Below are 72,089 nucleotides of genomic sequence, written 5' to 3'. Positions count from 1 at the left end.
TCCCTAACACATGAGAAACTGGATGATGATTTAAACAAGTGCTGTTTTGTTTTGTCATAGGGGAAATCAGTTGTGAGTGCTGAGTGTTTTCTAGGACTTTACGTTTGAATAAGTGCTCATTTGCTCATACGGATGAAATTAAGTGCCAGTGTTTATCTGTCTCCCAATAGATCCAAGTTATATTATGCCGCAGTCAAATGATATTATTGCATGCCAGGTTGGTATCAATGTTAGCTGCCAGGTAATCCACCCACAAGCCATCTGTGACTCACTGCTTGAGCCTACCCTCACCATGGAAATCCCTATCATATACTCACGTATCCTTAAAAAGAAGACTCAGGTTACCCTTTGGACACTATTGATTCTGCTAGTGTAGCTACACTGGCATCAAAGACATTGTGTGCGTGCTATGGATTTCTCCTTAATGTTAACCGGTTCTGTCCATTGTATATATGTATAAAGAGGGCTGAAAAACCAAGTTGTTTTCTGTATCGCTCACATTTTTCCAGGCTGTAAAGGCTCTGTTAAGACTCTGTTGAACTTCAAAGCACTTGTGTAACGGAGCGGTCACACATTCAAGGCTTCAAAGGAGGATCGGCTCGGATTTTATAATCAACACGCCACTGGCCATTGCCTTCAAAGCAAAGCTGAGTACCCTCCGAGAGGCTTTGCTTTTGATGGACAACTTTTCCTGTTAAGCATCTTTATCCCCTCTTTCCCCAAGGGCAGCGGGAGAGATACTTTGTCACGGCTTTTGAGAATCTTCTGTTCTGGCTCATTTCCACTGCAGGCTGCGGAGATCTTCATATTATTAAGGTTGCGGTGGGTTGCCTTTTTCTTCTTCATGTCCGTCCCAAAGTACACATAAGCTTTTTGGCGGTGTATCACCCATTTCCCTATTTATAGTTCACACTGGCATTCTTAGGGAAAGTGTTGCCTAATCCCATTGTTATCAAGCCAGTCCTTGGTGATAAATATTCGGGATACCATTATAATCCTATTCAATTTTCTGCACAATTGTACTCATACTTGTAGCATTGCCTTGCAATGCTTGAAAGCAAAGATGTTGACCTTTGTGTAGCCACTACTCTTAATGCAGGGGTGGGGAATGTCAGGCCCATGGGCCAAAATGGAGCCTGCTGGAGTCCCAATCTGGCCCTCAGGGTTTTCCTGGCGACACACCCTTTCACCTGCCCACTGATTGTTTAGTAGTTTTCCAATTTCCACACAGTTTTCCCCAATTCTAAAAGGTTGAAAAGGCTCTTCTAAGGCTTATTTACTGCCAGTAAGAGCTTTAAGTAAAATATGCTGGTATTTCTAGTGTATTTTTGCCTTACTACTTTTGCCTCATCCCATTTTGCCTTTGACCCCACCCACTGTTAGAACACGTCCCCTGAAATAGAATTTGGCCTTTGGGCTGAATTCATCTAGTCAGGGCCACAATCAGTACCTGACATCCTTGTGGAGCTGCCCAGGCTAGCCCAAAATATTTTGCTGCCTGAGGCAAAGGGCAAAATTCACCCCTCCCCATCCAAAAGGCTGATTGGACTGGTAATTGAATCTTTCTCCAACACTGGGAATGGGACAGTATCCTCCACTACACCTGAAGGTAGCAGGTTAGTGACTGACAGCTCTATCCTCCAGCACCTTGCTTCCACATCCCAGGATCTGCTGCCTGAAGTGACCACTTAATTTTGTCTAATGGCAGGGCCGGCCCTGACAGTTGCTGAGGCTCCAGTAGGGCCATTGACACTAAGGCTGTTGCTAGATGAGGCCTTAGCGTGGTGTGAGGCCCAGTCTCCCTCCTGTGCATCCAGATGACGCACAGGGGATTCTGGGGTCAGGCCGGGCTAACGCCTCCCTTAATCCGGGATAAGCGGATTCGCTTATGGCCCGGCTTTTTTGCAGCCCTGGCCTAGCAGGGTCCATGGCTTTTTCCGGCTGCTCGCTTACTCGCGAGTAGCCGGGAGAAGCCACAGACTGGGCACAGCGCTCATAGGAGCGCTGTGCCCATTGGGCCGGGGGGGAGGGGGGATAGGGGCCGGGGGAAAGGCCGGACCCAGCAGGAGAGGGAGGGAAGAAGGATGGGGGACAGGGCATGGACATGGCGGACGGAGGATGGGGGAAGAAGGATGGGGGACAGGGTATGGTCATGGCAGACGGGGGATGGGGGAAGAAGGACGGGGGACAGGGCACGGACATGGACGGAGGATGGGGGAAGAAGGATGGTGGACAGGGCACGGACATGGCGGATGGGGGATGGGGGAAGAAGGACAGGGGACAGGACACAGACATGGCGGACGGGGCATGGGGGAAGAAGGATGGGGGACAGGGCACGGACATGGCGGATGGGGGATGGGAGAAGAAGGATGGGGGACAGGGCACGGACATGGCGGACGGGGGAAGAAGGACAGGGGACAGGGCATCGGGGAGGGGGAGGACGGGCGAGCGAGCAGCCAGGGAGGCCATCAGGCATTGTGGTGGTGGGGAATCAGGGGCAGGGGGAGCGGGGACCCTATATTTATTTAAAAAAACACTTACCTTCTCCAGCGGTGCGCTCCTGCGCACATGGCCCTTTAACCCTAAACAAAAATGGCAGACATGACGGGGCTTCCCCTTGCCCCATCACATCTTACGTGTGCGAAAGGGCGATGGCGCACGCTAGCTGTAGTGTGCCGTCGCCCCGGCTCCCGGCCGGATTATCAGGTAGGTCTAGCAAGGCCCTAAGACTTCTGGGGAGAGGCACACACTGAGAGGTTTTTGAGCCACCATTTTAAATTTCTCAGAATGCCCTGAGTGCCCAATGTAATGTTGTTCCAGGGCATTGTGGGAAATGTTACATGGTGGCTGCTTGGTGCTGATTAGAGGACTGCTACTGCTGGTTAAGCCTGCCCAGGGGGTGCAGGAGGGACCACCAAAGGGCATTATGCTTTGGGCTCCCTCAAGCCTGGAACTGGCCCTGCAGCTAGTAATTTTTAAAACCTTGTAACAGAGAATGGCTATTGGATAATTACAAAGAGCAGAAAGATGAAATACTTTACACTTCTTGTTTCCTTGGTTACTCCAGGTGATATTTTTTTAAGGGGATAATTTGCTGTGCACAAAAACAAGACGCTTCCTCTCAGAAAAAAATGCAAGAACTGTGTGAATCCACCAAAGCCTTGTCAGAGTGCTTCAAGACATTGACGAGACCAGTAAGAAATTCAGGAATTTAAATATTTCCTTTGAATCCACTGGGAGGATTGTGGGTTTTTTGTTGTTGTTTTTTTAAAAAAATCTTAACATGTAACATTCTCATATTCACTCATCTGTAGTTATTATTCAGGTCAGTCCACAAATTAGTGAAACTCTCCATGAAATCCTGGAGGTGAGGTGAGAAATTTATTTATTTATTTATTTAAGGATTTTTATGCTGCCATTCAGCCAAAAAAGGCTCTCATGGCGGCTTACAAAAGTATTTCTTGACAGTCCCTGCCCATAGGCTTACAATCTAAAAGACATGACACAAAAGGAAAGGGGATTGGGAGGGAGCAGGAGGAGGGGGAAAAGGTAAAAGAGGAGGGTGGGGGAGGGAAAGGAAGCATATGGACATTGATAGATTGGCAGAAATCTAGACTGCAGAAATATCAATGGATGACTAAAAGTTATGGCTTGGGGGGAAAGCTGGGGTTTATTTGATTGATTGATTTCTCTGTACAATTCTAACATGTCTACTCAAAAATAAGTTCCATTGAGTTTAGGAAACTAGATATAAACTCCACTCTTCCTCTGAAGACTTCAGAGCAGCTTATGGCCTAGTTTGCACGTAATTGCCATGCATAAATGAGAGTGAGTGAGTGCATTGCCTTGCGCATGCTCCTCGCTTCTGCTTTTAATCCACAACCTACCTATGGTTTGTTTTTGGACTGACTACTGGGCTGTTTAGCTGCCATGGCTCTGTTGGAATCCAAATAGAGGATGATGCCCAGTTCCTGACAAGGCCTGCACCACAACAGAGGCCTGGGTCCATGAGGTCCCATCCACTCAGAAAAAGGTGATTGCGGGACAGACACAAGAATAAAGAGTCGACACACAGAACTTTAAACACATTTATTCGACCACATTTATTCAAGATCTGCAGAAGGGGGGTAATCCTATCGGGCATCCAGCCTGGCCTGTACCCAGGCCTTGCTACGTAAGGGCGAGCATTCTTGTCCAGGGGGTTGGCGCTGCATCTTTCGACCTCCCCCTGGCCATCCCCTTGCAAGGTAGGGAGACCTTCCCTCGTCACCCCCCAACCCAGGCCACTGGGCTCAAGGTGGGGTGAGAAAGGTCGGCCTCAGAGGTAATCCTTATCTCCCAGCCGGACCACAAGGCTCAACACTGGGAGCCCTTGGGAATTATCTCTCACCGCAACAGTGCCTCTGAATGCTCACCGTTCCTATCCCTCTGGATGCCTGAAATGTGACCAAATTAGCTATCCGCCAAATCAACCTATTTACTCTCCCCGGTTGTTTTACAGTGCGGAGTAGGCGAAAAAACTCATGGCCAATTCAGAACATGACTAAAAAATTCCTACTCGGTCCCCTAATGGCAACCAGCAAGCTCACACTGCCTACAGGGAGGGAGCCGCGCGAAGCAAAGAGGGCATGGGAGGGTGAGTGCCCAGTTTTTGTTCCTTGGGTCACCCCTCCCATCCCCGTGGCACCAAACCCAATGCCCAATCACCATTGGGCATGCCTCTTCTCTTGCCCTGCCCGCAATCCTCTCCCCATGCCCAGGCTGTGGCAGGCAGCGCAGAATGACCATTCTGCTTTAAAGGAGGCTGAGCATCCCCCAAGTCCCAGGAAGCAACTGCGCTAGAGGAAGAGGCCCAACTTAGGAAGCCTTGATGAAATGCCAGGCAGCAGCAGAGGTCTACCTGGGAGGAAAGGGGATCCTCATGAGTAAGACTGACCAGAGAACTCTAATATACTGCAGCTGAGCCCTGGGTGGGGCAGCAGGCTCTGTTGTTAAAAGCCTTCGTTGTATGCATAGCCAATGTTGGACAAAACACCATTTCAGCAACTCCAGTGCTGTGTACTGTGTTCCCAGGACCTCGCTCTGAGATACTGATCATTCTTGACTGTGGTTCTGGACTGCGTAATGTTTCTGACTGCCTTACTATGTTTTGACTTTTGCCTGCTCTTTTGATTTCTGCTTCTTTAGCCTGACCCTATGTATCTGACTGCTTGACCACTCCATTGTTTATGTCCCTGTATTGACTAGCAATGAGCTGGGACTCAGTTTAGAGCAGGACACTAGCCTCTAAACAACCCACTGCTCCTAGTTTGCATGTCATGCTTGACAGCCCATGAACTGGCCAATCATAGGTTGCTGATTAAAAGTGGAAGTGATGAGCATGCATGGCTGTTATGTGTGAACTGGGTTTGCATGCTAGTTCCCAGGTAGCCTTGCACACAGGCCATTAACAGGATATACATGAAGGACTGTCTTCTCCAGTATTGGCCACCCTGGGATTTAAGATTGGCCTGGAAGGCTTTGCTTATGGCGGCTTTCAAAAATGTGGCTATTGGGCTGCCACTTGTGGCAGAACCTTCTCAGTGGTGGTACTGAAACTATGGAACTCCCTTCCAGTAGAGATTTGGCTGTCCTCCATATCTATCTATCTATCTATCTATCTATCTATCTATCTATCTATCTATCTATTGCATTTCTATACCGCCCAATAGCCGAAGCTCTCTGGGCGGTTTACAAAATTGTTGTCATTCAGGCACAAGTTAAAGGTACATTTATTTCCACAAGCTTTGAGGCTAAAAGCAAATGTTTTATTTGTTTTCTGGTGTTGTAGTGATGGTTTTACATCATCATCATCATCATTATTATTATTATTATGGCCTAATCATAATTTTATTGTTTTAGATAGGTTGTTAGCTGTGCTCCTTGCAAGGAAGGGAGGGATATATATATCTGCTTAGCTTAAGTGGTAAAACTGTGACATGTGCTTTCAGAAAATTTTCTGAGCCAAAAAGACCAACTACATTGGCTTGAGAATGAAGGCTAAAAGAATAATGAGTCAGCAGAAAAACTTACGGAAGAAGGAAGATGACAGGAGTGGTACGAAACAGGCCAAATAGGTAGGGGGATGAACATTCACGCATAAGTTTGCTTTGAAGCAGGACATCAATGCATAAAAATGCTGCACTAATGTGCTAGGGATTCAGAGAAAGAGAAAAGTGTTTTATTTTCGGAGAGATTTCGTACATATTGTTTGGGTTGTAGAAAAAGGAATTTGCTGCAATGCTATTATCTAAAAGGAATTTTGCAGCAGAGGGAGCTATAAGACAAAACCAGTCTCTGTAGATAGCTCATTTATCTCTGTTAATTTCTACCTAAGCTACTGATCTTCCTAACTCAAAGTTATAGTCAATGTCAGAAATGTGGTGAATATTGACTCTTCCTGGTAATTCACACCATGCGCCTTTAGCTGATGACCACATTTTATCTTCATCCCCATCTTTTACTACTTGACCAAGGCCACCTGAGAAATATCTAGAATTGTGAAGAACTGTGTTCAGTTTTCTAATTTTGCACACCATTAAAACGTGGTTCTCTTTAAGGACCCTGCACTTCTGGGGGCTGATCAGTGATTCTTTACATGTACTCTTAGACATGCGAAACTGACCTGGGGGCGGACTTCAAGATGCGGTGTCGGCACTGCCTCCATTCAAGCCCTGTGCTTTCTCACTCACAGGGTGTCGTCGGGTAATCCCGATGCTGCAGAAGGAGGACGGGGTTTCTGGGCACCCAACCCTCTAGCCAAAGTTGTCAGTCAAATTAAAACACAGTTCCTCGAGCCACTGTGGGCAACCATTTCATGTGTTCAACCTTGGTATCAGCAATGATAGAAGAAGTTATTCCGGGGTAGGGTTAAAAGCTCAAAGCCAGAAGCAAGGTGGGAGGAGTTAAGCACATCTCTGCCTGTCCCTCTCTGGTGTTTGGGTTGCATGAAAGGGAAGGGACTGGTGCTCCTGCTTCCTTTTAGGGAGTGGAAAGACTCTGGAGGGAAGGGGGTTGAGAGCTGCCACAGAGTAGTGCCCCCACCCACTGTTACTCACTCGCCTGACCCCAGAGAGAGGAAGAAAGGGCAATTTATGAAAGTGCTGAGTGCCAGGATGCAAAAACTGCTGTCGTTGCCACCAGCTCCTCCATCCTCCTGGTACAGGGCAGAAAAGAGAAAGAAGGAGAGGGAGGCAGGCTGGCTCTTTACTCCACCACTGCCCATACAAGGGCTCTCATGGCAGCCTCTCTTTCTGCTGCGTTCTTCCTGGTGGAAGGCGAACCATCGCTGATCGCCTTCCACCTGGTACTGCCCACGACTTGACCCCGGAAGCACCATATTGATGTCACTGATTGGAAAAAGTCAGGGTAAATCTCTTTCAAACCACAGCATCACAGAGAAGCTCCACTGTGGCTGCAAAGCTGCCCCTGTGTTGTCTAAGTGATGCAGTGCAGATCCACAGCCAATGCAGGGCTTTCCCCATATATAGACGGCCCCCTGCAATCACAGCTCACTACTCCATGCTGAGAGGGTGTCTGATTGGCAATTGGGGGCAGGCAGCAGCAAGCAATTCCTGCATGGGGAGCATCACTTATGATAGGGCATGGGAAGGCTAGGCCAGCTCTTGGCATTTCCCACTTCCAATGGGCCTTGGTATCTATATGTGGTTCCCGTTAGCAGTACTTCCAGCAGAAGCACTAGTCATCTGGGTCTAGCTACCCTTCAGAATCCCCAAAGTGAGGCTAGGTCAGGGTCATTGTGAGAAAGTAAAAAGACTAGCTGTTTGGACTAACGGATCAGAAAAAAATGTTATGGGACTCCAGGGCAGCTGTATGTTTTGGGCCTCCCTGACAACTGATCAAGGGTGTATGGGTTTACAGTGGAGTAAATGTATGGAGGATAGGTCTAACAATGGTTATTAGCCATGATAACTCATGGACTCTTTAGATGCAGAGCAGTATGCCACAGAATATCAGCTGGTGAACAACAGCAAGGCAGGACTCCTTGCCACTTTTGTATTGGTGAAAACTGGAAACATATTCAAGAAAACACAGCACACATCCTAAATACCTTGGCTAGCTGGGTCCCACATGGGTTCCTGTGTGAGCATTGCACAGATATTTATTGTGTGTAGGGAACTGTATCAGTCCCTCCAGCCTTTTATTCAAACAGCTGTGCCAGGGGTTTGCACAGGTGAAGAGAGGGGCTTCATACCAGCCTCTTGCTGTAGACTTGATCTTTTGAAAAACAACATGATGGCAAATTAATAGGGCAGAGCATTGCATTTTCATCAGCCGTTCCTCTCCCTTCTGAGCTCTTTTGCTAGCGTTGTGCACCTATTGCTAGTCTAGCAATGGGGACCCTTGATCTCTTCGGATTTGCTTGTGCAGCATCTGGACACAGCTGTGGCTCCCTAAGGCTGCGGCTGCATCCGATGAAATTGGCTCTTCTCTACAAAAGCTACAACCTACAATAAATGTGTTTACCTCTAAGACACCATGGTCTTCTTTGTTGTTAAGGAAGAGCAAAATGGTGGTGGTAAAGGTGTGGAGAGAGACGGATCTTCTAGTTACAACTTTAAAGTAATTACTGTTTTGGCCCTGAGTCTGTTCTGTTACAGGATGAATCAGGTCATCCCTTTAAGTTGGAACAGTGAGATCTGGTGGCTAGTTTACATATTGAAACAGCCCTCACATGGTGACTGTTCTACATGTCAGCTACTATGAATATCATGGGAGAGCAGAATGTACATTGGGAACTACTGATAGATCTCTGGGATGATTTGCAGTAGATTGGCAAGGCTTTCTGAATCCCAATTGTTTAACAATGGCAACAAAATGATTCTCATTCTCCCTCCAAATTAGGATGCTACAATGCCTAGTACATCTGTAGTAACTCCTACACCTGTAGTAACTCAAGATGTAGATTTGTAGTTCTATATACAGGTTGTCCCGGTGTGTGGGTCTTTGGGTACACCAGGGGCTTATCTAGACAATGGGTTTGCCCCGGGGTGGATTCACAGTAGCGACAGGTCATCTACATGATGCAGCTGCCATTGCGAAGCCATCCAGGGGCAAACCCTGGAAACTCCACTGAAAAAAAGTTGGACACTTACCCCAACTTTTTGGTCTGCGGAGGTGTGTCACAGCCGATGGCACCCCATGATTGGTCACCATCAGCTGGACAGGGAAGGAGGCAGACCTCCAGGAGCTCAGGAGAGCCCTGTGGTAAATAAAAATAAAAATGGGGAAGGGGAGAGAGAGGAACGGGGCCCATTTCTCCCAATTTTTAAATTGATTTTAATTGTATCTGTGAAGCTGCGCAGATACAGATAATAATAATAAAAATGGGGGGGGGGAGGAATGGGCAGCCAGAGGGAGATCACAGGGAGATGTGGTTCGGTCACTCTGCGTCTCTCTCCTCATCCTCCTCTGGCTGCCTCATTCCTCCCCCATCACTCCCAGTGCTCAGCGCAGCAGCAACTGAGGCAGAAAGTCCACACTTGTGTTCCTTCCCATGCAGATGCTGGGTAGGAACGCAAGTGCAGGAGTTGGAGACCTTGCGGCACCAAAGAGCCACCATCCAGACAGCGGCCAGGTAATTGGTTCTGCCTCATGAGCCACCATTTTGCATCTTGCTCTGCTGCCCCCAAGTCACCCATAAAGTCAATCCCACAAGTATAAAGTTGATCCCATCATTGTGAAGTCTGGCCACTCCCCACATATAGTAGTATATGATCAATGAATTAATCCCTCCTGACCTGACCATAGTCTTCCTTGAATAGAAATGAGATTCAGCTTAATGCAATGTTTTAAAAGCTGGCAAGTAAAGCCTTTGCTTGCAAATAGTGTGATATCTTATATTAGCATAACTCTTGGAATTTCTTTACCTAAGCTCCAGGAAAAAAGTTACTAAGTCAATCCCCACCCAGTGTAAAATTGAAGATTTTTACCTATGTATTTTGACCATAGAAATTAAAACTTACTGCATCTGATCAGAAATGCTTTCAAGTAATCAAAACATATGCTCCTCTAAATGTTGGCTTGTTAGTGTAGGCTCTGTATTTCCTTTGGAAATTAGAGTTTACTTTGCTTGCTAAGGCTTTGAACATTGCCTTTAAATCATTCCACACTCCCAATTATGGATGTTTATCCATTCATTTTCCCTCTAATTTGAATCTTTTTGGTTACTAGGCATGCACAATACTTTACTGTAGTTACACATAGCAGACTAACAAACAGACTTCATCTTATATTTCAGGTGGCATTTGAATAAAGAAGCAAAAGCCCATGTAAAAGCAGTCTTGCGGATTGTCATACACTTTGAGTAAGGGGCCACTCTGAGTAAGGGGCCATTTGTTGCTTCCCTCTGACTGAATTCCAAACTGCTCGATTCCTTCGGCAAAGAGGAGCCATATGCTATATGCCAGATGTAACCTCTACAAGATATATGTCCAAAACAGGAGAGCATATAACACAGTGCATCACTACAGGACTGCAACTCAGTGGGGCTTACTCCTGAGTAGACATGTATAGGAATGCACTGCAAATGTCCACAAGGCTTGGTTCACATAGCACAACAAGCCAGAGTGTGGGTTGTCATTGAATCATGGGGTGTTGTGTTTGTTAGTCATGCTAACAAACCATGGTTTGTTAACCACAAACAACCCACAAAGAAAACCCATGGTTGTTGAGTTGTGAACTGTGGGTTGTTTGTGGTTAACAAACCATGGTTTGTTAGCATAGCTAGGTTCACACAACACAACAACCTATGATTCAACAACAACCCATGATTCAACAAGTCATACATACTCAACCCATACTCTGGCTTGTCATGTTGTGTAAACCAGATCAATGTTTATTATTATATTATTATTTATTAAAGTTTTATACTGGTCCATAGCCGAAGCTCTCTGGGTGGTTTACAAAGATTAAAATATCGAACATTAACAATCGCTATACAAAATTTAAACCTTAAAAGGATAAAAACAGACAAATTTGCTTTCTAGAGAGAACTGAACAAGATTTTCTTTTTGAAGAAATCCTTATACTCGACGCTTTGTTGCACTGTGTCAAGTGACAGAGCATGATTATATGGTCACTCTTGTTTTTGGCGCTGGCATTTCCAGATGGAAGCTTATTAATTCTGGCTGCTTGGCTAAACTGGAGTTAGTTGGTGCCAGATGCAGCTCTTGCCATCAGAAACACTGAGGGCCAAGAAACAAGGAATTGAGAAAAGAATAGAAGTGGGTTGATGTCTATTTTAGAATTTCAAAAACTTCACTGTGCAAACTGGGACCTCTTAAAAGAGCGATGGGATTACTATAATTGCTCAGCTAGGTTTTAAACTCCTCAAGACAAGGAACTATCTTTTTGCTTGCACTGTCAAGTGTGATGTGCACTGTTGCTATATAGATTACAATAGAGAATAATACAATAAGAGTACAATATTAGGCTCACATTTGTGTGGGGGTCATTTTCCATCAAGACTCACCAGAGCTAAATCCCAGAAACTATGTTCAATGTCAGGCTTGTTCTAGAATTTGTGTGTGTTTTAGTTTATAGGTTATCTTCATCAATTCTCCATTCTTTTCTGTGTCTTGTCCTCCTCTTTGTTTTTCAGTAGCAATGCGCATAAGAAAAATCCAAAACTGCAAAAGCCAGTGCATAATTAAGTTCTGATCTCCAGGAGGTGCAAATTAGGTCAGTCCATCTTGGAATTTGTGAAGATCGAATTTCTCATGCATTTCTCTAATGTAGCTGCCTGGATACATTAGGGATGAAGGAGAATTTCGTTCCTGTTTGCAAATTATGCAAACATGTCCTATTTGTAACCCTGAGCATGAGCAAGAACTCAATTCTCAGAAAATGTTCATGAAATGTTTTGAAAATTTGCACTTGCATAAATAGGTATTTGTGCAAAACCCCCCCCCCCAAAAACCTCTGGGATCTTCAAGTCTGAGGGGACATTATGACAGGGCTGATGAGTGCAACACTACCAGGGCACAAAGTTCAACATTCCAAACTCAGAGGGAATTATGGGAAAACTTCAACCATCACTATCATTCAGAAACGTAGAGACAGAGAGAAGTGTGCACAATGCGTGTAACATAACTTTATTTTCAGAAGAATTCTTTTCAGCACAGAAGAACAAAATGTTGCTTTTCAATCTCGTAGCCAGCAAGATTGATAAAGACACTCCCCCCTCCCCACCGCCACACAAGCGAGCATGGAGTCTCTCACCAACAATTTCCATGGTGAGAATGATCATTCTAGTTTTAACGAAGCTTTAAGCACTCAAATGTATCCCATTCTTTGCACGTTTATCAGGCAGCAAGCCCCATGGAGTTCAATTTGGGTCTGACTCCCAAATAAAGCATGAACAGGATAACAGCCTATAAGTACAGAGCTCTCTTTTTAATAAGGATTGTGGAATGCACCACATTAAACATGGATTGGGCTTTTTAAAACACAAAGCCACTTAGATAAATATCAGTCTGAGGATAAACCACTCAAATAAATATCACTTTGAGGAAATAGCATCCTTTCTCAGATGTCAGCTTTTAAACCCATTCATTTCCTGATTCCCAACATTCACTTTTACAACTATCTATTTATTCTACACTGCCTGTTCTTCATAACAGTAATGATTCCATACAGTGGTGGGCCACCCTGAAAGGCTGGTAGGCAAAATTCAGCTGTCAAAATAGCCCCACGGGACAGTGAATGCTATTTAAAACTTACTTCGCTAACCTTTATAAAATCAGAGTTTCCTCTGGTCAGTATTCAACCGGTCAGTTGTTTTTTCAAGCTGCTTTTTAATTTTCTTTTATTGGCATTCAGCTTCACTATTCCTGGTGCAGTTCAGACTTCTAAACAAGTATTAATTCTTTAGCAAATCATCTTTTGATTGAAAGAGAATTCTGTAATCTTCAGACTTTTTTAAAAGTTGCTATACCAACTGATATTAAGTGTAGCCTAAAATATTTTAAGAAAAGATAGCATTCACCGTCACCCCCGGAGTTGAGACAGCATTCATTTTGCAATAGTAGAACTGTACCGCTAAAGAATATAAACTAGTATTACACAGGAAAATTTATTCAAGGAACTCAAAGAAACAACATAAAATAAAATAACAGAATTTAAACTTCCTTTTTATGGATTGCAAATTTAAAATCCTTTCAAAGGCTGCAATCTAGTGTGCCGTGTACACTATCTCCATAAAAACACACACGTAACTGTGGATTCTCATTCACTGTAATGAGAATGAATGAGGCAGCTATGTACATGTGAAAGTCCTATGAAACTGCTCTTTCCACTAAAGTCTTATGGAAAGCCAATTAGATTGGAGCCAATTAGATCAAGGGTAAACTAATTGGAGTCCTCCACATCTACATATTTCCCACCCCTGAATTAGATGCTAGCAACACAAATAATACTTTAGAAATGAAAGTTGTAGTTGTTACATTAACTCTTTGAGTTAATCTAATTCTCCAGTTACTTGCTCAGGAGTCAAATAGGAACTATTTCCAAGCAATCATTTATAAGGAGAGAAGCCAATGGCTGGAGTCCATTACTAACAGCTCAGTGAAATGAGTAGGAGCTGAGCCCATTGGTTGCTCTACCCCCACAACTGAAACAACCTACAGAGGATTGAGGAAACATCTTCAATGAAAACTAGTTGATCATCACTGATGTTCTCTGGTAGGGGAACAATGAATTGTTACCAAGTTTTGGATGCAAAATAACTGGATGTAATTGAAATGTAAGGAAATACAAGCAAACCTAGGACTCTTGCAGTGTGTCATATGCATTTATTTGGAAGGCAAGTCCCATGGAGTTCAATAGTACTTGCTTCCTAGTAAGTGCGCTTAGGGTCACAGCCTTAGCTGTTTGGAAAGAAGGAAATTCTGAAGAAAAGTTTACGCTTGAAAGAAAAAAGAAAGGAAGAAAAAATTATACTAAATTAAGTTCTCAATTATATAAGTTAAAAGCCAAAACAACAAAACAAGAGTTTGGTCCAACCTGTATACAAAACCTCCACAAAAGGTACAAATATATTTCCATTATCTTTGCAAATCTTTACAATGGAATCCTTCCCCCCCCCTTTTTCTTTTGCTGTAACAGAAAATCACATGCAAAGAGAACTATTTATCCATTGACAGTTTCATCCCACAATGTCACATATTAAAATAAATATCCTCTTGTTAATTTATGCATGATTTCAGTAGTTACCAATGAAGAGATACTAGAAGCCACAGCCTCTGGGCCCATTTACCTAATGAACAGAATTGAGCGGGAATAGAATGTCTGTATATTTGCCCCAGAAACAAGTTCTTCAATACAGAAGCTTAGCTTAACCTCCTCTCTGATGTGTTAGAGATGTAGGAAGCTGTTTTTATGGGGCAGCATTCACATATACAGTCACCCACCCACCTGCACCCTAAAGTGGTACCATCCAGAAAAAAATGGTTAGATATTTAATCTCTTTATATCCCGCCTCTCATTCACAAAGTATTCTAAAGGGGGCAAACAATAATAAAAAAAGTAAAAACCAACCCAAAATCAAACAGATAAACATAATCATACTGGGGTTTGGTAGCAGCAGTATGCATCAAACCAGATTTTAAAAACTTAGGCAACGAGTAGTGTTTTCAGTTACCTTCCCCAAAAACTAAATACATAATGATTTTTGCCGCTTAATACTGCTGATTGTTACCTTTGATTGAAAAAGAAACATTACCTTAGATCCAAAGTTGTTCCTCTGTTCAGAGAAACATAGGAAGCTGCATTATACTGAGTTAGACCACTGGTCCATCTAGTCCAGTATTTTCAACACTGACTGGTAGTGGCTCTCCAGGATTTCAGACAGGAGTTTTTCCATCCCTACCTGGAAATACCGGGGAGTGAATCTGAGACCCTCTGCATGTAAAGCATCACTGAGCTATGGCCTCTCGGAGAAGGGGGGAATTGCCACCAACTCTGACTTCCATTTGTATACTCCCTCCACTCCATTTAACAGTATTGGATATCTCACATCATTCCCTAGGCTCAATCAGGCTCCAGAGCAGATTTTTGGGATGATGATGTGGGAAACTGCGGGGGTGGTGGTGGAGGAGAGAATAAAACCATTTCCCATGAATATGAACCCTGTTCTGTTTATAGATAGGGTGACCATATGAAAAGGAGGACAGGGCTCCTGTATTTTTAACAGTTGTATTGAAAAAGGGAATTTCTGCAGGTGCCCTGCCCTCTTTTAAATCCTGCAGCTTTAACTGTTGTGATGAAGAGGGAATTTCACCAGGTTCTCCATATATACAAATGACACCTGCTTAAATTCCCTTTTCTATGCAACTGTTAAAGATACAGGAGCCCTGTCCTCCTTTTCATATGGTCATCCTATTATAGATGCAAAGTGAGTATCCAATACATTAAAAAAATGAAAGAGCTGGTGCCTTCTACTACGTATCAGATATTTTTGTTTCTCTCAGGTATACATCACCTGAGCTGTTTTGGCTGTCCACAGAGTTACAGAAAACTCTTCATATACAATCCTTTTAAAAGAAAAGCAAGGGACTTACAACTACAATGTATTTCTCTGTGCTAATATGCTCTAGAATGTACATATATATCAGACGTTCCTTCTTCCATAAAGCCAGGAATGTGTGTTTGGATTGCATTGATTTGTTGCAAAATGCAGCCATGCTGAAATGATGAATGACTTTGCTGTTAATTTCAGGGAAAACTGAAGGAAGTGGTGGCGTGAGAACTTTGGAAGTCTTTTAAATCATAGGTGGCTACAAACTAATCATAATTCAGTAGCTTCTTTATATTAAAAAAGTTGTTTTTTTTAAATTATCAACTCTAAGATGAGAACTCGATGGAAATTTTTTGCACTGTATTAAGGATGCAAAATTGCATCCCACTGAAGTCAACGGCAAACCTCCCACCACATTTAAGGCAGCCTTGTACCCTAACAGATCACCACTCCCCTGGTATCCATAGGCAGCAAGAAATTCTATGCAGGTGAGTGCATAAAATGCAGTGCTGGCAAGTGAGTAGGTCTGGCCCAGGAGGAACAGATCCCTCTGCCCTTCCTCCACCAGTCCAACCAATAGACGGCATCTTTGATTTCAAACTAGCCTGCTAAGAAGCCAGTATTGTGCATTTTCATGCTGGCTGTAGAGAAGGGGCGTGGAAACACAGCAAATTAGTTTCTTAGCAGGCTAATAACACCTGCAGGTTTATTTTACAAGGCTGATTTAATGCCACTGGAACGCATGCCTAGCTATTACTGCAGCGTATCCACAGAATGAGCTCTTCAAAAAGGAAAAGACAGAAAGAAAATAAAATCCAAATGCCATCCTCTATACCGCATGTTAAGTTTCTTTAAAAACAATAGCCTGACCTGCTTGAAAATCGAAAATCTTTGAAAAAATTCACCCAAAAGGAATATTGCCAAAATTAAAATTTAACCGCAAAAATATATTCCATTTTAAAGCATATTTATTAACGGGCCTGAAATGCTTATTTGTCCAGGCAGCCACCTTCTGTCGTCTCTAATTTTCATGGAAGGCTGACTTCAATTAATTGCTCAGGTAAGTTGCTTGTACGTTGCTTGGTGTTTGGATTTCTTCTCTATTCCTCTTGCAAAGAGTTTCATTAATTGACAGTGAACCCTGCAAAATAAAAGAAATTGCAGAACTCTTTACAAAGCAGAGCCACGTTAATTGTGAACTGCCAGTCACTAATAACAGCAAGGTCGCTAATGTTCCAGGGAAACAGGTTTTTCAGAGTGTCAGCCCCAGAAAATCAGGTGCAGCTGTTCTTGGAGCTGTTTCATGATAACTTCTATGTCACATTTTGAGAAGCGTAACAAAACACAATCTAGCCAAAGTTGGAATTGCTCCACCCATGCATATGCATTACTTATTGACTGTAGTTCAGTCTTCCTCAATCTGGTGCTCTCCAGATGTGCTTGACTACATTTCCCATCATGTTGGCACCCGGTTGGTCAGTAGATCAACTGGATTGATCTCTAGTTTCTCAAGAGTTGGGGCCAAACTACACATGACGTCAAACCTTTTGTTTGGTGCTGTGTGTGAACATCTTTTTAAAAATAAAGATAGCAGCCACTGGGGGAGTTCTAGTCAGGATTGGGACCATGGCATGTGAGAAGTATGGTGTGTGTATGTGAACCTTCTCCTCCTGCACTACTGTCTGATGAACATCCCCTTTCCCAAATTAGTTATTGGGATGGTAAATGGTCTGAAAGTTCTGTCTGATTAAAGATGTTGTGACTTTCAGGTAAGGGGATTGAAAAGGTCTCATTTTCCAAGACTTGCCATTCAGGGTGGACCAGCCATATGTATACCAACTATGTATATACCAACTATCAGATTTCTATCCCCTGTGAATGTACCTTAGGAATTTTTGACACCCCTGTCAACAAGAGAACTAATGAGCGAGTGACGCTCAAATGTCTTCACATATATTGATCCATTTTTAGAAAGGAAGATGCTCACTTGACTTCAATTGATGAGCTATCTAGAGTTTCTCCATCACAGTTCCAAGTACTGTCGGGGAGGTCACAACAGCAAGGAGGATGGTCTCTGCAGAACTGGCCAAAGTGCTTTTTCTGCACATCCACAGGCTCACTGTCACCATCTTCAAAATGCTTTGATGTAAACTGAAACTTCTTAATCCGATAAACCTCCACAAAGTCGAAGTCAAACTGCACAGGAATGACATGAGGTGGTTTATTGAAATTATTTCCTTAAAAGTCAACAAAGACACATCATTCCTTTTGTGAGTCTTTGACATTTACACACTTAGCCCTGCAGCACAAAATTAGGGTAAACCCAGGGTATTGATTTCAAAAAGCTCAAGCATATCTAAGTCTACACTGGATTTTGAAATTAGCTCTAAAGTACAAACTATTTTACAGTCTTTCTCCCTGATCTAGCAAGACAGAACCATACAGAACCATTGTGTCAGCTATGCATTTAGAAACACTTTTCATAGTAAGCACAGTGTTCACCCAGGCCACATTGAACTAGCGAGATACCACAAATGGTTGCTGACTAATTACTTACAAACAAACTTGGATCTTGCTCATGAATTCTACAAGCAGGTCAATATTGTTTCCATTTTACAGATGGAAAACTGTGTGTGAAGTATTGTGACTTGCCTATCCAATGAGCTTCATGGAAGGAGACTAATCCCCTGCCATGTTAAGTAGAATACTAGGGCTTTACAACAGTGATTGCCATTTCCCTTATTTCAAAATTCTGTAAAGCACTGTAAAATTCCATTTTTGATCATCTAACAGATGCATCTTCATCAGTTATTAAACTGTATGGGCTGGATCCATAAATAGGATGCTATGCTAAGTTTTAATAACTCCTCCGAGATGCTCACCAGAGCAAATGCACAGAAACACAGGGGTGGGGGGAGAGATAGGTACTGTGTTGAAGATGCGCTCCTGCACATCAGTATGTTTGTGTTAAAAAAATATACACATGGTCGGCTCCAAAAGATGGCGATAACAAATCAAAAACTGTGCTGAAAATGGCGGACCCTCACTCCTGCACATGTCAGAAACCAATGGACACACCCCTGACTGTGGGTTGGCTGTTTGCCAAGCCGGGAGCTCACGCCAAACAGCAACAGCTTCAGGAAGGGGGCAGTCACACCAACCACGGGCTTTGGGATTGTAGCGCGAGAGCAGGAAAAACCGTGACAAATCCAGTCAGCGAAATTCCTGAATAACTGAGGGGGTTGTCCCTAGATCACCGTGGGATTGGTGAATGTCATGTGGCATGGTAGGGATGACCTTGATACTATTCCGGAATAAAAAGCTGATGTAGACAAGCCCCTGGAATTGAGGGATATTGCCCCCCCCCCCGCTCATGGTGAAAGGCTGAGTCTGTACCACGTGCTGCCTTACATAGAGAGCAGGTTTCACTCCCACTTTAACATGGCAGTACATTGCTTTCATTGGGAGGGCTTCTGCCCTAAAAGGTGGCCAAGAAATGTTTTACATAAATAGTGAGAGGATAACTGTCAGGGTGGGTCGTCTGAAGGCAAGTATGCCCTGACTGGACAGGGAGTTGAGCCAAGAAACAGCAAAGTAGGTGGGTGGTCGAGCTGGCCTGCAAGCACAAGGCAACTCAGTCAGGCTGAGGAGCCAGGCCAAAGTCAGACACTTTATCAGGCTGGGTGGAAGCCTAGTGACCGTACCAATCGCCTGATTCCTGTCTTATATCGATCCACAGTGGTCACCTTGGAAAAGCGGTAGAAAGCAGGACATTTGGCTCCCCCGGCAAGCTACTGTGACATAGTGCAGACAATCAAGTACTTGGGTACCACTGCTGGAGTCCTTGGTTTGAGACTCCAAGTGCTTGAAAAGAACTTTCCCCTGCCGCTCGTAACGTTCGTGGTGAAGAAACCCAATTCCGATGAGCAGCTGGTAATTATTATTATTTATTTATTTATTTATTTATATAGCACCATCAGTGTACATGGTGCTGTACAGAGTAAAACAATAAAATAGCAAAACCCTGCCGCATAGGCTTACATTCTAATAAAACTCCAATATTCTCAGGTAGAACCCTGATGTCAGGGGTGTAAAACTTTGGCCCTTTCTACACCTAAGGGTTATCCCAGGAAAATGGAGGGATCATCCCTGCCTGCTCCCGGGATCCCCTGTGTGTCATCTGGATGCACAGGAACGATTCTGGGATATAGGGGTGGTGTAGACATGCCTTTTGTCATTTCCAGAAAGCTGGGCTGTTACCTGAACTTCTTGTAAGCCACACAAAACAAGACTTTTTCGGGGGGTTGTTTGTGAAGCGCCCAGAGAGCTTCAGCTATCGGGCAGTATAGGAATGCAATAAATAAATAAAATAAAGCTGTATCGGATTTTGCCTCGAGTCAACCCTTGGAAACTTCACGGTCCAATGGAAAGGAGACGCACCTGATCGTCCTGGTTAGTATGCCTTACGAGGTACCTTAGGAAATTGAACCGGGAGCATTTGCGAACCAGAATGAGGTCGGCGGAGCCATCAGCCAAGTGAGCAGCTGGGGAAAGGCCTTTAGTACTCCGCGGACAGGCACAACTTATATTTGCTGCATTGATGGCTAGAAACTTTCCTCTAATAACCTTCCATTCTCCTTCTTCGTCCCCTTAAAACATAAAGAGGTATACTTATTTAGTGGGCGTGGGAAACGAACAAATAGCCATACGTGCTATGGTTTAAAACAAACTTTAAGGCACTGGTTATTCCAATATGTATTTAATAAAGTACGAGTTTTATAATACAGTAGGTCACTGGCAAGATATCTGAAGTTTAAAAACACGTCACATTTTCAAATATAGGTTGTCCAGGGGGCCACTGCAGGTTTCCCCTTATTAGAAGTAGAGTGCTTATAGAGAGCTGTCTGTCATTTGAGTACAGTGGTGGCCCAAGTTGAAATTTCAACTTTGCATGCTTATAGAAAATGTTCTGTTTCACAAAATTCAAATGTTTACAGTATATATCAATTGAAAGACCTGATTCATGTAATACAACAATCCTGCTTCTTTTCCTGGGTGTCCAATCAACTCTTTTCTTTGGTGCCATTACTCTATTCATGATGTACGTACGTACACTTTTAATTTGAGAAATACTTCAAATATTCACACAATCTCCAATTGCGCTTCAGTTACAGAACAAACAGCAAAACTGGCTTCCCCCAACTTGAAACATGATGTATCGCAGCTACTGCCATGTGATTGGTCCCCAGAACAAGGACTGTGATTGGCCAATAGGGTTTGCAATTCCAATCCGCTTCTTCACTCAATCACACCCGTGTTTGTTTTTAAGACTAAAGTAAGCATAACTTTTTTTGTCCTGCAGATATTTGCATTCTGTTTTTTGTATTGAATTCAGCATTAAATTCTCCTTCAATTGATATATAAACATTTGAATTTCGTGACACAGAACATTTTCTATAAGCATGCGAAGTTGCAAAACATGAAAATTTCAAAAAGTGTCCACAATTTGGGCCACCACTGTATGTAAAAACAAAACCATTCTATGGCCTTTGCTAGACCAGCGGTTATCCCAGGCTGATACCTGGGACCGCCCCCGTGCGTCCAGATGACGCACAGGGGATCCCGGGCTCAGGGAGGGATCATCCCTCCCTGGCCCTGGGATAAAGCCCTACACTTTGGGCCCAGACTTTTCTGCGGTCTTGGGCTGAGCCCAAGACTGCGAGCATGTGGCCCGTTGCCGCGCACCGGGCACAGCGCTCCTCAGAAGCGCTGCGCCCATCGGGGCTAGGGTGGGGGGAGTGGGGAAATATTTTTTTCTTTAAAAAAAAACACCTTACCTTTCCGCTCCAGCGCAACCAGCCCTTTAAGAAAAATTTAAAAATGGCGGGCGCAACACCTCTCTTTTTGAGCTCGGCGCATCCTGCATATAAACGAGGGTGAGATCTCGCGTTATTCACAACACGAGGTCTCCCCTCCTCTCCCCCAGATTTTCAGGTAGGTCTAGCAAAGGCCTACAGTAAGTTAAAAGAGCATTAATGCCTCTGTCTATGAAAAAGAAGCGCTTGGACATGGTTTATAGCGCAGTCCCATACATGCATATTCAAAAGTAAATGCTACTGGGATCAATGGGACTTTCAGCCTTAGTGGCTGGCTGGGGACTTTTTTCTTTCTAAACCTGCATAGAATTGTACCCTTAATAATTTAAGTAGTTCATCAAAATAATCCCAGGACAAGCCCTTTGGAACACCGACTACTTAGGAATTAGAACTTTACAAGTGATATCTGTACATGTATGCATACACAGCTAGCTTGCAGTACAATCCAGTGGATGTTTACTCAGATTGTAAACCCCACTGAGCTCTGTAAAACTTACCCCCAGCTAAGTGTTTATGGGATTGCAGCCTTAGTGTGGATTTAATCCATTTAAGTTGAAGACATTAAACTTGGTTATAGATTTTCAAAATGGTCAAGAAATGAAATCCAAATTTATTTCACCTACTGCTATGGATCATCATTCATTTGGAATGAACCTTAAAAAAGACTGAAAGAAGAGTATAATATTGAATAAAGCCAGTCTGGCCAGAAACTTGTTTGAGTCTCCTCTTAGCTTCTAGTTTAATTTAGTCTCTACTCATCCAAATTTAGAATCTGTCCTGATCTTTGTCACCCATTTAATAAACGCATTAGAGGCCAAAGGAGCAGATCTAACTATCCAAGCCTAAACTTCTATATAGTATAAAATTACCTTTAATTTCGTTTCTGTATTTCTGCTCCTCTTTCTCCAGCTGTTTTTTACTTTGCTTGCAAATACGGCACCTGAAGGGAAACAGTTAATGTGAAATTCTTTGCCGTCAAAATTGACTGATCTATGCATTAACTGATCTGTATGTTATCGTTTCAAGTTAGCTGCATTGTCTGCAATATGTCAGTGTTGTAAGCAAAGTTTTAAATATTCAACTAAAGGAAACCTCGTGCTGACTCCTTTTGAACAGCCTCAATAAATTCTATGCTACAGTAACTTGAGTTTTGAAGTTACGTTTTCTTAGTATTTGATTTTTTTTTTTTTGTTTCCAGCCAAACTAGAAAATTTATGACCACTCCCTTTGCACTAGCTGTAATGTGTTTTTAAAATCCCAACTGTGAAGTGTCTTTAAGGGCTCCACTGCTGTAACTGATGCCCATCTTCATAAAATCATAGAACAGTAGAGTTGGAAGGGGCCTAAAAGGCCATTGAGTCCAACCCCCTGCTCAATGCAGGAATCCATCTTAAAGCATACCTGACAGATGGTTGTCCAGCTGCCTCTTGAATGCCTTTAGTGTGGGAGAGCCCACAACCTCCCTAGGTCACTGGTTCCATTGTCGTACTGCTCTAACAGTCACAAAGTTTTTCTTGATGTCCAGTTGGAATCTGGCTTCCTGTAACTTGAGCCCATTATTCCGTGTCCTGTACTCTGGGATGATCAAGAAGAGATCCTGGCCCTCCTCTGTGTGACAACCTTTCAAGTATTTGAAGAGTGCTATCATGTCTTCCTTTAGACAGGGTTCTTTTTCGATACACCAGAAAGCAAAGCACTGCATGTTTTGAAGAGTTAAACCAAGCTACTGATTGTCATTGCTGCCTACATGGATTAAAGTAAGATTAGAGCTGAGAGATGGATGAGTGAGGCATATCTGCAACCTGGAGGGAAGATACTCTCTACCTTGTGGTGGGATGTGAAAGGGTCACAGTAGACTCAACACTGGGGATCTCTTCAGCATCCTTGGGCAGAGGTTCAGGCTTAACCTTATGCAAACACCCAGATATGTAATCAAAGACCTAGAACTCCCACTGTTCTAGTGCAGAGCTAAAGAGTTTAATTCTTTTTTTCTCCCTAGAATAGTTAAGCTCGGAGAAGACCCTTATAATATATAATGGAGATAATACTGAATTGGTTTAAGAAACAAAATCACTACTGTATGTTCTTGGTGTCGTCTTGAGCCAGGGGAGTATGTTTATAGAGGGAGTATGGGTTGGGCTGCCCCTCCCATTGAAGTAATTATTGGGGTGAATTTGTTTGTGCCTTCGCTGTTAACTTGGGGCATCAAGCACTTCTACAACTATCTGCCTCCCTCCCAAATTTTTGCCAGGACAACTTGATAAATAGGTTTTGCTCCAGATCTGCCCAATTGCCATGTTTGGGATTAGGAAAGCATTTCCCTCCCATATCAAATGCGCTGGTGAGCTGGCAGGACAGGAAGGATTTGCTTTCTGTGCTTTGCTTGGCCTTCTTCATGACTAACCTGGATCTATTTGCTCTGCAGGGCTCCTGTTTGGGTCATGGGCTCAGTACCATCTACATCAGACATGAGGAACCTTTTTGCTATTGAGACCCACATTCCCTGGGGATAATTTGTTGGAAGCAGCATGGTGGTGGTGAAAAGAGTTGAATCCATCAGTAGGCAGGGTGACAGCCAAAGGTGGACAGGGCTACTCCTCTTCTCTCTCTCTCTCTCTCTTTCTGCCACCCCTTTCTGTCCTTCTTTCTCCCTGCCCAGTCAGCTGCCAGGGGAAGGACAGATCACTCTTGCTAGAGGTCTGAACTGATCGCTTGCAGAGGGCTTTTGATTAGGCCAAAGGCTGTGGGTTGCCCACTGCTGGTCCCTGCTGGCCTGCAGGGCCCCTCCAGGGTTTCATATAGGGGCCTTTCCCAGTTTTATGTGGATCTGCCAGATTTATTTATTTATTATCGCATTTATATCCCGCCTTTTTTTTCCTCCAAGGAACCGAAGGCACTGTACATAATTCTCCTCCTCTCCATTTTATCTTCACAACAACAATAACAACAACAACACTGTGAGGTAGGTTGAGAGTCTGTGACTGGCCCAAAGTCACCCAGTGGGTTTCCATGGCTGAGTGCTCGCCCTCTGAGCTATATACCCTATCCTAAGCAAGGGATCAGAACAAAAGGCTGTTTGGCTTCTTTTAATTCTATGTTACAATTTCCATTTCAACATTAATGTCCAACTTACGCAGACAATGAATTAGAACCTTGGCTTAAGTTTGGGAGTTGTGTGTTCCTTTAAGGCTCTATTCCTTAGCATAGTTACTTGGGGAGCCACGTCTGCTCAAAGATTATGTAGAATTTTATTTGGCCTACCCAGTTCTGCAGTGCTTTTTATCTCTTGGAGATCCTACAGTATGTGTTGCTGGCAGAAAGGATATCGTTCCCTCATAATAATGATGGGAGAGGAAGGTCTTGAAACCTTTGAGGGGAAGAAAAGAATTAAGAAATTATTAGTCCTTGTATATCAACAAGGAAGCTGCCTTTCTACCAATTCTCCTGCAAAACTGCAAGAAAACACTTGTCTTCCATAATTCTCATTACTTTATTGTTTTCCGATGCTCTGGGCTTCTTTCCCTCACCCCCAAAAGAACCAATTCACATGCAGCTTCTTAGCGCCAGTTACGTGTAAACCGTAACCACAGAATGGCCACTTTCTTTGTGGAGATTTTCCACCTTTGCACACAACCATTGGTGCTGTTCACAACTACAGCTGTTGGGTTTTTTTCTGACAAAGCTCCTCAGCTTTTAAAATAAATTCAGCCTGAAGAGCTTTTCCTGGCATGGAAATCCAATGATGGTAGGCTGACCATATGGAAAGGAGGACAGGCCTTCTGTATCTTTAACACTTGTGTAGAAAAGGGAATTTCAGCAGGTGCCATTTGTATATATGGAGAACCTGGTGAAATTCCCTCTTCATCACAACAGTTAAACCGGCAGGAGCCCTGCCCTCTTTTGTATCTGGTCACTCTAGTATAGCTCCTGCAGCTTTAACTGTTGTGATGAAGAGGGAATTTCACCAGGTGCTGCATGTGTACAAATGACACCTGCTGAAATTTCCTTTTCTATGCAACTGTTAAAGGTACAGGAGCCCTGTCCTCCTTTCCATATGGTCACCATAAATGATGGGGAATGCTTTGCCTGCACAATTTCTTCTGGCCATGGAGCTGTTAAAGCCAGGGTGGTCGACTTATGGTCCTCTAGATGTTTCAACCTACAACTCCCATGATCCATCATGATTGACATTGCTGTTGGGAGTTGTGGGCTGACACATCAGGAAGGCCACAAGTTACCCAGCCCTGTGTTAAAGGCACAAGAACTCTACCTAGGGATAGGGAAGAACACATGATGAATGGTGGTAGATGTTATAGCGACGCTAGGAACTGAGCCTAACATTTGAAAACACAGCCCCTCTTTATTACCTCACAATTCCTACAACTGCAATCGTATCAAGTTATAGTTTAGAAGTTGTAAAAGTGGTTTAGTTAAGACGATTTGCTTATTCAAAAACAAAAGCAGCTACAAATATTTGAAATGCATTGCAAGTCCTTAGCTGCTTATTTAGAAAATCATAGCAAGCTTGAAGTTGTCTTTGTCCTTGTTCTCCTGCTATGATATTGAGAAAGCTCCAAACTAGACTATATTCAACTACAGGATGTTTGAAATGTCTTCTAAAGGAGCTATCACTGACGGTGCAATCCTATGCATGTTTTGACAGAAAAAGTCCTATTATTATTATTATTATTATTATTATTATTATTATTATTATTATTATTATTATTCCGCCTTTTGCCCAATACTGGGCCTAAAAGTCCTACCATGCTGGCCGGTGAATGCAGTGAGCGGTAAGAGTTTTTCTGTCTAAACATCCATAGGATTGCACCCCTAAAATGTAATTTTACAAAAACAGGATTTTTAAAAAGGTCCACTGGCCACTTGATTATCTGTAGGATTATAGGGGGGGGGGGGGAAGGAGGGGGGAAGAATGGAGTAAACCTACAAAATGTTACCTGAGAAGTCATATCTGACAGGACCCATCCAGCGTTTCTCTTCACTGTCTTTGAGTACATCTCCATAAAAACCATACCCCAACAGTGATGCACTGTATTTCAGAAATGTATTATTGCAATGTACTGAAGAGACATCCAGAGGCTGAGTGTCTCCTGTTGACAAGAGACATTTTAGATAGGAAAGCTGCACTGCTTTAACCTCTACTCTGCTGTGGCAACGTAGGCAGCTATTTTTGCATTTATTCCCTTCTCAATGAAATCAACGTGAAGGAAATTTCTTGCACCAGATTTGGGGCTGGTGTGCAGGCGATGAGGATGTGGCTTTGCACTGAAGTGGTGCAGAATACCTGCTTTAGCCACTCTACTGGCATATCTTTGCTGGCAGAACAGCTTTGTGATGGTGCATCTGCCATGACAACAGAGCACCTCAATTTCCATCAGTGGAGCGCGGCTTCTACCACATCCTACAAGCCGCTCAGCAAGTATAACTCAAGTGCAGCATTGCACCTTATGGATCAGCAGCAATGATATGGGTTGCCGTAAAACTTAGGGAACTGCGTTTACTGGCTATAAATCGTGTTGTGAAACCTACTTAGGATCTGGGTGCTAATGAACTTTAAAACAAGGCGACCAATTAAGAGTCGGACACTTACCCACAATGATATGTAATGCTGATGTTACTGGATCATTGACGCCAACTGTTGCATAACATATACAGTCTGTCGAACCTGAAAAATGAATAAGCCTTTACCTTGGCCGTAATTTGACAGCATTGTGAAGACACACAAGGAGAACAGCTATTTTTATTTTGTGATCGCCTCTTGCCCTCCTTTTACTACTACACCGTCACACATTATAACTATGTTCACAGAGTCCTTGAGGCTGATTAGGTAGGAATGCAGAACTTTTGTCGTTGTTTTGCTTTTATACAGTGGCTTGATTGAATCTTTTAAGGCCATGTAATCTGCATGCGTGTTGATATGGTGCCATCTTGTTACTTTGTGCTCTCTGCTTGGAAAACATTATGGTCTGGTTTATGTTAAGTTAATCAGAGGTTGGTGCACTCTGCTCTAGGCTTGTAAATAGCCTGACAACTAAGAATCACTTTAGGTGATCAGTCAGGAAAACTAAAAGCTTACTTCTCCATTTAAGTCACAGATCAGTATTGCAGGCAGCCATCCTTTTTATGGTCTAGTAACCTTTCTAGGCTTATCTGCAAGGCTATTCCACCCACTTACAGCCCAGCAATTCTAATTTACTGGTGGCAGTTTGGCAGACCTGCGCAAGACACTGTGAATTGAGACCTGTACTTGGCTTAGGGCATATTCTCTTAGGAAGTTCTACTATGAGACTTCACTAAAGAGAAAAACGAGTCTTGCACTGTTGAACACCCCAGCAGATGGTGTCCATAGTCTTAATTTGTATTGACTGTAACATTTCCTTCTTTTTCTAAAGAGTAAGTTGTGCCCACTGCGCCACACATAATCACTTCTTATCTGAATATCTCCACACGACATTTTAAAATATTGCTGTCAGGGACTGCCATGGCTAGAACCAGCATCCTTCATTCTTTGTGCTGATGCCCCATGTGGTGAGCTATCAGAACTGCAGCTGGGAACACCTTCCTGGCAGTGATGTATTCTTTGGACAGGTCCCACCACCACATGTAGGCCATTTATCTATCCTGGACAGGAAGAGCTATAAAAGGCTTCCTGTTTGGACTGAGATTTTGCCTGAACAACATGATCTTTCTAGCTCTGGTGTCTTTCTGTGTGATCCTTGGCTCTGGCTCAGGTATGGCCAACAGAATTTCAATAAAGACTAAAAGTAATATTGACCCTGTTCAGAAGACATGCTAAGCCACAGCGATTAAACATTTTGAGCTAAACATTATGTCTTAGCATATCGTGTGAACCATTCCTAACCATGGTGGCTACATAACCATGGTTTAAGCACACTCACTAAGTATTTGCTGCAAAAGGGTTAACGGCCTAACCATGGCTTAGCATATCATCTGAATAGGCCCATTAACTGAGAGCCACAGATTATTATTTTTTGCTACTAAATCAGTAATGTACTGAAAGGCTAGAAGAGGCAAGGGGGAAGTAACTACTAATTTCAGACACTACTTTATGAAATATAAAAGGCCACATATAAAAGCTGTTCAACCACAGCTTTTAAAGCACAACTAAAAACTTTTCTTTTTCCTAAAGCTTTTAAAACTTGATGTTGTGCAGACTTCTACTGTTACTTTCTACTGTTAGTTTTTCCCTACCCAGTGCCTGCTTACCCTACCCTGTACCTGTTTGCATTCTCTTCCCCTCCTTATTGTTTTACTATGATTTTATTAGATTGTAAGCCTATGCGGCAGGGTCTTGCTATTTACTGTTTTACTCTGTACAGCACCATGTACATTGATGGTGCTATATAAATAAATAATAATAATAATAATAATAATAAAAGGCAAGGAGATAGTAGGTATGTTACAGTGAATATCCAACATTTGGTGAATGTTGACATTCTCAGGACAGAATCCTGCTCCAATTTTCTGAATGCCTGGAAACAAATTATATTTCTCTACTTCTTGGACACACACCAGGTAAATCTGACTGTTCCACTTAGGTTACTTGTCAACATTCACTGGTGGCTCTCTGAAGTTTCAGACATTTACAACTCTTGTTTTGGGACTGTCAACATTCACCAACTTTCAGATATTCACTGTAACAGGATTAAATTGCTCAGGTCATGGTAATGGAATTGGCAGAGCCCAATTTAGAATTTTCTTCTTTTCAATCCAGAAAAAAGGAAATCTCTCTCTCACACACACCATTTTATGCAGTGTGACAGGTAAACATGGTGATGTTTTCTTTCTCCTAGTCTGAATGATAACACAGGGAGAAGGGTCAATGCAATATTTCTAGAGAGATTGATCCATTGCTACAGAGCTGCTCTGGAAATCCTTTTGTTTAGCTGGAACTATTTGCCAAGTGTGGAACAAAAGAATTAGGCTTTTAATGTGTGCTTTAGCAAAAGTTTGATTTGTCAAGCAGACATGTGGGATGAATTCAATGGACATAACAGACTAAACAGTTTGTCGCCCTTGACACAGCATGACAATGAATAATCTGCAAATGAATTAACATCAGGGTAGAGCCAAGTGGAAGCTTTTGGTCCAGATGGGACATGTCAATGACAGCCTGATGACCTCCCAAAAAGCCTTGATTTAATTGGATTGACTGTTGGTTTGGACATTTATTCCCACCCCCCAAAACCTAAAGTTCATAATGGGGCTCTGACCAACAGAGGTGTATTTCCAGGCAGCAAATAAAAGAGTTGTTTATATGTAGTATTCTTACAGAAGTAATACTTCTAGAAAGCAGACGTAAATCCAGTGGTTACTTACTAAAAACAAGAGCAGCCTTGTGACCTAGAAGCCTTGCCTATCCCCTTGTCCTGGACTGTATAATAGTGACTTGTTTTTGAGGCAAAGGCTCTCCTTGTCAGCCAGCCTGCAAGTGTAAGGAAAGACATCCCCAGTAATGGGATGGGAGACATAAGTCCTGATGCTTGCTGCTTGCAGTGGGGAGAGAAGACCTTGGGGCTGCAGGAGCCTGGGCTCTGCAGTCTCTTTCCCCCAGCTGCTGAACATCTGCTGACAAGTGCCCCGCCTTGCTTACAGGTAAAGCTGCAGCCGGCCAGGGGAAGGTGGGGTGTGCTTGCTGCTTGCAGTGGGGAGAGAAGACCTTGGGGCTGCAGGAGCCTGGGCTCTGCAGTCTCTTTCCCCCAGCTGCTGAACATCTGCTGACAAGTGCCCCGCCTTGCTTACAGGTAAAGCTGCAGCCGGCCAGAGGCAGCGCCTCGGCGACGCGCAGAGTGCGGCGCCGAGGAGCCACCCTGTTTTGAAGAACACCAGCCGACCAGCAACCAACAGCAATTTTTCAAAAAACTTTTAATCAATTTTTAAATAATTTTTAATATGTGCCTGGGGAGCTCTGGGGAATATGGGGGTGCCTGCATAACTGTGGTCACGGGTAGGGGGAGGTATGGTGCTGGGGGAGGAACAGGCCAGATGAGGAGAAGAGGGGACAGATTCCTTACAGCTGTCCCCTCTTCTAGTCCTTCCCCCAACCAGATGGTTCCTGGCGGCCTTATCAGCTTGCTCTCGGGTCTGGTGGTGCTGCTGCTGAATGCCAGGTCAGTCCAAAACAAAATCTCTCTCATCCATGATCTGATTGTGGATGAGGGGGCTGACCTGGTATGCATCACTGAGACCTGGGTGGGGGAACTGGGAGGGGTTGCTCTCACCCAGCTCTGCCCTCCTGGGTACTCGGTGCAGCACCAGCACAGACTCGAGGGCCGGGGAGGGGGGGTTGCCGTGATCTATAGGAATACAATCTCCCTCTCTAGGCTTCCTGTTCAGTCGAGTGCTGATCTTGAGTGTCTGTACTGTGTGTTGGGTACTCGAGACAGATTAGGGATTCTGCTGGTGTACCGTCCACCCCGCTGCCCCACAGTCTCCCTGCCTGAGCTGACGGAGGTTGTCTCGGACCTGGTGTTGAGAACCCCCAGGATGGTGGTTCTGGGGGATCTCAACTTCCATGCCGAGGCTGCTGTCTCTGGAGCGGCTCAGGACTTCATGGCTGCCATGACAACCATGGGGCTGTCTCAACATGTCATCGGCCCAACACACGCAAAGGGACACACGCTTGATCTGGTTTTCTCGACTGGGCAGGAGGATGGTGATCTGGAAGTGGGGGAACTAACATCTACCCCCTTGTCATGGTCAGATCACTTCCTACTGAGGTTTAGACTCTCGGCGGCCTTTCCCCTCTGCAAGGGTGGGGGGCCTATTAAAATGGTCCGCCCCCGGAGGCTAATGGACTCCGATGGATTCCAGAGGGCTCTGGGGGATTTTCCTGCTGGTATGGCCGGTGCTCCTGTCGAAGCCCAGGTCGCTCTGTGGAATGCAGAGATGACTCGGGCGGTTGACACGATCGCGCCCAAGCGTCCTCTCCCTCTGAGCAGAGCCCGGTCAGCTCCTTGGTATACACCTGAGCTGAGGGCGATGAAGCAAGAGGGGAGACGGCTAGAACGCAGGTGGAGGAAGACTCGTGCTGGGTCTGATCGAACACGGGTTAGAGCTCACTATCGAGCCTACTCTGTGGCGGTGAGGGTGGCAAAGAGGCAGTTCTTTTCCACCAGCATTGCGTCTTCTCAGTGTCGTCCGGCGGAGCTTTTCCGGGTGGTTCGCGGCCTGTTACACTCTGGGCCAGGGCGAGAGATGGTGGAACCCTCGGTAGCACGCTGTGACAAATTTGCACGGCACTTTGAAGATAAAGTCGCTCAGATTCGTCATGAATTGGACACCACACTTAATGCAGCTCCACTAGTAGAGGTGTTCAGAGCGCCGTCCGGTTCAGTTTTATTGGATGAGTTTCAGTTAGTGAGGCCCGAGGATGTGGACAAGGTGCTTGGCCAAGTCCGGTCGACCACCTGTGTGCTTGACCCTTGCCCCTCATGGCTCATTACATCAAATAAGGAGGGGATCGCCGGCTGGGTCCAGGAGGTTGTAAATGCCTCCTTGAGAGAGGGAGTGGTGCCGGCCTCTTTAAAAGAGGCGGTAATTAGACCACTCCTGAAGAAGCCTAATCTGGACCCGGAGGATGTTAACAACTATAGGCCGGTGGCTAACATCCCTTTCCTGGGCAAGGTGCTTGAGCGGGTGGTTGCAGGACAACTCCAGGCACTCTTGAATGAAACGGATTATCTAGATCCATTTCAATCGGGCTTCAGGCCTGGTTTTGGAACGGAAACTGCCTTGGTCGCCCTGTGGGATGACCTCTGTCGGGAGAGAGACAGGGGGAGTGCGACCCTGTTGGTTCTCCTGGACCTCTCAGCGGCCTTCGATACCATCGACCATGGTATCCTTCTGGATAGGTTGTCTGAGCTGGGAGTTGGAGGTACTGCGTTGCAGTGGTTCCGCTCCTACTTGGATGGCCGATTCCAGAAGGTGGTGCTGGGGGATTATTGCTCTGTGCCGTGGCACCTAAGCCATGGGGTTCCACAGGGCTCTATCTTATCCCCTATGCTGTTTAACATATACATGAAGCCGCTGGGGGAGGTTATCCGGAGATGTGGACTGAGGTGTCATCAATATGCGGATGATACCCAGCTCTACCTTTCCTTTTCATCAAACCCAGGTGAGGCAGTGGCTGTTCTGAACCAGTGTCTGGGCACGGTAATGGACTGGATGAGGGCTAATAAACTGAGACTCAATCCAGACAAGACGGAGGTACTGTTAGCGGGTGGTTCTTCTGTCCGGCGAGGTGATGTTTGCCCTGTCCTGGACGGGGTTGCACTCCCCCTAAAGGATCGGGTCCGTAGTTTGGGGGTGCTCTTGGATCCAGAACTGTCACTTGAGGCACAGGTGAACTCAGTGGCAAAGAGCACCTTTTATCAGCTCAGGCTGATATACCAGCTGCGCCCTTATCTGGACAGAGATAGCTTAGCTACAGTTATCCATGCTCTGATAACCTCTCGTTTGGATTACTGCAATGCGTTATACGTGGGGCTGCCTTTGAAAACGGTCCGGAAACTTCAACTGGTGCAAAACAGGGCAGCAAGGTTATTAACAGGGACTGGCCGGCGAGATCACATTACGCCAGTCCTTTTACAACTTCATTGGCTGCCAGTCCAGGTCCGGGCCCAATTCAAAGTGCTGGTATTGACATTTAAAGCCCTAAACGGTTTGGGGCCAGGTTATCTGAAGGAACGCCTCCTCCCATATGTACCTACCCGGACCTTAAGATCATCTACAGGGGGCCTTCTCCATGAGCCCCTGCCAAAGGAAGTGAGGCAGGTGGCTACTAGGAGGAGGGCTTTCTCCGCTGTGGCACCCCGGTTGTGGAACGAGCTCCCCAGAGAGGTCCGCTTGGCGCCTACACTGTACTGCTTTCGTCGCCAGCTGAAGACCTTTTTATTCACTCAGTATTTTAACACTTAATTTTAACTTAAATTTAAATTTTACTGTTTTAACTCTGTATTTTAATCCTATATCAACTTTGCTGTGTGGTTTTATCCTGGTTGCGCTTTTTATACTGTATTTCGTAATTGTGTTTTAAACTGTTGGGTGTTTTACTGTGGTTTTAATTTTTGTGAACCGCCCAGAGAGCTTCGGCTATTGGGCGGTATAGAAATGTAATAAATAAATAAATAAATACTGAAAAATAGGTTTCTGATTTTTGTCCTGGCATTTTTTTTAACCCTGCTTAAACTGTAAATACCCATGTAAAGGGCTCATAAATGTTCTGGTAAGCGAGTGTTGATCACCACGTGTTTTTAAAAATGGCAAATGAGACCAACTGTCCCTTTCTGCAGCCCATAGTCCATCAATGACCAGTATACCTGCAGTTGGTAAAAGGAGAGGTATAGGCACTGAGGCAAACTCTGTCAGCCTGTTGGGACGCGTACCGTTCTGAATCTCTCCTCCAGCCCCGTGTCTGATAGCTGACAGTCTATGCTTCAGATTTCAGAAGGAGACGGAGAGATGGGAGGTTCTTTTATAGGCCTGCTGAAACCAGCTTAACTGTGTGCTATTTCTGCTAGCCTCATTGGTTTCTGGGGCTCTGACCAAAGAAAGGCAGGAAGATGACCCAAAACAAACGAGAGCACGTTGCTCTATATTTCAGAATTTATATAAGCCTCTTTCGTGTGTTAGTTAGGGGGAGAGACATGATCTGAATGCTCCAGGAAATGGAGAGTCCATGCTGGAGTGGTTTCGGAGCCCATGCATACCTCAAACAATTGTGCAGGTATGCACTTTCCTGCATGTATAGATTGCGTGCCTGGCTATCTGCAGCTTCCTAGTGTGTTTGTGTAGCAAAATACACAGCTGTGCAATTGTGATCACGTACAAGTGGGTTTCATGCGTTTTCCTACATAGACCTATTCCCTGCATGAAAAGTGTTAATGTGTTATGGCCCCGAGAGGTGTATTGACACATGCTTCTGGCAATACTACTTCCTAGAAAACATACCACAAGATAAAATGAGAGCTGAATAGAAGGTCTGGTTAGTAGAAGGTCAACTGTGTGTAATGAGAATAATTGGGAACTTGCCTCAGTAACTGTCTCTCATTTACGTTATTCCTATCCGGCTTGAAGCCAGGCATATATTCACTTCTTTATCTTCCCCTTTCCCACAGTCCTTTGCAGGACTCCATCTTAATGACAATGTTTAAAGAAAATAATGTGTGGAGGGGGAGGAGGGGAAAGAAAGAGAGCAAGGACAAAGGCCTAGCTCTCATTGGGGTGGTAACTGTGCCTGGGCTATACCCACCTCACACTACAGGTGAGGACTGGCAAATGAAGACCATTCCCTACAGATGGAAAACTAGATGTCAGGTGAAGGTTCTAACAGCCTTCACCCTGACATATAGGTTTTTATGTGCAGGGATTTCCTCCCTGTATGAAGGAGTATCTAAGTCACCATCTAAGGTTAGGGTAATACAGCCCGAACACAGGTTTATTACCTCAGTGACAATTAGGCCAAAACAGCATACAGGATAAGTAAGCAGGCAACTCAGTCATGAACAACAAAGTTTTCATAACTTGTTAACTTCTCCATAAAATATCAAAAACATCACCACCACCCAAACTCACGGGTTCTGTGTTAATCTATATTCTATATTTAGGTGGTATGGGATATTTAAAAGGTGCTATATATGTGCTATATGTAGGTAAGCATAGGGCTGTATGTGCATAGGTGTTGGCTGGGAGTGGGATTTTCAGTTTAGGCTCCAGATTAGACTCCTGTAATACATTATCTATGGGATGGCCTTTGAAGATGGTTTGTAAACTGCATTTAGCCCCAAATACATCTGTGAAGCTATTAACTGGGCCTGGGCATTGTGTTCGCATTTGCTTGTGCTTCTCCAATTGCATTAGTTCCCAGCTTGCTTCTGGGCGAAGTTCAAAGTCCTGTTTTTGAGATTTAGTGCCTTTCTTGGCTTGAGACTGGGATACCTGAAGAGCCACATTTCTCTATACCTGCCTGCATATATAATAAGAACTTCAGTGGAAGCCCTTCTTTGGGTTCCCCCACTATCTGAAATACAAGGGAAAGGGCCTTCTTGATGCGGGCACCCCAATTGTTGAATGCTCTTGCCAGGTAGGCCTGCCTTAACTTGATGTCATTTTGGTGCTGGATGAAGATGTGTTTATGTTTCCAGGCTTTTTTAATCGTTTATATATTGCCTCTATGCTGTTTTGTGTTTGTTTCTCTTTTTGTTGGCTTCTTTCAGACTGTTCTTCCAAAGTGTACTGTTTTAATGATCTTGTTTTAATTTGTTTTATCATAATTTTAACTTTGTTGTAAACTATCCTAGGAAGCTGAATGGTGGGTTATAAATCCCATCCATACTTAATTAATAGTCCAATACTATACATGCCTTACTCAAGGAGGTTTACTCCCAGGTTAGGTATCGGATTGCAGCTGAAATAAAAACAGAGGCTGGCCCTTCAAAGGATATTTTCCAATTTAAAAGGGCCATTACTTAAGCAATAGAACAGCCAAGGGCTTCTACAAGAGGAGTGAAGGAGCAGCAAAAAGTGTGAACTAATGATAGTAACATCCACCAAGACATGAGTCCTTTGTTTCGGATGAATTCTAACAAGTCTTTATCTATCTAAATTAAACTTGACGTGCACAAAAGTTCAAAATCCCTACCTACAAACAAGCCTTGCCTTTACATATAAATAAGAGAACTGGGATTTGCTTTTGCAAGAATAGACAATCCTGCAAAAATGCACATCAAGGGTGCTAACAAACTGTGAGCAATAGGACGCTGTTAAGTCTTCACCAAGGTCACAACAGATAACGTTTAAGCTAAAACAACGTGCAGTCTGTGAATCCACTAAAGCAACATATGGTAAATGCCGGACAGCATTCCTACTCTGCACTATTAGCCATAGACTCCCATAACTCCAGGGGAAAAGTGATGCAGGACTGTTGCTCTTCCTGGCTTTAGGATTCCAGGATCTTCTTTCCACTCCGCTTGTGGAGTAAACTGGCCTTGTCTGAGAGAAGGAGAAGACCTCTGCAGTGTCCTTGGAACTGCATGAAGGTTCTATTACTTCGCATGCTTGGTATCCTTGAAATTGTATGGTGCTACCATAGGACAATTACTCACATGTAGAATGAACATGCGGAAGGAAGAAGCAGGCTGGGATCATACTCGTTGGCTCCTACTCCTGACCTCCATGTGTTAATCAGTATTTTATGTATTTTATGCTGGTTGTTGTTCCCCGCCTCGATCCAATCGGAGAGGCGGGTAAGAAATATATTATTATTATTATTATTCATCTGAATCTCATAGGTTTGGAGGAACACATGGAGGCTGAGGTGGAGGGAGATGGCCGGTGGATTCAATCTCCCATCCTTCCTTCCAATGCTCATCTCTACACAGATGCACCTATGGACAGATCTAAGTAACATTAGTACCAATATAATGGGTTCTTGGTTAGACATCTTAATATCTGTTGAATTTCCTATGTAAACATGTTCTACCCCACATAAACAATGCTGCTTGTGCAGTTCGGCCCAATGTTGATGAACTAATAATAATAAAAAATAATGTATGGTGGAAGGTAACCATATTGCAATTCTTACCAGCAGGGATTATGCCAATTCTGATATTGCATTGGACTAATGGTGCTTTGGGATTATTTTGATCTATGCCAGAATCCTTCTGTGTTCTTCCAATCAGGCCATGCATCACTTCACTGAACATTCCGTCGCCACCAACACAAACAACACTGCCGGAAAATACACAAATTAAAACTCACACTGACAGTAAATAAATGGATGTGTCAAATGCCCCAATCTAAAAGGTATTATTAATTTTATACATCTTTGCTTTTCACTCCCCTATCATGTTTTTCAGGTTCGTTTAATGCAGATGCTGTAACTTGGAAGTAATCAACTCAAAATATAATTTCAGACAATGAAGCTGAGGAGAACTCTCCTCCTTGTGTATGTGGTAATTATAAGATCATTTCCCCTAGCTTTTCTTGTTCCTGTGTGAGTAGCATCACAAACATCGGCTGAAACAAAACCATGAAGACAAGGCAAATATCCAAATGGATACCACAGACTGTGGAAAAGAGTTCCTCTTCTAATTGTGTATCTCACTTAGTTACCATTCGCAATCCCCACAGATTACTGCCCCTTCTCTTCCAGCTTGGCTGCTTTTCTGGAGAATTTACCTCAGATAGCAAAAGTCAGTGTCTGTGGTGACCTAGGTGGCCTTTAGATGTTACTCTAGCTGCATGCATAGCTGCGAAAACATTTAAACAGCCAAACCACATGGGTAGAAGATCCTTCTCATATAATTGGCACTTTCCTTTCCAGGTGACCAGATCGTCAAAACTTAAAACAGGCAACATGGGCATCCATGTTAGTCAGGTCATTTAAATGTTACTCCACTGTGTGGGAACTTCCCCTAGAAAATCAGCTTTTCCCTGGCTAGGGTGATTTCAAAGAATCCCTAAAGGTAGCAATCTCATGTGGGTTGGTTGGGCAGTGATAACAACGTTACCCACAATTAATGTGATGCAGGAAGTCACCCTATCCAAGAGATATCTCATGCATTATGGTCTGCTGTACAGAGAGAGGTCAACTGAGAAATGGTGGCTCCACAAAAAATGGTGGAAACACTTGAAGACTGCTCACTTTGTGGACTGGCCACCTTGTTGGCCTTCAGGTCCTTTACATGACAGGGCAGGGTGAAGAACCTCTTTCTGGTTGAGGGCCAAAATAATTTTGGAGAAGCTCTCAGGGGCTGTATTCTTGGGGTTGCCAGGGCTAAAGGCAAAAGGGGCGGGGCCAAAGGTATCCGCATATGTTAGCTTAGAGCTCTTACTGCCAGTAACTACTGTATTTCTTCAATTCTAAGACACACTTTCCCCCCCATATAAACATCTTTAAAACGGGGTGCGTCTTAGAATCGCAGGCGTGTCTTAGGTGTTTTTTTTTCTGTTGGTGTTACTGAAATTAGTGTGCGTCTTACAATCGACGGCGTGTTACAATCAAAGAAATACAGTAAGTCTTAAGAGAGGCATTTCAGCTTCTCAGAGTCACAGTCACATAAGCATATCTTGACATAAGTGAAGCCATGTTGGCACTGGAGGTGAACTGTTCATAAAAAAAAATCTTGTCCAAGTACAGAGGTGGCATTAACTCTGGGTGAACTTTAGGGTGGCTGGTTGATAAGCAAGTACTTGCAGGACAAACAGGAAAAAGGCCCTCTTTCTTTAACCAGGCCAGATTTCCTTTTTCTCTAGACGCCTTAGGAACCGGTCTGCTGCAGGAAAGTTGTGGTCAGCTAGAATTTCCGTTTTAGTAAACAGCTTTCTGCGCATGATCTAGTTGCTTCTGTTGAACGAGCTGATAAAACAGTTGACAAACCCAGCAATCCTCAGAGAAGTGTATTCCTTGGCAGAGGTATGTCTTCTCTCCATTGCAATGTGAATTCCTTTCTATTAAAGATGTGTTGGATCATAAGAACCATCTTTGTAATGTTTGGGCCACAACATCAGAATTGGGGGGGGGGGGACACAGCACAAAAGCTGGGAAACCATCAGTCTATTGGCGCGTGAGGGAAAGAGGATGGGGCCATCTTGTAAAACCGAAAGGGATGGATTCAGCCCCTGAGCTTGAGGTTCCCCAACCTTTAAGCTGCCTACACATGTCGCAGCTGTTGAAGTGAACCGTTGCCATAGCCTCTCAGCTATTGCCATGGGCCTGCTTCCTTTCAGAGCGACTTCATTCAAGTAGCTCTGGAAGTTAGCAGGATCAGTCCCTACATCCCGTTCTGCTTGAATGCCATTTGTGGTTGTGAGCCAACATGCAAGCCCCGTGAGGGGCTGAAAGATAGGATATAAATAAATGCATGGGATTTAAGGCTCAGTAGCAGTTAGTAAATTGCTTCCAGCAATTTTCTGCCACTGGCTGTGTTCCTTTAACATGGATGCGAGGGAAACAATATTTTGCCGCTGACTTCAATGGTAGGTTGTACCCATGAACTTATGCAAAAGGTTATTTTCCTTCCTCAGCACTTTAAGTTATGTGAACAAGGACTGGCCTCGTAGGAAAGAAAATATACTCAATGCCCCCATTCGTTCCAGTGGGATGCTCATCTGTTTGAGCCCCACTGGAATGAATGGGGGGGGGGAGTAAACACTCTTGTCCCCACCATTCATTTAGATAGGGCTTGAACAGGAGAATTTGCCTGCAGGTTGTAGACAAAGAATTGTTGCTTAATCATAAGCAGTTAAGGCTGAAATCCTATACTTGTCTACTCAGAAGTAAGTTCCACTGAATTCAATGGAACTTACTCCCAGGTAAGTGTGTGTAAGATTGCACCCTGTATTAATGATTTAGTGTTACTTTTCACAAGAAAATCCTGCTTGCATACTTAGGTGCTTTGCTTTGCTTCGCATGATTTGTTACTGAAGCCTTGTCATGTGCTGGAAACAGGAGATGGACTTGGACCAAAGGGGTGGGTGGGGGAATTACACACATTTTAGATGTATTTAAATACAATGATTTAGCTCTGTGATGTTAATTCGATGGGGATGAAACGCAAGTCTTGTTAGAGGCTAATGTTCAAGTCTGAGCGGATCCCCAAACCTTTCGGCTAAAAGCAAAATAAAACAAATTAAAAATGCCTCATAGAAGATAAAACCCTTTTGGGGCTGTTTTTATTACCTTGAAACATACTGGGGATCTCTCGCTCTCTCTGTAACTGTTATTCTTCATCACTTAAAAAAACACATCCCACCACACTTCTACAATGGGGAAGTTGTCATTTGTGAAACTTTTTTAAAGGAATGCTGAGCTGACAGGTTGAGCCCAATCCGTGTGACGTTTATTCACACTGCTTTTCTTCAAACAGGAACTAGCTTTCTTTCGTTAGAGACTGCTGAATTCTCCAGCAGTTCAATAACTGGCCATAATATGTTGCAGAGGGAGAGAACTCTACAGGCTGCATTTGGTGGGTAGGAAAGCCATCATCTCATCTTGCTCTGCATTTGCTACCTTATCAACTGCTGTGAGGTATTTGTCATGTCTAGAAAAGATAAACCGAAAAGCTTTCCCTGACCGCAACTGCATTAGACACCCCCAGGAGAAGGGAATGTGTTTGCTCAACTTCCATCTCAAGTGTTACGCTGTGCAGATTTAACTCCTCTGCAAGTGCCTGTCCAAATGCTCTTTCTCATGTTAATGAGAGGGAAAAGGACAAAGCCCACCGCTAGAAATGATACCGGATTGGTATAGAATACCAGCAATTTGTCTGCTTGTAACCACCAGCCGATCTGTCTATAACAACTACAATGTCCATATATTCAGTGCATCCAAGATGATACAAGATGCCTGTCCCCTCCTACAACAATCTCCGTGGCCAGGGTAATTGGAATCTCAATACTATTTGACTCAATGTTGTAGTAATTAGGGAAGGATTAATGCACAAAGAATCTGTGACTTTGTAAGGCGGCCTTATATTAGCAGAATGTCTGGCGGTTTAATTAATTTCTGTATGAAGAAGCACTGTGGAAGTCCTGGATTAGCGTTCATATACGAGGGTCCCACAACACAGAGCTCTGTGCAAGCGTGAAGCTCCTGTTGTGGGTTTTCAGGGGGTGGATCTGGGAGTGTAGGAAATTCTTTCCCTTCTCACATAGCCTACAACAGACAAGCCGTGCTATATGTACAGATCTGCTAGACTGCAGCCAGTAAGTGTCAATATAGAGAATAGAAGGGAAATCAGGTTGTATGTTTGATTTCCTCCCAAAGAGTCACTAGAAATGATTAAACCTACTGAGGGTATATTGGTCAGGACTGCAAACATGCAAAGATTTCCATGTGCTATTTAGTCGATAAAAGGGTATTGTTAGGCATTCTATAGTTTTACTGTGAAATTTATGAGTTGAAAGGCACTTCTATTTCATTAGGCAATACTCAAGCCAACATTGTTTCTCACATATTGACAAAATGATCTGAAAGCAATGGCAGTGATAACATTTATATTGTTTTTAAGAAGGCAATGGGTAGTAGGGATGTGCTCCGCTTCTCCTCGAACCGGAGAAGCAGGAGCGGAGCGGGGGGCTTCTTAAGGCGGAGGCGAAGAGGATTGGGGGGGCCGGCGGATCGAGGCGAAGAGGATCGCCTCAATCCGGAGCTTCGCCTGAAGGTAAGTGGGGGGGAGGGGCACTAATCTGGCGCTGCTGGCGCCATCCATGCAGCAGTGGCGGCAGCAGCACCAGGTAAGGGAGCAGGGAGGAGGGGCGCTTACCTTCCTCCGTCGCCGGCTTCAATTGAGGCCCTGGTTGAAGCTGGAAGTGAAGGCCGAGGCCTCTTCCGGCTTCAACCAGGGCCTCAATTGAATCCCGCGACGGAGGAAGGTAAGGGGGCGGCGGCTGGGCCGGGGGTCTGGCCTACCTGGCGCTACCGGCGCCACCATCCATGCAGCAGCAGCGCCGGTGGCGCCAGGTAAGGGAGCAGGGAGGAGGGGCGCTTACCTTCCTCCGTCGCCGGCTTCAATTGAGGCCCTGGTTGAAGCTGGAAGTGAAGGCCGAGGCCTCTTCCGGCTTCAACCAGGGCCTCAATTGAATCCCGCGACGGAGGAAGGTAAGGGGGCGGCGGCTGGGCCGGGGGTCTGGCCTACCTGGCGCCACCGGCGCCACCATCCATGCAGCAGCAGCGCCGGTGGCGCCAGGTAAGGGAGCAGGGAGGAGGGACGCTTACCTTCCTCCGTCGCCGGCTTCAATTGAGGTCCCGGTTGAAGCTGGAAGTGAAGGCCGAGGCCTCTTCCGGCTTCAACCGGGGCTTCAATTGAATCCCGCGACGGAGGAAGGTAAGGTGGTGGGGTGGGTGGGTGGTTTCTCTGGCGGCGGCGCCGTCGATATAGTGACGGCGGCGAAGCCGGATCTCGCTCTGCGGAGTGGAGCGGGAGACGGGCGGAGCGGCGCGAAGAGGATCGGGCCCGATCCGGATTTTCCGGATCGGGCTACGAAGCGGATTGGGGGGTCCGTGCACACCCCTAATGGGTAGTATCAAATGGTGGCACAAACTGGATGATGTTGTGCTAGCATATACTGATGCTTGGACAACAAATTTAGTGCTAGCACTGCACTGCCATTGGATACTGCCCAATGACAGGATACAATCAAGCAGCTTGTTCTGCAATCCCATCAAGTTAGGGTATTTAGTTTAGCTCACTTTCTGGCAAGTCAAGTCAAGTCTGGTCCTCACTCTAATGTGCCCTCCATAGCCATCTCTCGGTGCCTTGAGGTGGTTTGGCTTCTATCTTGTTTGTTTATATATTAGATTCCTATCCGGTCCTTCCTTCATGAAGCTCAAGGGGATGATGTATGTCAGCCTTGCCCAAACTTGTGCTATCAAGATGTTTTGGACTTCTATTCCCATGGGCCCCAACCAGCATAGCCAATGGTTAGGGATGATGGAAGTTGTGGTTCAAAACATCTGGCAGGCACCAGACTGGAGAAGTCTGATGTATGTAGTTTCTCTTCTTGTCATTTCATCCCACAATAACTCTGTGAGGAAGGTCAGGCTGAGAGAGCGTGACTGGCTCAAGGTCACCCAACAAGCTTCATGGATGAGTGCAGATTTGATCTTGGGTCTCCCCAGACTTAGTCCAATGCTTAGTCCTAAGCCATGCTGACTCTTTAATCTTCTGAGAGAGAGGTGGGGATGGGTGTGTGTGCCAGGCAGCAGTGTAGTTTTGGAAAGGAGGGCTGGAGTGTAGTAGGAAGACTCCATGCCAATGGCAGGCCATTAGGGCCTCCTGCTCTAAAGCACGACTTACTATCTGACTTGTGGTACTCACACTGTCCATGGTTTAGTCTCACTGAAGTCAATAACCCTCTTACAATGTGCATGCTTCTGGACAGAGGCATCCTAGAACTACCAATTAGAAGTCCTTGTGCAGCTATTCCATCTTTTCTTCCTTAATGGACCTTCCATAGTAAGAGAAAAGGCGGAAGAAGTGGTGGGAAAACACAGGAGGGTTATGACCCTCCATAAAATTCTGTGAATGAGGCAGGTCAATGGCATGATAAAAACCTTGTCTGGAACCACCCCTTGATCTACAAGGCGAGCCAGAATTCCTGCACACAAGCCGATGTCGAGTTCACGAGGAAAAGATAATCACAACTCATCAATCCAATGTTGCATATTAAGGATACATTTCCGAGGGGAGCGGAACCAAACTGGGAATTTTTGGAAATTAAAAATACCGTTAAAGGAACAATCTCAGAAAAAGGAGGTGTGCCTAAAACTCGGTGGAAGCGGAAATGCCATGCCTCATTTGTTCCAGGTGGACACAGGCACACCTCATGTTCTCTGGATTGCACCCTTGGACTGCAATGCTAACCACGCTTTCTCATGAGAAAGTAAAACTGATTCCTTTGGGGGTTACCTATGAGCGAATTGATGGAGATGACGCAGATACGTGGGTATACAGCCACATTCAGAAACAAAGATACCAAGGGGTACGGCTGCAGCTGTTCCCAGTTTTATATGAACTGAGCACACACGGTCTGAGCGGGTTCTTGAAAAAGTGAGTCATGGGAGAAAGAGAAGAGAACTTACCCATCATATTTCTCTAGATTAACTTCGAATAAGTTATCCTTAGCATGATTGGCATGTTCAGTGACTACGAGGGGAGAAAAATGAACAGTTAGCCATCAAACAGCTAACTGAAGACAGCATAGTCAAAAAGGCCTAGATAAAATAGTATAATATGCTAAAACAGGTATTGGAGAGATAAAACTATTGGTGCTCATTTGTGACTGCTTAGGTTACTGTCACTTTTCTGTGGGAGTTGAGAACTATGTGCAGCACAAGTCACTGGGAATGAGTGTGAGATGGCAGCAGTCTGATAAATCTAAAGCCAAAGCTGTATTGTAGCCTTCCCCAACCTGGTGCCCTCCAGATATTTTGGACTTCAACTCCCATCAGCCCCAGCCAGCATGGCTGTTGGTTAGCAGTGCTGAGAATTATAGTCTAAAAACACTGACAGGGCAACAGGTTGAGAAAGACTGCTGTATTGTATCAGATCAAACTGCAGTTCCAGTCACTATAACACATGATGTTGCCATATTATGCAATGTAGATGTGGCTCTTCCATGAAATTGGACAGGGTGGAGCCACACCCACTTCCAATGGCAAACTGCACCCATAATGAAACTTGCCACAACTGTGATACACCAGTTAATGCTACATCTTAGACTTATGTGAAAGAATCTGGGCTGTAGTCATTTTAGTCGCTTCCTGCCAGCCCCAGAGCCTCCTGGGTATTTTTTTTGCCAGTCATAGAAGCTTTTTGCTAGTCACAGCTGGCAACCAATTTTCTTGGGGCAAATACATTGTTTCCTTTGGAAAAATAAACTCCTATTACTAATTAGGGTGACCATATGAAAAGGAGGACAGGGCTCCTGCATCTTTAACAGTTGTATTGAAAAGGGAATTTCAGCAGGTGTCATTTGTATATATGGAGAACCTGGTGACATTTCCTCTTCATCACAACAGTTAAAGCTGCAGGAGCCCTGCCCTCTTTTAAATCTGGTCACTCTAGTATAGCTCCTGCAGCTTTAACTGTTGTGATGAAGAGGGAATTTCACCAGGTGCAACATGCATACAAATGACACCTGCTGAAATTCCCTTTTCAATACAACTGTTAAAGATACAGGAGCCCTGTCCTCCTTTTCATATGGTCACCCTACCTATTACAGATAAATAAGAAGTTACTATTAAGATAAGGAAGACATAAAGAAGGGGCCGCCAGCTACTATGTGGTAATCGTTCTGCTTAAAAGGAAAACAACCACTCTGTAATCCAAAATGCAGCTTCAACTCAGAAAATATTTATTCAAATGTCAAATATGAGAAGAATCCTGAGAAAACAGCTTCCCTGCAAGGGGCTTCGAATTTTCGCAACTGCTTTACTCGCTGGAATTCCTTCAGCAACTCACATGGTGGCCTGTCTCATTTCTTAGGAGTGTTTCTCAGCATAGCGATGACAATCGGAACCTAACCAAGGCCCTGAATGTATGTGTGCGAGGGAGGCAATCCAACGTGCTCCTGAGCAGTCCTTTCTCACCACAGCAGTGTTTTGCATGACACTGCTCTCCATTTTAGCTCCAGGACCTTTACATGTGCAAGCGATCCAAATGGGCTCTACTGGGCTGCAGGTTGGAAGTACATTGGCCCTGTACAGAGACCCAACTGAGATGTGCAATCTAGCTTGCAGATGGGTGTGATGGTTTGTCAACTGCATGTTTCAGTGTCTCTGTGGTGTTCGGAGTGGCAGTGCTGGGATGTATTTTGGCACCACATTCCAGGCAGAAATCCAGAGGATTCATGTGCATGTCCAGCATGTTGCTAAACAGTACTGATGTGGCTTTAAGTTACTATTAATTAGGGTGACCATATGAAAAGGAGGACAGGGCTCCTGTATCTTTAACAGTTGTATTGAAAAGGAAATTTCAGCAGGTGTCATTTGTATATATGGGGAACCTGGTGAGATTTCCTCTTCATCACAACACTTAAAGCTGCAGGTGCCCTGCCCTCTTTTAAATCTGGTCACTCTTGTATAGCTCCTGCACCTTTAACTGTTGTGATGAAGATGGAATTTCACCAGGTTCTCCATATATACAAATGACATCTGCTGAAATTCCCTTTTCTATGCAACTGTTAAAGATACAGCATCCCTGTCCTCCTTTTCATATGGTCACCCTACTATTAATAGGATCCCATCTTGGGCCAAAACTGATTTAGCAACAATACATTTAGTATAAAAGGTAGGAGAGGAATCACCATTAATAGACTTGGTTGAAAAGGCCTAAGGAGCCGCTTCAAAATGTAAGTCTGTACGGAAAGGGGAAGCAGGACTTCAAGCAGCCCTGCTGGCTTATGGTCTTGCTCCCAAAGATGCAGAATGAGTGGGAAAACTCAGCTGCCAATCAAAGGTTGTTTCACTATTAAGGCTGCCCTTAAGGGTGCTCCGGAAGCTGGAGCTAGTGCAGAATGCAGCAGCTCGGCTGTTGTCAGGAGCTGCCTCTTTTCAGCATATAACTCCTTTGCTGAGGGAACTGCACTGGCTGCCTATTGGCTACCAGGCCAGGTTTAAGGTTTTGGCACTAGTGTACAAAACCCTAACAACTTGGGACCAGGATACCTGAGAGAGCACCTTCTCCCTTACCAACCTGCCCTATCACTGAGGTCGTTGGAGGGCATGCTCCTGGTGGTTCCACATGGACCTGTGGCCCGGTTGGAATCCACCAGGAGAAGAGCCTTTAGTGTAGTGGCCCCTTCTCTGTGGAACTCTCTGCCCTGGGGGTCAGGCAGGCGCCCACACTAGGCTGCTTCCAGCACCTCCTGAAAACAATTCTGTTTCAAGAAGCCTTCCTCAACTAACTAGCATTGTTTTTCTGGTTCCTTTGTTTTAAATTGAACAATTTTAATTTGCTTTTTAAATCTTTCTTTTTACTTTTTATACCTACATTCACCACTTCAGAATCTTGAGTGGTATATAAATATTGTAAATAAATAAATACTATAACAATAATAATATATTTTGAACAGCTGGGTAGACAGAAGGTTACTTCTAGAAATTAGGCAGCAATGAGGATTCGTCAAAAGTGGCTGTCACTCAGCAGAATATCTGCCCCTCTACATAATAATAATAATAATAATAATAATAATAATAATAATAATATATTTATTTATTTCTTACCCGCCTCTCCCTTTGGATCGAGGCGGAGAACAACATTAGAACAGGAATCAATACATCTTAAAAATGTACATCAACTGTAAAACGCTAAATACAATGACAAGAGTTTTGAAGCATCTAATAAACACTCTTTTCCTAAATTATGGGCCCTGCAATCCGCTTAACTGGGACCAGATCTACACCTCGGGTCATATTGATATGATCCCATCATAGGGATGCTACATCCTTCTTGTGCATTTATACCTTGTAGCACACAAAATGGCATCTGTTGTGGTATTTTGGCTAATACGGAATAAAAAGTGGGAAGTAATGCTAGAAAAGCAGTATACAGAATGCATAATGTGCCCCAACCATTATCAGGGCACTTCAATACGGATTAAAAGCAGTAGTGTAGATCTAGCCCATGTCTAATACTGCATTGGATTGTGGCCATCATGTCTAATTAGGCCTGTGTGTTCATGAGAGAGAGGATGAGCCAAAGCATTTCTCGATGAAAATAAACACTCTTGGTTTCAATATATAGCAGGGGTGGGCAACTTATGGCCCTCCAGATGTTTCAGCCTACAACTCTCATTAGCCCTAGCCATCCTAGCCAATAGTGAAGGGAGTTGTAGGCTAAAACATCTGGAGAGCTACAAGTTGCCCACCTTGATATACAGAGTTACAACATCTGGAATCACTTGCTATAGAGCAGGAGTAGATAGAAGGTGGAGCTCCAGATGGTTGGGACTTCAACTCCCAGAAGTCGCAGCCAGCACGGCCAATGATCAGGAATGCTGGAAGCTGAAGTCCAAAATATCTGGAGATCTACATTCAGCCCACCGCTGCCATAGAGCATAAAGCTTTATTCAAGGCAGTTATTTCTGAAGCTTGCACATGCTGCTGCAAAGGAATTCACTGCCCATCATTCGGAGTTTTAAACATCACATCAGTCCACGTAACTCACCTATAACATCAGTGGAGATGGAAGCCAGGCTAAACAGTGGAGCTACTTTTTGTTCATATAACTTCTCTCCTTGTCGCTTTCCGCCATATGGATTAATATATACAAGCAAGTGCTTTGGTCTAGAGACTGCCATAATGAAAAAGAAAACAAAGGGGTACACAATTTGGTTGAAGATTTAAAAGATTATTTGTTTTTCAGTTCCTCTCCATGTGTCAGAATGCTAACATTATCTTTAGAAACAACATGAGTGAACCAAGGGGATTTTAAATAGCTACTCAAATAGAACAAATGTTGTAATTATTCGATGGAGTAACAAAAAAATACCCATAAACTTTTAGACAATTTTGAATCACGTTGATTTCCCATTTAGGGCTAATTCCAACATTCTTTTCTCCTGTTTGAGTTTCTGAAAGTTATGTAGGGTATATGGCCAGAAAATGGAGGGAAATGCAAAGGGCTTGGGTGGTTGGCTTTTTGTTTTTGTTTTTGTGTGTGCCTGTTTATATAATTCAGAGTTATATTTCTTAATGAATTTTTTTAATCTTATCTTTCCTCCAAACTTTTAATCCCATCTTTCAAGGCAGGCAGCATACATGTTCCTCAATGTGTCCCACAAATGGATTTTATCCTCGCAACAATCTTGTGAGGGAGGGAGATGATGAGAAAAAATAGCTGGCCTAAGATCACCCCTGACTCTTGTGGTGGAGCAGGGATTGGAACACAGGTCTTCACAGACCAAGACTGCATCCATTACATCTCACTGCCTCTTATCTTGCATATACTTCACTTAGGATGACCATATGAAAAGGAGGACAGGGCTTCTGTATCTTTAACAGTTGCATAGAAAAGGGAATTTCAGCAGGTGTCATTTGTATCTATGGAGAACCTGGTGAAATTCCCTCTTCATCACAATGGTTAAAGCTGCAGGAGCTATACTAGAGTGACCAGATTTAAAAGAGGGCAGGGCACCTGTAGCTTTAACTGTTGTGATGAAGAGGGAATTTCACCAGGTTCCCCATATATACAAATGACACCTGCTGAATTTCCCTTTTCAATACAACTGTTAAAGATACAGGAGCCCTGTCCTCCTTTCCATATGGTCACCCTACTTCACTGAAGCTGATCCACGTCAGAAAAACTCCTAGGACGCCTGTCACAGAGGAGAGCTAGGAATAAACAGTAAAGCATCCAAACAAATCCCTGAAATATACCATTATCCATTTTTCTAAATAGTTACCAAGTCCCCTAAACATTGCTTGAAAACCTCTGAGCAGGCATGGTTTCCAAATTACTTAACTGATATTATATGAGGGAAAATGAAAAGAGTAAAAGTAATTCTGAAAGCAGTTTAGCTGTCACTGTTGTATTTGATGCTGGTGAGATTCCCGGAGGAAGGGGAGATGTGAACAGTGTGGTGAACAGTGTGGTTTGAGAGCAAGACTTCCCATGTGAGCATAGAAAAACAAACAGGAAATGGTCAAAGTATCAGTGCATGCAAGTGGGATTAATTTATTCCAGTAATGCTAAAACTTTGAGACCTCTCTCTAGAACAATTATGGAGTTAAACCATCTCCTCCAACCCCTACTCAGGGCAGAATATCCAGAGGTAAAGCATCCCTGGCTGACGAGCACTACTTGGAGATCTCCAGTGAGAGGCAGCCTCTAGGGAACTGGCTCCATGGTTGAATTGCTCATCCTGTCTGGACGTTTTTCCTAACGTTCAAGCAAAGTCTATCTTCCTGTAATTTAAACCCACTAGTCTGCCTAGAGAATAGAAAGATGAATGTGAAGAATTGTACTTCTCTTGATGTGGAGGCTGGAGAATTGAAAATACACTCTCAAGTATCCCTGTTAAATACATGTTGAGTATTGCAAAGCCAATGAATATTAACTTCAACAGCTAACTCCATCCCACTCTTTTTTTTTTAATCTACTCAAGAATTTTAATACTCATTCAAAGCAGCAGAAGAAACGGCTTCCTCATCTAGAACTTACTCTGTGAGTCAAGTAATTCTTTTAGCATACATATCCACCGCTTACAAAGTTGCTCATCAATGCACCAGAATGTCACTTCGTTGCACCGCCAGCGGTGTTGCTGTGCCCTCTTCACGTGGTACACTACAAAAATAAATAAATAAATAAAGACACATGAAAGAATCAGAGCTTTATATAAAGAATTTTCAAACACACTTACTGTGAAATTAGAGACCGCAAGTGTTCAAAGAACTGCACACACAGGCCCTCTGCAAACCTGATAACAGTCCTTAAAAAGTAGTTCAGTATTCTTATCCCTATATTGTAGGTGAAAGGCTGAAGCAAAGGCAGAGAGAATGGTTGCCTAAGACCGTCTAGTTAGTTCATGGCAAGATCTGACTTCCTGGTTCAGAGTTCAGTCTCTCAGTTGTTATGCTACAGTGGCTCTATGTCAACCTTCCCCAATCTTGCGCCCTTCAGATGTATTGGACTGCAATTCCCATAATCCCCAACCATTAGCTAGGCTGGCTGGGAATTATGAGAGTTGCAGTCCAACACATCTGGTTGGTTTAAGGAAGGCTACTCTATGTGGTATTGAAACCAAAGACATGGGGGGGGGGGGAATCCCAAATTAAAATGTAATTTTATAAAGATGATTAAGGGTCTTTATAAACCTGGAAAGGAGCTCATACTTTCTAAATCTGGGCAGGGTTTCAAAATGAAGGTCACTGAAGGTCACTGAAAATGTAATCTTCAGATGTCAGCAATCATTACAAAATGTATAACTTGTATGTCAAAGGGTTATTTCATTCCAGCCAAAATGTTTGTCTCATGTACCACCACTGTAAAAGGTAACGCTTCTATTCATTCATGAGATATTAAAGCTAATTAAAACCTAGTGAAATATTTGCCCTTTTACCTTAGTCAGGCAGGGCTTCTCAAATTTCAAATACTACATTTTAATTCAAATGCTCCTTCTGTTGCCAGGAAAACCATGTCCAAAATGTTAATAAACAACATTTTTAAAAGCACAGAAAGGATGTCATAGCAATTTAATGAATCACATATAAGTGAGATTTATTAGTTCTCTTGGTTTACAAAAAGCACTTTTGGCATGTAACCTATCAATAAACCTTGGCCAGTTTACCACGATGTCATAAATCGGTTATATCACATATATAAACACATGCAAACAAACTGTATCCTGATATAACTTGAGGGCACTTACAGTCTGAATATGGGGTGGGGTGAATATGCAGAGTTCAGACATCTGCCCTAGGGGGCCAAAAAGCAAGTTAGAGATGTATGGGGGAGAATATATATATATATATATATATATATATATATATATATATATATATATATATTAGTGCACAATCCTATGTCCCGTAGACAGCATTTGGAGGACATAGGATTTTCCAGCTTCTAGGATCTGAGGTCGGAACCAAGGCTCCAACCTTGGAGCCCAGAAACTGTGCTCCCTGCCCCTTCCCCCCCCCCGCCACACCTCATAGCTAGAGCGGTTCTCTCCACGCCGGCTATGTCTCTGTGCTTGGAAACGGAGCACAGATACAGCAAAAAGGAGGGAGTCCCGGGGCTGGGGAAGGGAAGAGACCTCATAAGCTGCTTTACACAATTGCCTATGCGCTGTGCGGCCTCTCCATTCCCGCTCCGAAGCTGCCCAGCTAGGTTTTACCTGTCTAACCAAAAATGCAGGGTGGACAAAGCATGGAGGCGAGGATCACCTCTGTGCTCCAGTCGCCCTGCATTGGATAGTCTTCAGCCTCCGAGTTTGGGGGCTGACGACTATCACCATAGGATTGCATCCTCCCTGCTTGCTTCCCTTTGAAATACTGCTTAAAAGTCCATTTTGTGCAAATAGGGTCAGAAAGGGCAGAACTAGCAGCAATGAATGACAGCAGGACTTCAATAGTGGAAATAATCCTTTAGGCTGAAGAAGAGATACTATGGTAATCCCTACACAAAAGGGGGTGAATACAGACAACCATTTGCCAGGTAGTAAATTACTCCTTGGCAAGCCAGGAGTACCTTGCCCGTACCACACTTTTGCACCTGATAAGAAATCCAGGAAACCAGAATTGGCAAGGTTCTCCTCACCCTTGGCAGAATAATGCAAACAGCCAACTTACCAAGTGGTTATATAAATATCTGTGATATGAAAACTGCTTGGTAAATAGCAGCCCATTCTCACCCACCCCCAAAAATCTGAGGAAAAGATTCCTTATCGAGGCTGACTTCTGTCACCCGCACTGCACATTTCACCCCCCCCCCAATTTTCACAGTTTTAAAATAGAAAAATATCCTACAGTTGAAAATTTTAAAATTTGCAGTAGTAAATTTGCATTGCTGCTGTTTTCATCTGGTTGAGCTTTTATATTGTATTTTATATTATGGTTTTATACTGTTGTTTTATACTTTGAATGGTTTTAATTTTTGTGAACCGCCCAGAGAGCTCTGGCTATCGGGTGGTATAGAAATGCAATAAATAAATAAATAAATAAATAACAAGATTATTAATTTAGAGAAGGGACTTTTCTAAAGGAAACTAGAAGTATTGCAATTGAATGCAATTAAACGATGGTTTATTGTTACAGGAGCAGGCTACAATGAACCTTGTGCTTGCATGTTTCCTCCGACTGCTCTATGGGAGCTGTGAGGAAATCCAAAGCTTTCATTTCCTTTTTTGATAAGCCACAGTTTAGTGTCACATCTAAACCCTAAATTGTGGTTAATCTTATCTATGGGTTGTTTAAACAAACCAGCTTCATAATCCTAGTTTTAGATGGTTTCACGAACCATAGTTAAGATCAACCACTGTTTGTCTGAGTTCTGATGTAACAACAAGTTTTAGCCAATCAAAAATGGAAGTGAATGCTTCTGAACTCTTCGTGACTACACTGGAAGAAGAAAGGTAAGGGGGAAGCATGGGAGCTCAGTGTGGCCTGTTCCTGTAACAATACAACCTAGTTTATCATTACGTCCAAATGCAGCCACACTGTGCAAAGTTGACATTGCACCACACTATATACATAGAATGATCACAACTTACTTCAAAGTCATTAAACAGTTTTTTTTTAAAAAAAAATCATGGTGTTATTGTATTACCTGTGAATGCGCGTGGTTTTGCCATTTTATGCCATTTTCCAGTATTAGATTGTTTCTCATCAATTTCTGTTTCCTCGACGGCAATAATCTCAGAAGTGGGCACAGCACAACACTCTGCATTGTGAGAAAGGTATACATAGTACAAAGGTTTTTTTAGCTTCTAATTCTAGAAGAAAATGTGAATAAATAAGACATATTATTCGAGAAGCAGATTTGAAGGCTTGACCTGCTGAAATACATTAATTGAAAGTCCTGAGGTTTTATTGGGGGGTAGATTCTTTCCTGTATCTTGTAAATTTAGAATTTTCTCTCCAAAGATAAAGATAAAAAAAGAAGATTGATAAGTCATAATAAAGAGGTTCATCATGAATGAACATGTTATGCTACCTAATTTATAGGTTCTTCCTGCCCAATATAATCTGTTCCAGAGATGGATAATTTGTGCTCCTCCAGGTGTTTTGGCCTAACGTTTTCATCAGCCTTAGCCAACATAGCCAATGATGAGGGAAGATGGGAGCTGTAGGCCAAAACACCTGAAGGGCCACCCCTTCCCAACCCCTGATCTATTCAGACTGTGCAACGGCTGTCTAGGGCCTCCAGCAGGCCTGTTCCCAGCCCTTCATTTGAACAAGTGTTTCCTTGCTTTCAACCCAAAGTTGAAAGCCCTCACTTGAGGAATTCTTCTCAGAGGAAAAACTAATGCTTACAGAAACCAAGGGCACACTCGATCAGTTGGTAACACTAGGCCAGGAGGAGCCTGGGCTTTCGGGGGAGTTGGCTGCAGGTCATAGAGAGGGGACTCCAACTCTGAAGTGGAGGCAGAGCAACAGCCTGGCCCCAGGAGCGTCATCACCTCACGCAACAGGCCAGTAGGGCTCCTGTGAGAAGGAGTGCTCGCTTACAAAGAAAGTCTCCTCAGGAGAAAGCAACTCTTCTGGAGTATGGCTCTGGCCAGAGAGCTTTAATGGGCAGCAGTTGAGCCTGGATGGGGCTCAGCATCCTTTATGGTTAAAATAGGGTGACCATATGAAAAGGAGGACAGGGCTCCTGTATCTTTAACAGTTGTATTGAAAAGGGAATTTCAGCAGGTGTCATTTGTATGTATGGAGAACCTGGTGAAATTCCCACTTCATCACAACAGTTAAAGCTGCAGGAGCTATACTAGAGTGACCAGATTTAAAAGAGGGCAGGGCACCTGCAGCTTTAACTGTTGTGACGAAGAGGAAATTTCACCAGGTTCTCCATATATGCAAATGGCACCTGCTGAAATTCCCTTTTCAATACAACTGTTAAAGATACAGGAGCCCTGTCCTCCTTTTCATATGGTCACCTTAGTTAAAAACCTTCAGTATCTGCATAGCCAGTGCTGGAAACAAGCTTCTGCTGCCTTGTTTCCTGTTTTCCTGACCCTGCCTTGTGATCGAACCTCTGTGTTACAGACCTTGGACTCCTGTTTGAATCTGCCACTGGATTGTGTATGTACCTGACTGCTTCACTGACTGCTCCCTCTTATTTTGACCACTTTCTGCTTTTGCCTCATTATATATGTATCTGACAGGTTATGTGTTCTGACCTTTGTCTGGTATCTTGACCACTTCGGCCTTTGCCTGAACTCCGTTGAACTGAAACTTGTCTGCTGCAACATTGGCCAGGTTTATTACTTTGCCTTGCGGTCAGCCCTTTCATTGAGACTACTACACCCAATGTAGGACACAAAGAGTGGAAAAGAGGACAGGGCTCCTGTATCTTTAACAGCTGTGTAGAAAAGGGAATTTCAGCATTTGTATTCATGTGGCACCTGGTGAAATTCCTTCTTCATCACAACAGTTAAAGCTGCCTTCTTTTGTATCCTGCAACTTCAACTGTTGTGATGAAGATGAGATTTCACCAGGTCAATTATGTATTTCTAAATTATAGTAATCACGTTTTCTACAATAGTATGTATCCAAAGCAATGTACTGAAGTAAGTGATAACAGCATCAATAATATTGATCAAAGAAACCAAAACGGCAACCAGAAATGAAAACTTGCCATGGCCAAGACTGATTTGTTTAAAGCAACTACATATCTACTCAGAAGTAAGTCCTGCTGAATTCAATGGGGCTTATTCCTGGATTTGTGACCATAGGACTGGCCTTATTGGTGGGTCAATATCGGGAAGCAAGATTGCCTCAAAACTCTGTGAACCCCAGTCTTGAAGGGGTATTTATTTATTTAAAACATTTATATCCCACCCTATATCATTAAGATCTCAGAGCGGCGTACAGATAAAAGCATACAGTATAAAACAATAAATATGCACAGTTAAAAACAAATTAAACCATGATCCAAGTTAAAACAATATATAAATTAAAAGCAATAAAAGCAGTTAAAACAATGTGCCAGTGAGTTTAACTATCAAAGGCTTTGTTAAAAAGCCATGTTTTTACTTGGCGTTGAAATGAAATCAATGTTGGCACCAACCAGGCCTCCAAGGGGAGGGCATTCCACAGTCGGGGTGCCACAACAGAGAAAGCCCTCTCCCTTGTCCCATCATAGCGTATATGTTGCATTGGTGGGATGCGGAGAAGGGATCTCAAGACTCGGACAGGCCTATATAAGGAGAGGTGCTCTCTTAAGTATCAAGGTCCTAAGCTGTTTAGGGCTTTAAACGTCATTACAAGCAGCTTGAATTCCGACCAGAAGCGTATAGGCAGCCAGTGCAGTTCCTTTAAGACTGACGTTATGTGGGTTCTATAAGATGTACCCGCCAGCAGTCTAGCTGCTGCATTTTGCACTAGCTGCAACTTCCGTGTCGTCTTCAAGGGCAGCCCCATGTAGAGTGCATTGCAGTAGTCTAATCGGGAAGTTACCAGTGCATGCACTACTGTGGCTAGGTTGTCCCTGTCCAGGAAAGGCCATAGCTGGTGGATCAGCCGAAGCTGACCCCAAATACTCTATGCCACAGAGTCCACCTGGGGATCCAGTGACAATGATGGATCTAGGAGTACTCCCAAGCTACGTACCTGCTCCTTCAGAGGGAGCGCCACCTCATCCAGAACATGATATGAGGCAGCAGAGATAAAAATCACATAAATATGCTATCATTTTAAAGGGGGGGGGAACAAATTATTTACATTCAGTTAGTCATTCTTATTTTACACTCAATTATCCCGTACCCAGGACCAGCTCCAGTTTTTCAGTGCCCCCAGACAAAAGATCAACATCCACAAAAGTTCTTTAGTATAATCTTTACACTGCCATGACAGGAAAAAAATGTTTATTCACTCTAGGGGAAAAGATCTACTGAATTAGTAATTATGCCAAGAGAATAATGACATTGTGGCAAAGATAAAAAATGTTATAGCCATGAACACTATTGTTATAATTTTGAATCTCATCTAACATTGGTTTCACTGAAGAAACAGAAAGATGTGAACAGCTGACGTTTATTGAATAAGGCCTACTCTTTCTGCCTCGGCATGTAAATCCTGGACCACAAATTTGCTTCTTATTGTCAGCAGAATGCATTACAAACATGTAGCAAAGCAATCAAAGGCAGAACTTTCCAAGGAGAAAAATAAATGCAGTTAGCCACACTCCATTTATTTCTAAACTGACAATGAAGTGCAAGCATAGCGAAGTGATATTCCACAAAACCAGGGTCTCATTAACATGGAGAATAACCAGTATATTACGCCTGAGAAAAAGCTCTCTTGTGATACCTGAATGATTAATTTAAAGGCTCCGTGGTGAATTCGTTTCCAAGAAAGCAAAAGCCCCCTTTGTTCCAATCATAGAATAATATAATAGTAGAGTTGGAAGGGGCCTATAAGGCCATTGAGTCCAACCTCCTGCTCAATGCAAGAATCCACCTTAAAGCATACCTGACAGATGGCTGTCCAGCTGCCTCTTGAATGTGTCTAGTGTGGGAGAGCCCACGTCCTCCCTAGGTCATTGGTTCCATTGTCGTATGGCTCCAACAGTCAGGAAGTCCAGCCGGAATCTGCCTTCCTGTAACTTGAGCCCATTATTCTATGTCCTGCACTCTGGGATGATCGAGAAGAGATCCTGGCCCTCCCCTGTGCGACAACCTTTCAAGTACTTGAAGAGTGCTATCATGTCTCTCCTCAGTCTTCAACCCTATGCTAACTCACTTTTGCACGTCATCCGCTTTCCTCAACTTGCTACTTTCCAGATGTGTTTGGTTGTGAATTATACCAACACATCTGGAGGGCCCCAAATTGGGAAAGGCTGTGTGCCGGAAACACTGGCTGAGGAAAAGACACCCCACGCTGGATGTGGCAATCCAGAACTGTGCTTTCTTCTGCTCTTCCCTGTCGTTCACTTACCACAGGTCAGCAGCAATGAGCCGCTTCACACATGACAGCTACCCTGAGGTAATGTCTTTAAACTGCTCTGTGTGCCACAGAGCAGCTCACTCACTGGCCATTCAAAGCAGCTTCCATGAAGTTTTAATGAAAAACACAATGACGGAGATATTAGTCCCAGCTGACCTCTTTTCCTTCTGCAGAAAACCATTTGCCTACTCAAGTGAAAAAGGAGAATTATCGTCCTCCTTTGTTCTCCCAAGCCTGGAATGGGAAGTGAAACCAGGTTTAAAGTGGGGAATATTCTTCTGGTGTAGTATATTACAGGCTAAATTCAGAGAAGAATATGTAATGATTGTAATGGGAACAAATAGGAATGGATTGACTACACTTATTTTATTTAGTTTAGTTATTTCATTTCTATACCGCCCAATAGCCGAAGTGCTCTGGGTGGATCACAAAAATGAAAACCACAAGGTACAGCACACTGAAACCCTGGGCTTACACGCAGCTTCCAATTTTCTCTCATCCAGGAATGAGATCGGTCCAAATCCAAGTACAGCTTGATCCTATATATACAGAATTAAGTACCACTGACAGCTAAGCAAGCATCATGCATGGAACTGCAGACTTGGTATGAGCAAACTACATCATCAGCGACTCATGAACTTCTGAAGAATGATCTTAACAGTGCAATCCTATACAGGTTACTTGGAGGTTAAGTACTGCTGAGTTCAATGGGACTCATTCCGTAGTGTATTATTATTATTATTATTATTATTATTATTATTATTATTATTAATTTATATAGCACCATCAATGTACATGGTGCTGTACAGAGTAAAACAGTAAATAGCAAGGCCCTGCCGCATAGGCTTACAATCTAATAAAGTCATAGTAAAACAATAAGGAGGGGAAGAGAATGCCAACAGGCACAGGGTAGGGTAAGCAGGCACAGGGTAGGGTAAAACTAACAGTATAAAGTCCGCACAACATCAAGTTTTAAAAGCTTTAGGAAAAAGAAAAGTTTTTAGTTGAGCTTTAAAAGCTGCGATTGAACTTGTAGTTCTCAAATGTTCTGGAAGAGCGTTCCAGGCGTAAGGGGTAGCAGAAGAAAATGGACGAAGCCGAGCAAGGGAAGTAGAGGCCCTTGTATCTGTTTAGGAGTGCAGGCTTATTTTGGTGATTTAATACATTTATGACAAAGACCAATCGTTTAATAGCTTGTGTTACACTGGCCCTTAGAGGTAGCTGAACACACCAAGTTCGGTAGGATTTACTCTCAGATAAGTGTGTAAAGCAGAGGTGCAGAACCTTAGGCCAGAATCCAAATACAGCCTTCCTGGGTGCCAATCCCACCTTCTGGGGCCCCCTAGATGGCCACACACCCTTTCCTTCCATCTTCCGGTCATTTGGTTGTTTCCCAGCTTTTCTGCAGTTCACCCCCACCCCCAAATCTAAAAGGTTGAAATTCCTCTCCTAGGGCTTGGTTAGTTGAAGTAAGAACATTAAGCTAAAATGTGCAGGTATTTTTGGCCCCAATTCCTTTGCCTTTGCCCCCCCTTTTATCTCCAGCCCCCCCCCCCCCCGAATGCTACTGCAAAATGCAATGTGGACTTCAAGCTGAAAGAGGTTCCACACCCCTGGTGTATAAGACTGCACCCTGACAGTCAATCAACATGAGCAAGGTAAGTACCTAATACATGTTTTCATGTACTGCCTCTCACTAGATGAGCATGCTTGGAATTTGTATTTTTCATCCAAGGCCCTGTCTCAGATCCCATCATCCAGAGAGGCAATGTTGGGTGGCACTTGAGACAGGACTTTTTATGTAGTGTCGTGTTTCCCAAAACCTCCTGCCTTATTGGGAGACAATAAAGAGTTCTGCCCCATAACCCACAAAGCTTTACTCAGGCATTAAACATCTCTTCCTGCCTGAAGAGAGTCTAAACTCTAGGAACTTTCCTCAAGGCAAAACTATGCAAACTCAGCAAGTCAATTGTCCTTTCAAGAAAAAGGGAAAACCTCTACCCAGAACACTTTAACTTCAAGGAGGCCAGTTCTGAAGAAGCCCTTGGCAAGAAGTTAGCTGGGCTGACCTTCTCTCTCCTTCCTTTAGCTCTGCCAATTTTAGTCTGCAGCAGACTCTAGGATCAGCTAGCCCTGAAGTGCCCTCCCCCTCTGAAGAATACTGATTTCCCACAGACTGTGTGTTGTTAACGTTTTCCGTGATAAGGTCTGGAAAAGGTTCATTCCCAGCTGGTGAAGAGCCCGTGAGAGTCACCTCCCCACTTCCCATGTAAGCTGGTATGTTTCTGGTGCCGTCTCTTCTGCTTCAGAATCTGATTCTGATTAATTGCCTGAAACTCCTTCCCCCAGCCTAAGGGCAACAGGCCTAGTCACGACATGTAGCAGACTCCCAGTAATGGACCTTCCTCTAGTTATCTTCAGGTAGTTACTCCATATGTTATTATTCCACTGGGCTTTTAATGTTTCCTGCTGCTCCCTAGTTTTACTACTGCCCTTTGATTTCATTGCAATGTTTTTTTATCTCTGTATTTTTGTCATGATTGTTGAATTGCTGTTTTTATTGATTTCAGTTTTACTGTGCATTAGCTTTTGGACTACAGCTCCCTGGATTCCTGACCATTGTCCATGCTGGCTGAGGCTGTTGGGAGTTGAAGTCCAAAGCATTTGGAGGGTACCAGGTAGGGGAAGGCTGCTGTACCTCGTTGCGAGTGCTCTTGGAGCAGAAGGGTGGATTATAATTATGCCAATAAATAATAATGTAAACAGTTCCAGGCGGTGTAAGGATGTCTTTCTTCAATTATCAAAGAAGCAGGAATAAAAATATTTTCCCCTAAACTTAAACTTTTTAAAAACTTTTGCTCGTTTGAAATAGACTGCCTGCTGCGAGGCAAAGAGTTACAGCAGCCTTACCCATTCATGTTGCAAGGCTGCGTTGAAGTATAAGGTGTGCATGACAGCTCCTCTCTAGGGCTGCCCCTTCATTGCTTTTTAGTACTGGTGTTATGACAGTTGGTCACGAAAGAGAGATCAATTTCCCTGATGCTAGCTGGTTTGCTCTTTTTGCTTCTTATGCCCATCCCACCTGGAGAAATATTTTGTGATACGATTGATACAACTTCTCAGGGAATTTCTGGGCTGCCGTTGCCCTGTGCTCTACATGTCCTGATAAATGGGAAGAGCTGGATCACTGAATTCATAGCCTAGAAATCCAGACAGTTTCCCCAGTCTGGCACAAGCTCTCGCACCACCTGAGGCAGGAGAGAACATGTGACTCTGCTGCATTGCACCGCTTTTTCTCTGTTGCATCCCTTTCCCCTTACATTGGCTGCTAATGCTGTGTGTGTCCAGAAGTAGTAGTTGTGAAACTCTTGTGAGATCTTGCTCCAGGTCTTGTGACAGCCCTGCAGCTGCTGCTTCTGGCTGCGTGGCTCTCTATCGAGTCGACACAGTGGTGGTGGTGGCAGCAACAAATGCAAGAGGAAAGCGGCACTTGATGATAGAGACAGAAGGCGGGCGGGTGCTCTAGGGAACCCTGCTAGCCGTTCCCTTGCTGCAGCAAATCCCAGAGGGAGAGGGGCTGGCAGGGCATTCCAGAGCACTCACTGCAGGTAGCAGGGCAGCAGCGGCGGGTCCTCCCCGGGGGAGTGGTGTAATTCCCCCACTCCTTCCATGACACCGACTGATGCGGGTGACTCACCTTGCTTCATGGCTGGGCAGCTCTGCGTTTCCCTAACCTTCCATCAACCCCATCACTTGCAAAATGAACCAGAAGCAATTAGGCAGAGTGTGCCTTTGCCAAGGTTAGCAATTCAGTGTACCCTGCCGCTGCTGCAGCAGCAGCAACTATGACAACATATTTTTGAATATTCAACATGGAAGCCTACCAATTTCACTAAAATTTGTATGATGGAAATACAGCAGCTCATGCACTAAACCTGACAAAAACAGAATTGAACAGGCTAATTATATATACCTGTTGGAGGACAAAAAGATTTATCCATGGAATATGCATTAAGAAGGTGTTGATGTCAGATCCTGGAAAGAAGCCAATTTTAATAGCTTTGATATTAGTAGACGTTTATAGGTTGGTCCATTAGGAGTGCAGTCTGTAGACAACAGAAATATCAGGGATGATATAAAGTGATGATACTCAGTATCCCAATCCTGAGATTGTTCTTGGATAACAGACATATCAAATAGCATTAAATTAGTTTCCATGAAATTTAGGCACTGATGGATACCCACCATTTGGTGTCACAAAACACACATAAACAGAAAAACTAATGAGTTCTTGGAGTGGCACATGATGGTTTGACAGGTTCTAGAAGCAGAAGTACTTGGCTGCTTTCAAGCTGAAATTAGCTGAAATATCTGTATACTCATTGGCTGGGTTCACCCTTAACACCAACCCATGATATGGGTTATTAAATTCTGGGTTGTCATGTTGAGTGAACATAGCCCAAACCATGGTTTATTAACTCTAAACAACCCAGAAAAAGAACCCATGGTTTGTAGCTGGGTTGTTTAAACCATGGTTGTCTTTACGTGTGAACTCAGAACGTGGGTTGTTCATGGGTTGTTTTGCGAGACTACAGAGGAAGTGAGCAAGAGTGGTAAAAAGCCCTAGCTGCTTTATAAATCAGTACTACAGTACCACAGATGCCTTTGGGATACAGGAAGGGAGGAGAAGGAGAGATTGAAAAAACAAAACTGCAGTTTGCTCAACTATCTGCCAGACAAACCCTGAGTAAAGCAATAAACACTGGGTTAAATAAACTACGAGTTAGCATTTATGTGCAAACCAAGTCATTGGCTAGAATAAAATCTGTGGGAACCAATACCCAAAGAGGTGTAGTTTGGTGGTAGAGCACATGCTTTGTATGCAGAAAGTCCTAGGTTCAATCCCTAACATATAGAGGTGGATATGGGAAAAACTTCTGCCTGAAACCCTGAAGATTTGCTGCCAGTCAGTGTAGACAATACTGAGCCTGATGGACTCTGAATAAAATAGTTTGTTATAAAAGGCCTGTGAGTAATGCATGTGTCTACGTGCACTGTACTGGTTCTTAAAAGATGCAAACAATACATTAATGGCAGATATATTTTAAAGTGAGCACTTTGATCAAAAAGAGATCACATTAAATAAGTGATCAGCTGACAAAACAAGCCTTTCAAAAGGCATGGATTAGAAACTCGAAGTTACAGAAATTTCAGTGACAAAGTGGAAAGGCAGTTAGTTCTCTGAGGTTTCCGGAATTACAGAATGTGTCTTCCCTGCCCTCCACCTCCCACAGGATTAAGAACTAAAAAGTAAAACCAGAAGAGCATGAGGAAGTTGAACAGATAAAGTTAAACAAATTGTCAAGCTTGGCTAAACAATGCCAAAAAGAGTTGGTGACTAAGATGTACGGAAGTCTGAGATAGGGAGGAGATGCTAATGATTGTACAGGGCAAGCAAGACATGAAACAAAGAAAGAAGAGAATTCAGTGTAGCTGTAAACAAAGTGTCAGGCAAAATAACTTAGAGTGAACTTTATGCACAAGCGGTCTCCATGGACACTGCCTAGTTCTGAGGCATTTCAGCCTGGTCAGCTCTACACCTGAATTCACAACTGACAAACTACACCTAGGGTCATTCCTCTGCCTCAAGGTGATGCTGCACCATGGAGACAGGAGTGGACTTACGAAGCTGAGTGCTGAGCACATAGGAAGCAAAAGTAGAAAAGCAACTCAAACTCTGGTTTGGGCTCCCAATTATGGTTAGCAGAAACCATGATTTCATAGAATCATCGAACAGTACAGTTGGAAGGGGTCTATAAGGCCATCGAGTCCAACCCTCTGCTTGATGCAGGAATCCACCTTAAAGCATGCTTGACAGACGGCTGTCCAGCTGCCTCTTGAAGGCCTCTAATGTGGGCGAGTCCACGATCTCCCTAGGTCATTGGTTCCATTGTCCAGTTTGGGTGTAACACTAAACTATAGTTCTGCGCTATATAAATGAGCTGGCCAAGTCTTGAACTTGTATGCTCCCCTTTCCCTCCCCTGACACAACCATGAAGAGGAGTTTGGAAACCTCTGCTTCCTGGTTTAAATTAGTCACAATTTGTCATTATGTCCTATAGAGCCAAGCTGTAGTTAGTTTGTTCACTGAAAGAACAAACTGTGGTTTATGATACTGGCTTGTTTCAATAAATGTAGTTCAAACGAAATACAGTTTCTGGTTCAGATGTAACAACAAATTGCAGCTAGCTTGAACTAGGAAGTGGAGGTTTCCAATCTCCCCTTTGCAGCCATGCTGGGTGAGGAGAGAGGAAGGGAAGGTCGTGAGCCTGAGGCTTGCCCATGCTCACTCATGTAGCACTAAATAATAGCTTAGTGTTCCATTCAAACTGGGTCAATATGTCATAACAACCTTCCCCAACTTAGTGTCCTATTGACGTTTTGGACTACAACTTCCAGCATTCCTGGCCGTTTGCCACGCAACCAGAACTGATAGGAGTTGAGGTCTAAAACAGCTGGAGGGCATCAGGTTGGGGAAGGCTGTGCCACAATTTGCCCATCTAACTCAGAGCTATCTTTCCCAGTTTGGAATACTTGACATTTCAGCAGCAACGCGGAGGCTAACAGCAGCCACTCTTCACTGCCGGTCTGCTATCTGCTCCAATGTGCCCACAACGACAGTGGTTTTCTTGCCTGAGAAAAGCTTTACATTGCTGGGCTATGCTATTTCAGACTGCAAGTGGGAGACAGAATGTATGAATATTGCCCTTCATAAAATACTCCCTAACCAGGCTTGTAAAGAACTATTCGCCTTACCTGTGCTGAGTAAGACTCTCCTCTGAACAAAACAGTCAGGGAAGCATGATAAAAATGGATTTCCTCCCCACACCCACCTTCCCTTACAGCCAGGTATTACTAATACATACTGTATGAAGGCAATCCAGCTTAAAAGTTTGTGAGATAGTAACCTTTGTTGGTTTATTGACAAGGCTGTTGTATGCAGACAAAGCAAGAAGGTCAGGGTTCTAGCTAGCCTAGAATCTTCTACTAATTTTATATGTGAAGGGAGGGTTCAACATTTCTAGAGAAATAAAACATCTTTTAGTTTTCAAATACTTGCATAATATGCAATTAAAAATAGCAGGGCCTAAAAAGTATAAAGGGATAAAAAGAGAAACAGGTTCTAAGTTCACAGTAGCTTCCAGGGAGTCCCTCCCACAGAAACCAACGAGAGCAGTGGGTGGAGAAACTGTTGCTCCCTAGATGTTGTTGTACTATAATTCCCATTACCCCTGACTGCTGGCTGTGTTGGCTGGGGCTGATAGGAGAGGGGGTTGCATATTCAAAATGGCGTCACGCGACCAGCAGTCTCACCATGGGTAAAATAACCAATGGTAGGCTAACAAGTCATGCCTCCAAGTAACCACAGTCTCTCATCATTCTCTCATTCCCCCAAAAGACATCTCATTGTTCACAAGAGAGAAATTGCTCAAAAGGAGGCATGCACGCTCAAGTGATATATGCAAACTTGCATAGTTTAATAATAAACCAGTCACATGATCAGTCATCTTTAGTATAGACTCACAGGACCACACTACAAAATATATTGTTCACACATTTATTTATTTATATCATTTTTATACCTCCCGATAGCCGAAGCTCTCTGGGCAGTTCACAAAAAAAATATTTTGCAAGCATGTTTAAATTGGCCATTTCTGTTTTGAAGAAAAAGCAGCTGCAAGCACCTGTAGCAGAATATGCCCCAAACCTAGGATGACCATATGAAAAGGAGGACAGGGCTCGTGTATCTTTAACAGTTCCATAGAAAAGGGGATTTCAGCAGGTGTCATTTGTATGCATGAAGCATCTGGTGAAGTTCCTCTTCATCACATCAGTTAAAGCTGCAGGAGCTATACTGCAGCTATACTGTGACCAGATTTAAAAGAGGGCAGGGCACCTGCAGCTTTAACTGGTGTGATGAAGAGGAAATTTCACCAGGTTCTCCATATATACAAATGACACCTGCTGGAATTCCCTTTTCTATGCAACTGTTAAAGATACAGGAGCCCTGTCCTCCTTTTCGTATGGTCACCCTATCCAAACCCAGTTTCCCACCAAAAATTGCACCCCACCCCCGCTCCTATTTGCCTTTTAGGGTGTAGCTTACTGCAAACAGCACTTTTGGGGGCAAACAACAGCAGGTGTGTGTGACAGGAGGAGCATGATCTGGATTCGGGACCTGCTGCAGCTGCATTTCCTTCAAAACTGCACCCTTTCTAGTTCTACTTTAATCCCTTCTGATTACAACAGAAGCTTCCTCTTTACCACAACGGCCCAGTCAGATTAAGACAAATGAGTTATGTTATGAATCCTTCATAGGATTGGAAGCATTTTCACAATAGGATGTACAAGTGAAATGCAGAGAGCTTCTGCAGGTGATACAGAGGCCATGTGGATATTAAAAAGAAAGGCAGGAAAATGTACAAGAAACCGTGTGTTGCTTTAAGACATTATTATTATTTAACTAAGTTAAAGGTCTTTTAAGAAATATTTTATGGGTATAACCTCTGCAGCAGTGAAGATCATTTCTTTAAGGGAAGTAATGAAGCTTTAGGGTTTAACATGCTACACAAATTAAAACTCCTATGGCTTTTTCTGTTTTTAAGAATGTGGGTCTTTTTTAGCAGTAAAGCTAAATAAAAACTTGTTTAAATAGAACCAAGCTATTAAGGCTATGAGTTCAAAGACAAAAACCTTACATATACCTGGCTTTATTGCTTCTGTTTTTAGATGCTTTTTAAATACATGATAGAAAGACCATGGGGAATCTTTGGCTGAGTTTGTCCATAGCCTTAAGCTCGTTTGCTCCAAAACTAGTCACTTGACTATGGGACTTACTTCAGGGTAAACAGATCTAGGCTTAAAAAGCTACTGGTTAACCACTCTTGCGCTTTAATTCAGTCTATTAAAATGCACATACAACTAACTGTACAGCAATTTCATATGTAGCGTTCTTTAATCTATTCCAACAGGACCTCTGAGAGACAGGTCATTAATATTCCGCTTCCCAAATGGGGAATTGAGACTCTCTGGGCCAAAACACACATTACTTTCAATCTGTATCTAGCAGCTATGTCTTTTTTTCATTTTTACTCTAGAGTAGGTGCTGGGGCCCTGGTTGTTTGGTGGGCTTTTAAGTTCTGGATCAAGCCCCCTGCATCTACTCTAAAGTAAAAAAAATGAAAAAACAAAAAGACAGAGCTGCTGAATACAGACTGAAAGTAATGTCTGTTTTGGCACTCTTACCAGAAGTCGCATAAAAAGAGTGTCTGATTTCTATTTCCACTGTAGCACATCAAAGGGAATTTCCACAAGTATCTTAAGGCCCTGGCACTTGGCCAACTAAATGAACTGACAATACAAGGAATGCAAAGTTCAATATTTTATGGCTCTTTAAAATTCGCTAATTCTAAGTGAGAATCTGTGTTCAAGTAGGGTGTGTGTGTATGTTTAAGAATACTGCATTTCTCCAACTCAGACATATGAGTAAGCAGACTTGGAAGAATAGTCTCTGTAGAAGGCACTCTACTGAAGAGTAATGACTGATTCAGTGCTCAGCCAGGCGCCAACTATATTTGAAAAATTGCTTCAAATTCTGTTTAACAGGAAGGAGCCTATTCTGACAGGCTCACTGCTGTCATCACTGGTATCAGAAACAAAGGAAGGAATCAAGGGAATGATGGGAAACCACATTCCAAAATGGATTTTTTAAAAATATGTATTTTAATTATTATAAACCAAATTCATCCTCTCCCAGAGTCTCCAAGTTGACTAGTCTCCCAGTTGGCAACTGGTTCCATCTACAGTCTATAAGCCTGTTAGCCAGCTGGAGACAGAAACCCGTAACTAGGTCAGGGGGAATATGCACAATTAATTTATATTTACTTATTTTATTAAAATACTATTCAGTGAAGTTTTATAGCAATTTATAATAATTAAAATAGTAAAGTGACAATAAAACAGTATAATACAAATGGAAACCAAGGTAGCAATAATACAGTATAAAGGAGTTGTTAAATCCAAAGACCAACTGAAGCTAAATGTTTTCACTTTTCTGTGAAAAACCAAGAAGGAAAAGGCTGTCTGAACTTCCCTCAGAAGGAGTTTCTACAATATGAGGGCTACCACAGAAAAGGCCCTGCTCCGAGTGGTGGGCAACAACCCTGGTCCAAACAAGCAACAGGAAAAAGAGAGATCACTGGAGGAGAAAGCAAGATCATGCCCACCAAACAAAGAAGGCTATGACACTACAGGAAGATAGAACATCAAGTGTCTAGTATTGGAAAAGACGGAAGTGGCTTCACATTTATGCAGCAAATATTGTTGTGTATACCCAGCGGAACAAACATGGCCATGGCTAGATCAGGTCTATATCCCAGGATTGTCCTGGGATCATCCCTGTACATCCAAATGACACACAGGGGATCCTGGGAGCAGGCAGGGACGACCCCTCCATTTTCCTGGGATAATCCTTAGTTCTAGCTAAGGCCATAGTCTCAGTCATCCTGAAGCACAGGCCAGGAGAGTTCTACACATAGTGCAAGCCGAGTCTTAGACTGGGGAGGGGGAGAATCGTGTTTCAGTGTCGCTCTCCTCCCTCTTCTGTCCCACGATACTTCCTCTTTCTTAACACAGAAGAAGAAAGAGGAAGTAAAGAATGACCACGTGGTCCATTCAGTGGCCGCTTGTATCGCACCGCTTTTTCTGCACACAGCAGGAAATGGCGCCACATTCTGTTTTTTAAAAAAAAAGGATTTAAAGGGGTCTATTTTGTGAAGAAAAGAAGGCAAGAAGGAGCGGGAGACGCATGGGAGGCGGACATCGTTGTCAAAAGGACCCAAGAACATCTGTAAGTGGGGAGCAACGAGCATGCCATACAATGCTTGTCTGATGATGCTCATAGGGTACTTCAGACAGATAGCTCCTAGCACCATTCCTCTCCTCCTCCCCATTTTTCTTTTTTATATATTTTTCAGAGGCGCAGGGCCGTTTCTCTCCTCCCCGTTTTTTAAAATTATTATCTGTACAGCTGCGCAGATAGTTAAAAAAAATGGGGGGAAGAACTGGCCCTGTTCCTCTCTTCACTCCCTTTTTTATTTTTTTATATTTTTACAGAGGTGTGAGGCCGTTCCTCTCCTCCTCCTCCCCCCGTTTTTTAAAATTATTATTTACCACGGGGCACAGGGTTCTCCTGAGCTCCTGGAGGTCCGCCCCCTTCCCTGTCCAGCTGATGGCAACCAATCATGGGGCGTCATCGGCTATGACACACCTCCACTGCCAAAAATGTTGGGATAAGTGCCCAACTTTTTTTCAGCAGAGTTTCTGGAGTTTGTCTCCGGATGGCTTCACATTGGTGGCTGCGTCATGAAGATGACCTGCCGCTACTGTGAATCCACCCCAGGGCAAACCCTTAGTGTAGACATGCCCTCGGTATTGGTGAGCTTCCTTTCTGCTTTTGTACTTGCAAAAAGCCATACATGCAGTTGTCATAGTGCAAACACCAGAAGCACTATGGTGACTGTATATACTACTCTATACATGAGGGATCTGGTATGCCTCATGGCATGTTGCTCACCATGAGTAACCAGGTTAGTATTAAATTTAGATACTTCACAAGTCAGCTTTGTTCTTTAGTCTATTATTGTATAAAAGCTCTCAGAGACGAGGCTAAGGTGCTGTCCACACAATACACTCTTTGTCCACGTAACCGGTCCTGATTGTTTATAGCAGCAGTTCTTAAAACAAGTTTTTGATCTTCGACTGAGGCTACACCACATCCAAAAGTCAATGAGCAGATTTGCCAATCTGTAGCCATCAAAAGTCCCTGGTGGCCATATTTGAGGAACCTTGACTCATGCATGTGTAATCGCATGCACAAGTATATCTGCACCTATTGATCACAGGTAGTCACCAGCAAGCAGTTCAAACAGGCTCTTAACAGACTGCAGGTAGAAAAAACTAATGTTTCAGAGATGTGGAGCACGTGGAACTGACAATCTATATTTGTTGACCTACTGTAAGTGTCCAATAGGAACGATTCACCACTGAAGACCGACTGTATGCTGCCTTGAGATCTTATTGATATAGGGTGGGATATAAATGTTTAAAATAAATAAATAAATAAATAATCCTTATGAAACTTTTACTAGCCAGTCAAAATATTCTTACATAGCAATATAATGATGGAAATCTAATTATATATCTACCAAATATTGCTGCATGTTTGCTGACTTCTTTGTTTTACTATTAATGCTTTTCAAATATTTAAAATAAATCTAACACAGAGAGAGATTATTAAGTGTGTGCCTTTCCTAATAAGCGTTGGGCCAACTGCCAGGCCAGCAGCTCAAACTTGTAAAAGGAGTTATTCAAATTATGCCTATGCTTCAATGCGTTGGTGTACTGCTTTCATCACTGCATACTTGACCAGCAATATTAAATGCGGATGTTAAGATCATAGTGTTGACTAATCATAAAAACACTACTGAAACAGCAATTAGGTCCCACCACCACCACCACTGGCCTCTGGCAAAGAAAGGTTTGAGAGAAAAGATTATGCCCTAAGCCTCTTGAGGAGAAATCTGGATGGGCCTTACAAGGTGGGATAGGAGTTGTCCTCTTGCCCAGTGGACAAGATGGCTTTGTATTTCAACAACTTTTCAGAGGCACATATATACAGCACTACTGTTACGCAGGGCTTGTATCAGATGTCAGAGATCTACTTCCTACTGCAAGGAGTCCTTCAGTTGATGCACAGTTTCAAACCAGTTTGAACCAAAGACAGCTCCTCTCAAGCATCTTCGGTGCTCCCCAAGCACATTTTTTAAAAAAGTTTTGCCTTTGTATGCAACTACAGCTTAAGTTGAAAAGGAGCGCGGACAAGGAGGGCCCGAAGCTCCTCTGGGAGTCATGTCTGCGTGGTCTTGTTGAACGAGCGAAAGGACAGCGATGGCTTCATCGGGAGGGAGAGGCACTCTGTACATGCTCAGAGCCACGCTTTTAGAAGCACGATTTCACCCGTGCCCAGATCTGAGCCCGGAGAAAGACGAGCGCCTGGGGGGGGGGGGGGTAAGGAATACCCCCTTTGCAAGCCTTTGTTCTCCACCCCGCGCGCCCAAGCGCCATCCTCACCTTCCCCCAACCCTCGTCTGCAGCCAAGGGAGCCTCCTGAGGGCACCTACCTCGTCCCCTGCGTGGTGGTGGCTCTGGGTCCCGCCATGCCAAGATCCCCCGCTCCGGGTCTAAGGTGACCTCCCGGGGACGCTGCCCCAGAACCAGCAAGGAGGTGAGCCGGGTCCGCCGGCCAGCCGGGGGGGACCCCTCGCCCATGGCTCTTCAGTGACCCGGGTGCTTTGACTTCAGCGTCATGATTGGCGAGCGCGGTCGGGGCGAGCGCCGCCACCGGAGAAGATGGACGAGCCGGTCGGTGCGCCCGTCCGCCTGATGTTTCAGAATCTGTTATCCTTCAGAATTTGCAGCTCCGCTCTCAAGGAGCATGCGCGCGGAGCGGGGGGGGGGGGGGACTCGCGCACGCTCAGTGGCCGCTGCTGAAGGTGGCGTGGCCCTCAAGTAGGGTGCCCTCACTCCTTCCGCTCCCTTGTCGTTCGCAAGGAGGAGGAAGACAAGTCGCTGGGGAGAAGGGGAGCGACAGGAATCGGAGTGGGCCCGGTCTGGAATGGAGCTCAGAGCTCAAAGGAGGTCAGAAGGAGAAGGGAGGCCCATCGCTATGGGATCGGATGGAAGCAGCAGCAGGAGAGAAAGGAAAAACAACCACATCAGTGTCTTCAAGAAGCACACATGAGATCCATCCTAGCAGCGCTTGCAAACAAAGAAATAAAGATAGCGATGTGTCCCCGCCGGCCCCACTCTCCCAGTCTTGCCGGATTTTCCTCGTTCTCTCTAGGCAGGAGCTTCTCCTTTTGCATTTCATAGTGCCAGGGATTGGTTTGGAGGAGGAGATAACATGATTTCTATTTCCAAAATATTTTCAGTTCACTTCATGGTGTTGACAGGAAAGGGTGTTTCCAGATGGGAGTTGTTTGTTTGACTGCTGGGCCTCAATTAAAAATACCGCCAGCATGGATTTTCTTAAAAACATTCCAGAAAGATTATGGTTAGCAGAAGGATGCTAAAAATAGTCTGTCCAAATGCCTGACCTTGTTAAATCACAGGGCAATGGCAGTGTGTTTGTGGTGATGGCGGTGAGATGTGGGGGAGGAACACCCATCATTAGTATATCTATTTAGAAAATAGACTTATCTTCTCAATGTTACGTTTCCCAGTTAACATGCTTGCACATATTTCCCTGTTAAACATTCAAATAGTTTTGGTAACCACTTCTGGTGGGAAAATGCAGTAGTTTTCTGTTTGTGATCTAACATGTGGCATATTAGGCCATGCTGCATATAGATGACTTAGAAGCCAC

General features: G+C 43.8%; 1 protein-coding gene across 1 annotated transcript; it reads right to left on the bottom strand.

Annotated features, from left to right (window-relative positions):
* Positions 1-15,880: 15,880 nt before the first annotated feature.
* CERK (ceramide kinase) lies at positions 15,881-71,116 on the bottom strand. The gene is made up of 13 exons (XM_063134115.1): positions 70,846-71,116; positions 53,265-53,378; positions 50,160-50,282; positions 48,165-48,290; positions 44,078-44,141; positions 37,076-37,221; positions 27,062-27,136; positions 26,409-26,561; positions 24,715-24,820; positions 22,323-22,393; positions 20,018-20,226; positions 17,565-17,773; positions 15,881-16,718 (listed from the first exon to the last, which is right to left on the bottom strand). Exons 1-13 carry the CDS (start codon positions 70,991-70,993, stop codon positions 16,634-16,636), a joined length of 1,629 nt encoding a protein of 542 aa, XP_062990185.1. The 5' UTR covers positions 70,994-71,116; the 3' UTR covers positions 15,881-16,633.
* Between the last annotated feature and the right edge of the window lie 973 nt (positions 71,117-72,089).

The sequence above is a fragment of the Elgaria multicarinata genome, chromosome 9 (genome assembly GCF_023053635.1).
Source record: "Elgaria multicarinata webbii isolate HBS135686 ecotype San Diego chromosome 9, rElgMul1.1.pri, whole genome shotgun sequence".
NCBI lineage: Eukaryota > Metazoa > Chordata > Lepidosauria > Squamata > Anguidae > Elgaria > Elgaria multicarinata.
Note: the sequence above shows the minus strand (reverse complement) of the source record. Positions and strands in the feature narration are given on the sequence as shown.

Bases quoted from the DNA above. Each gene is read 5' to 3' on its own strand.
- CERK (XM_063134115.1), bottom strand. From the start codon at position 70,993: ATGGGCGAGGGGTCCCCCCCGGCTGGCCGGCGGACCCGGCTCACCTCC. The intron at 37,222-44,077 runs GTAAGTTCTCTT...ATTTTCCGGCAG, and splicing joins AATCTAGAGAAATATGATGG to TGTTGTTTGTGTTGGTGGCG. The intron at 17,774-20,017 runs GTGCGTCTCCTT...ATTCCTGTGCAG, and splicing joins ATACTAACCAGGACGATCAG to TTTGACTTCGACTTTGTGGA.